The sequence below is a fragment of the Bufo gargarizans genome, unplaced genomic scaffold (genome assembly GCF_014858855.1).
Source record: "Bufo gargarizans isolate SCDJY-AF-19 unplaced genomic scaffold, ASM1485885v1 original_scaffold_1646_pilon, whole genome shotgun sequence".
Taxonomy (NCBI): Eukaryota; Metazoa; Chordata; class Amphibia; order Anura; family Bufonidae; genus Bufo; species Bufo gargarizans.
This window is the reverse complement of record NW_025334452.1, coordinates 198577-270665: the sequence shown is the minus strand read 5'-3', so window position 1 is coordinate 270665 and position 72089 is coordinate 198577. Positions and strand designations below refer to the sequence as shown.

Genomic DNA, 72089 nt, shown 5'->3' with positions numbered 1-72089 from the left:
GATGAAGCCGACCTGATCGCCATGTACGAGGAGGGGAAGGAAAACAGCAAGCCTATTGGCCATCATCTTAGCGAGGAGTTTGAGGTCTATGTTTAGGAGGGATATGGGCCTGTAATTGGAGCATTGTTTAGGGTCCTTCCCCTCTTTAGGTATAAGAGAAATGTGTGCCACCGTCATATCTCTGGAGAGTGGGCAGCCGAGTAGAGATTGGTTACAGACCTTCAAGAGGTGGGGGAGAAGAAGATTCTGAAAGGTCTTATAATATGAAAGTGGAAGACCATCGGGGCCCGGGCTTTTCCCTATGGGCATTTGTGACATGGCGGTCTTAAGTTCCAAAATGGTAAAGGGGGCTTCTAACTTCAACTTCTGTTCGGATGAAAGGTGAGGCATCTCGGATGAGTCTAAGAAGCTTTCTATAGCCGATTTTCTGCTGTCGTCGGAATCAGGGGGGGAAAGGTTATATAGACTATTATAGAAGTCCCGGAATTGAGTTGCAATCTGGGAAACTGAAAAGATCGATTTCCCACCAGAGGTATGAAGCTGATGGACATAGTTAGAAGATCTTCTCCCCCTGACTCTGCTCATCAGAAACTTGGTCGCTTTATCCCCATGAGCGAAAAACTTGTGTTGCATGCTCATGAAGTATTTAGCAGTTCTTGCCGCTAACAGGGATTTAAGCTTTGCTCTATATTCAGAAAGCTCTCTTAACTGGGGTTCAGAGGGGGAGGACTTATGGCCATGTTCCAAGCTCTGAATTTTCTGCAGGACTTCGTCTATAGCTTTTCCTTGAAGTTTTTTCCTGTAAGACCCGATGTTAATAAAGTGACCCCTGATAACCGGCTTATGGGCGTCCCAGAGGGTATTACTTGAGATATCAGTGCTCCCATTCAAGGAGAAATAATCAGCTAGATGTTTGGAGAATTGGTCTATCAGGTCCTGGGAGCCTAAGAGGGTTTCATTAAGTCGCCAATTAAAACAAGATGGGTTTTTCACGGGAGCTAGGACCCTAATAAATATTGGGGAGTGGTCAGACAGGTGGATGGAACCTATCGATGCTGTGTTACATAGATGGAGGTGTTCTTTGGAAATAAAAAAATAGTCTAGACGATGATACGTGCCATGAACAGGAGAGTAAAAGGTGTAATCGTGGTCATTGGGGTGAAGAGAACGCCAGACGTCAATCAGGTGAAGATCCCAAAGGGTTTTCCTAATGAGTTTAAGGGATCTGCCAGAGTGGGAAGATTTGTGTGTGGATATATCTAGTTGAGGGAATAGGGCAATGTTAAGGTCTCCTCCCACTATCACAATCCCCTCACTAAAAAGGTTGATAATAGGGGCTAGACTGGCTAACCAGTGGGACTGATTGGAGTTGGGGCCATATACATTAACGAAGGTGTAGGTCTGCTGTCCTATTGAGCCCTTGATCAGTATATATCTTCCCTCAGGGTCAAGCAATTGGTCAGCAAGCTTAAATGGGATCTTTTTGTGGAAACCTATGCTCACCCCACTGGACGCAGAGGAGTTACCTCCACAATGATACCAGGTGGAGTAATAGGAGTATTGCATGTTTGGGTAGCGGTTAAAACGATAATGCGTCTCCTGGAGGAACACCACCTCGGCCTTAGCTTTTCTCAGAACGGCAAAAACCTGACTCCTCTTGGAAGGGGAGTGAAAGCCCTTGACATTGTAAGAAGCCATAAGTAGATCAGCCATATGACATAGTGTGAGTGGGGTTACCTCTAAGCCAGTAATGTCCCCTCCAGGAGAGCAAGGAGGTGTTGTACAGACTCTTCTCAGTATGCTTTGGCAGGATCAGGATGCAGCATAGGACGCGTAAGGCGGTCAGGAGTGTCTCATATCCTAGGGGAAAGAGCAAGTAGGAAAAGGGGACAAAACATAACAGGGGAAACAAGGAAAAACTAAGCATAATTACATATGCAACGTACATGTGGGGGGAGTATGGTCTTGTGACCATGCAAGAGGACGTATAACAAGTCAAAATTCTAATGAGCAATCAGGGACAATGGGCCCATCTGGTCAGTATGGCGAACACATACATTATAGCGGTTAGTCTATTAAAGGAACTTTAGCAAGAACTTCAAGTGAGGACCTACTCAGGGAGAGAAACAATACAAGTTAAGTCCCATACATACAAAGAAGGGTCACTGCTGTGTAGGCTGGTGGTCTAGGGAGTTGCTTCTGGGGGTAAACTGCAGACCCCTCTTCCTAGATCTGGTTGACTTCGGAGTACGTTGGACCTCAAATGGAGCTATTGCAGGAAGGTCCGGTAGGTCGTTCAAGTCCTGATAGAGCTCCCAATTCTCAATCGGCAACGGGTTAATGCTCAGGACATCGTAGGCAGCTTGTAAATCCGTGTAAGACGAGATGAAAACTTTCTTCCCTGCACGGGTAAAAGAGAGTCCAAAAGGATAGGACCAGCGGTATATGATCTTGTTAGAGCGGAGCCAGTCGGTCAGAGGCTTCAATGCCCTGCGTTTTCTCAGGGTAGAGGGGGCTAGATCTTGATATATTTCAATTTTGAAGTCCTCATAGGATAAATCTGAGCTATTACGGGCAGCTTCTAAGATGGCGGACTTGACCGGGAAATTCAGAAATTTGCATATAACATCCCTGGGTGGGTCAGCAGGCTTGGGTTTTGGGCGCAGGGCCCTATGTGCCCGTTCAATGATCACCTCTTGCGGGAAGTCGGGGCCCAACAGTGAACTACATATAGCCAGGACAGTCACCGAGATATCCCCAGGTGGTACCGCCTCTGGAATTCCGCGGAATCTCAAGTTGTTACGGCGCCCCCGGTTTTCCTGGTCTTCGATCGCGTTATGCAGCCCGTTCAAGTAGGTAGAGCAGCGGCGCAGGGCATCCGACACTGCCGTATGGTGGTTCAGGGATGCTGCTTGATGCGTTTCTAGGGCTTCCACCCGGTCCCCAATATGGCGTACCTCTTGTCTGAATGCCGCAAATTCCGTGAGCATAGGCTCCATTACCCTGCTCAGGGCCCGGTCCAGATACTTTCTGGTTATGGGTAAATCGGAGCTGGCCTGGGGATCCTCCGACTCGCTCTCTCCTTCAGATGGGCCTGGAGCGCGCTTTGCAGCTTTAGGCTGTGGAGTCGGCGCCATCTTGGTTTCTTTCTGTGCGACCGTTGCTGCGGCTTTCCGGAGGAATTTCTCCATATCGCCCGGAGGAACTTGGTTCTTGAAGGTAGCGGAGGAGTCCACTTGCTTCGGGTTGCCGATTTTGACCATTATCTCCCGACAGTGCTGATGTTAGCTTATGTTACACGCAGTCCTCTTAAGAGAGCACAGAGCTATGCGGCCATCTCCGTCCGGCGCTAGCTCCGCCCCCCCCACCAAGTGCATTTAACCAGCAATAGTGTGGTTATTTTTTGGCCATATCCCAGTCTAATTCTGTCACTAAATCCATACCGGTCACCCAGCGCCTAAATACTAGGCCTCAAATTTATATCCCGCTAAATCTGTCGTTACCGCTGTACTGTTGTGGCTGGGCAAGTTATTTAGTGTCCGTCAAAGCACATTTTTTGTTCAGGGTTGAAATACAATTCCCATTTTAGCAATTTCATAATTTAGTGGTTTCTGCTATATCAGAGCTATTTGAAATCTATCCCTAAAAGGGTATATAATATTCAAGGTGCACATAGGGTCATTCAGAATAACTTCACACACACGCTACTGTGCATTTCCAAGTCCAATTCTGTTAGTAAATCCATACCGGTCACCCAGCGCCTAAATACTAGGCCTCAAATTTATATCCCGCTGAATTTGAATACAATACATTGGGCCAAATAATATTTTTGTTGTTGTGGTGAACCATAACAATGAGGAAAACATCTAGTAAGGGGCGCGGACGTGGACATGGTCGTGGTGGTGTTAGTGGACCCTCTGGTGCTGGGAGAGGATGTGGCCGTTCTGCCACATCCACACGTCCTAGTGTACCAACTACCTCAGGTCCCAGTAGCCGCCAGAATTTACAGCGATATATGGTGGGGCCCAATGCCGTTCTAAGGATGGTAAGGCCTGAGCAGGTACAGGCATTAGTCAATTGGGTGGCCGACAGTGGATCCAGCACGTTCACATTATCTCCCACCCAGTCTTCTGCAGAAAGCGCACAGATGGCGCCTGAAAACCAACCCCATCAGTCTGTCACATCACCCCCATGCATACCAGGGAAACTGTCTCAGCCTCAAGTTATGCAGCAGTCTCTTATGCTGTTTGAAGACTCCGCTGGCAGGGTTTCCCAAGGGCATCCACCTAGCCCTTCCCCAGCGGTGAAAGACATAGAATGCACTGACGCACAACCACTTATGTTTCCTGATGATGAGGACATGGGAATACCACCTCAGCATGTCTCTGATGATGACGAAACACAGGTGCCAACTGCTGCGTCTTTCTGCAGTGTGCAGACTGAACAGGAGGTCAGGGATCAAGACTGGGTGGAAGACGATGCAGGGGACGATGAGGTCCTAGACCCCACATGGAATGAAGGTCGTGCCACTGACTTTCACAGTTCGGAGGAAGAGGCAGTGGTGAGACCGAGCCAACAGCGTAGCAAAAGAGGGAGCAGTGGGCAAAAGCAGAACACCCGCCGCCAAGAGACTCCGCCTGCTACTGACCGCCGCCATCTGGGACCGAGCACCCCAAAGGCAGCTTCAAGGAGTTCCCTGGCATGGCACTTCTTCAAACAATGTGCTGACGACAAGACCCGAGTGGTTTGCACGCTGTGCCATCAGAGCCTGAAGCGAGGCATTAACGTTCTGAACCTTAGCACAACCTGCATGACCAGGCACCTGCATGCAAAGCATGAACTGCAGTGGAGTAAACACCTTAAAACCAAGGAAGTCACTCAGGCTCCCCCTGCTACCTCTTCTGCTGCTGCCGCCTCGGCCTCTTCTGCTGCTGCCGCCTCGGCCTCTTCCTCCGCCTCTGGAGGAACGTTGGCACCTGCCGCCCAGCAAACGGGGGATGTACCACCAACACCACCACCACCACCTCCGTCACCAAGCATCTCAACCATGTCAAACGGCAGCGTTCAGCTCTCCATCTCACAAACATTTGAGAGAAAGCGTAAATTCCCACCTAGCCACCCTCGATCCCTGGCCCTGAATGCCAGCATTTCTAAACTACTGGCCTATGAAATGCTGTCATTTAGGCTGGTGGACACAGACAGCTTCAAACAGCTCATGTCGCTTGCTGTCCCACAGTATGTTGTTCCCAGCCGCCACTACTTCTCCAAGAGAGCCGTGCCTTCCCTGCACAACCAAGTATCCGATAAAATCAAGTGTGCACTGCGCAACGCCATCTGTAGCAAGGTCCACCTAACCACAGATACGTGGACCAGTAAGCACGGCCAGGGACGCTATATCTCCCTAACTGCACACTGGGTAAATGTAGTGGCAGCTGGGCCCCAGGCGGAGAGCTGTTTGGCGCACGTCCTTCCGCCTCCAAGGATCGCAGGGCAACATTCTTTGCCTCCTGTTGCCACCTCCTCCTTCTCGGCTTCCTCCTCCTCTTCTTCCACCTGCTCATCCAGTCAGCCACACACCTTCACCACCAACTTCAGCACAGCCCGGGGTAAACGTCAGCAGGCCATTCTGAAACTCATATGTTTGGGGGACAGGCCACACACCGCACAGGAGTTGTGGCGGGGTATAGAACAACAGACCGACGAGTGGTTGCTGCCGGTGAGCCTCAAGCCCGGCCTGGTGGTGTGTGATAATGGGCGAAATCTCGTTGCAGCTCTGGGACTAGCCAATTTGACGCACATCCCTTGCTTGGCGCATGTGCTGAATTTGGTGGTGCAGAAGTTCATACACAACTACCCCGACATGTCAGAGCTGCTGCATAAAGTGCGGGCCGTCTGTTCGCGCTTCCGGCGTTCACATCCTGCTGCTGCTCGCCTGTCTGCGCTACAGCATAACTTCGGCCTTCCCGCTCACCGCCTCATATGCGACGTGCCCACCAGGTGGAACTCCACCTTGCACATGCTGGACAGACTGTGCGAGCAGCAGCAGGCCATAGTGGAGTTTCAGCTGCAGCACGCACGGGTCAGTCGCACTACAGAACAGCACCACTTCACCACCAATGACTGGGCCTCCATGCGAGACCTGTGTGCCCTGTTGCGCTGTTTAGAGTACTCCACCAACATGGCCAGTGGCGATGACGCCGTTATCAGCGTTACAATACCACTTCTATGTCTCCTTGAGAAAACACTTAGGGCGATGATGCAAGAGGAGGTGGCCCAGGAGGAGGAGGAGGAGGAGGAGGAGGAAGAGGGGTCATTTTTAGCACTTTCAGGCCAGTCTCTTCGAAGTGACTCAGAGGGAGGTTTTTGGCAAAAGCAGAAGCCAGGTACAAATGTGGCCAGACAGGGCCCACTACTGGAGGACGAGGAGGACGAGGATGAGGAGGAGGTGGAGGAGGATGAGGATGAAGCATGGTCACAGCGGGGTGGCACCCAACGCAGCTCAGGTCCATCACTGGTGCGTGGCTGGGGGGAAAGGCAGGACGATGACGATACGCCTCCCACAGAGGACAGCTTGTCCTTACCCCTGGGCAGCCTGGCACACATGAGCGACTACATGCTGCAGTGCCTGCGCAACGACAGCAGAGTTGCCCACATTTTAACCTGTGCGGACTACTGGGTTGCCACCCTGCTGGATCCACGCTACAAAGACAATGTGCCCACCTTACTTCCTGCACTGGAGCGTGATAGGAAGATGCGCGAGTACAAGCGCACGTTGGTAGACACGCTACTGAGAGCATTCCCAAATGTCACAGGGGAACAAGTGGAAGCCCAAGGCCAAGGCAGAGGAGGAGCAAGAGGTCGCCAAGGCAGCTGTGTCAATGCCAGCTCCTCTGAGGGCAGGGTTAGCATGGCAGAGATGTGGAAAACTTTTGTCAACACGCCACAGCTAACTGCACCACCACCTGATACGCAACGTGTTAGCAGGAGGCAACATTTCACTAACATGGTGGAACAGTACATGTGCACACCCCTCCACGTACTGACTGATGGTTCGGCCCCATTCAACTTCTGGGTCTCTAAATTGTCCACGTGGCCAGAGCTAGCCTTTTATGCCTTGGAGGTGCTGGCCTGCCCGGCGGCCAGCGTTTTGTCTGAACGTGTATTCAGCAAGGCAGAAGGCGTCATTACAGACAAACGCAGCCGCCTGTCTACAGCCAATGTGGACAAGCTGACGTTCATAAAAATGAACCAGGCATGGATCCCACAGGATCTGTCCGTCCCTTGTCCAGATTAGACATTAACTACCTCCCCTTAACCATATATTATTGGACTCCAGGGCACTTCCTCATTCAATCCTATTTTTATTTTCATTTTACCATTATATTGCGAGGCTACCCAAAGTTGAATGAACCTCTCCTCTGTCTGGGTGCCGGGGCCTAAATATATGCCAATGGACTGTTCCAATGTTGGGTGACGTGAAGCCTGATTCTCTGCTATGACATGCAGAATGATTCTCTGCTGACATGAAGCCAGATCCTCTGTTACGGGACCTCTCTCCTCTGCCTGGGTGCTGGGCCTAAATTTATGAAAATGGACTCTTACAGTGGTGGTGTCACAACCAGACAGCTGAGAAGCTCTGACAGAGGCTTTTCAGAACCTCCCCCTTGAGTTTCTGTGTTGTGGTATTCAGCTCCTCCTCTCGTTAGTCTCTCTCAGCTGTCATGTGTTGGACTAATGGCTTCCCTTTAAATTCTTCCCCAGAAAGCTTTTCTGGGCGGCTTATATTTCTTCCTGGAGTATGTGTGCATGCCCAAGCTGGTTCTCCTCTCCTCTACTAAGTTAAGTGTTAAGTGTTAACTGTTATCTGTTATTTTCTGTTTGTTGGATCCCAGGTGACCCTGACTCCCTCCGTGTCTGGTGTAGGGAGCCGGTGGTCGTGTCCCCTCACTATTGTAGGGTGCTCAGGGCTTATATAGTCAAGGTACGTGGATATGCATACCTCCACCATTTGGATCTATGCATAGGCTGAGCAGCCAGGGAAAGTGCCAGGTCTTCTACAGGGGTCTCCCTTTTGTTCCTTAGCTTTTGGATCCAGCGAGTTATTTATGCATGTTGTTTTTCATTGTTTCCTGTACACTGTCCGTGACATTATAAGCCGCCATAACCGTCTCAAGCATGGATCCGGTTTCACTTTTGGCTGAACGCCTTCAGGGTCTTTCATTGGAGGTAGCTGATCTCCGCAGGACTTGTTCTCAGCTTCAAGTGACCGGTTCAGCTGGCGTTCATGGAGTTTGTTCTGAGCCTAAGATCTCGCTCCCGGATACGTTTTCCGGGGGTAGTGAGAATTTTGTGCGTTTTAGAGAGGCTTGCAAACTCCATTTTCGCCTTCTTCCCCATTCTTCTGGTGATGAGGAACGGAGGGTGGGGATCATTATATCGCTGCTCAGGGGTAACGCTCAGTCCTGGGCCTTTTCGCTGCCGGAGGGGGCACGGCCCCTCCGTTCAGTGGAGGAATTCTTTTTAGCCCTGGGTCAGATATATGATGATCCGGATCGTATTGCTCTGGCGGAGTCTAGACTACGTCTCTTATGCCAGGGTAAACAATCCGCAGAAATATACTGCTCAGAATTTCGGAGATGGGCAGCTGATACTGGTTGGAATGATGCTGCACTCCGAAGTCAATTTTGCCATGGTCTTTCAGAGGGATTGAAAGATGCATTTGCCTTTCATGAGAGGCCTATTTCTTTGGACTCTGCTATGTCTCAGGCCGTTCGTATTGACAGGCGTCTTAGAGAGAGAGGAGAGATCTCTCCTTCCTGTCATACTCGGTCCCAGGAATGTGCAGCGGTCCCATTCTGTGCGCAGGGGTCTCAGTCGCTGTCAGCCCCTTCTGAGCAGGAGCCCATGCAGCTGGGGTTGATTGCTTCTGACAATAGAAGATTCAGCTCGCATGGGAGGGTTTGTTTTTGTTGTGGAGGTATTAATCATTTGGCAAATATTTGTCCCTCTAGGAGATTCAGGCAGTTCTCTGGGTATAATAAAGAAACAAAGAGGAAAAAATCTTTTAAAAATGTTCCGTCTGTTACTATTGGCAGGGTTGAGGCGGAAATTGAAGGTTTTCCGTTTGCTTGTAGTTCCCGTTTTGTCCTGCCGGCTAGGGTGGCGCTAGAGAGCAAGAACATTTTTTGTGAGATTTTTGTGGATAGTGGAGCAGCGGTCAATCTCATTGATAATCAATTTGCGATAACTCATGGATTCCAGGTGCGCACTTTGGGAAAGGATATTCCTGTTTTTGCTATCGACTCCGCCCCACTTTCTCAAAAATCATTAAAGGGCATAGTTCACAATATCCGTTTAATTGTGAGTGATGCTCATGTTGAGGATGTGTCATGTTTCGTCCTTAGCGGTTTACCCACCCCTCTGGTGTTGGGTCTGCCCTGGCTCACTAAGCATAACCCCACCATTGATTGGCAAGCGAGGCAAATAAATGGTTGGAGTGACTTTTGCAGAGAGAATTGCCTCATGACATCTGTTTCTGAGGTTGCTACTAAGACTGTACCATCTTTTCTCTCTGAATTTTCGGATGTCTTCTCTGAGAGTGGAGTTCAGGATTTGCCCCCGCACAGGGAGTACGATTGCCCTATTAATCTCATCCCAGACGCCAAGCTGCCTAAATCTCGTTTATACAATCTTTCCCAACCTGAAAGGGTCGCTATGCGTGCTTATATCTCTGAGAGTCTGAGAAAGGGACACATACGACCCTCGAAGTCACCTGTTGCCGCTGGTTTTTTCTTTGTCAAGAAAAAAGATGGTTCTTTAAGACCTTGTCTGGATTTCAGGGAGCTGAACAATATTACAATTCGTGACCCTTATCCGCTTCCTCTGATCCCGGACCTATTTAACCAGGTTGTTGGGGCTAAAGTCTTTTCCAAATTAGATTTAAGAGGGGCATACAACCTGGTCAGGGTCAGAGAAGGGGACGAATGGAAGACGGCCTTCAATACCCCTGAGGGCCATTTTGAAAATTTGGTTATGCCTTTTGGTTTGATGAATGCCCCAGCCGTTTTTCAGCATTTCGTGAACAGCATTTTTTATCATTTGATGGGAAAATTTGTATTGGTGTATTTGGATGACATTTTGATTTTTTCTCCCGATTTCAAAACTCATAAGGAACATTTACGTCAGGTCTTGCTCATCCTGCGGGAGAATAAATTATATGCGAAACTGGAAAAATGTGTGTTTGCGGTTCCAGAAATTCAATTTCTGGGGTTTCTTCTCTCCCCTTCTGGTTTTCGCATGGACCCCGAGAAGGTCCGCGCTGTGCTTGAGTGGGAGCTTCCTGAGAATCAAAAGGCGCTGATGCGTTTTTTGGGCTTTGCCAATTATTACAGGAAGTTCATTTTGAATTATTCTTCTATTGTTAAACCACTCACTGATATGACCAGAAAGGGGGTAGATTTTTCTTCTTGGTCAGTAGAGGCGCGTAAGGCTTTTTCTGATATCAAGGAGAGTTTTGCTTCCGCTCCCATCTTGGTGCAACCTGATGTTTCTTTACCCTTCATAGTTGAGGTTGATGCTTCTGAGGTGGGTGTGGGTGCGGTCTTGTCTCAGGGTTCCTCTCCTGCCAAATGGCGACCGTGTGCCTTTTTCTCGAAGAAACTCTCCTCCGCAGAGAGAAATTACGATGTGGGAGATAGGGAATTGTTGGCCATCAAGTTGGCTTTTGAGGAATGGCGCCATTGGCTAGAGGGAGCCAGACACCCTATTACCGTATTTACTGACCATAAAAATCTGGCCTACTTGGAGTCAGCCAAGCGTCTGAACCCGAGACAGGCCAGATGGTCGTTGTTCTTTTCTAGGTTTAATTTTGTTGTCACGTTCCGCCCTGGAGTTAAGAATGTGAAGGCAGATGCCCTGTCACGTTGTTTTCCGGGAGGCGGGAATTTTGAAGACCCGGGTCCCATTTTGGCTGAAGGTGTGGTGGTCTCTGCTCTTTTTCCTGAATTGGAGGCAGAGGTGCAGGCAGCCCAGTCAGAGGCTCCTGATCTTTGTCCTCCTGGGAGGTTGTTTGTGCCTCTCGCTTTAAGACACAAGATTTTTAAAGAACACCACGATACGGTCCTTGCTGGGCACCCGGGGGTAAGAGCCACACTGGATCTCATCGCTCGGAGATTCTGGTGGCCTGCGCTTCGTAAGTCGGTTGAGGGTTTTGTGGCAGCCTGCGAGACTTGCGCTCGTGCCAAAGTCCCTCATTCACGGCCATCAGGTTCTCTCCTTCCCTTACCCATTCCTTCCCGTCCTTGGACACATCTGTCCATGGACTTTATCACGGACCTGCCTCGTTCCTCGGGGAAGACTGTGATTCTGGTGGTGGTGGACCGTTTTAGCAAAATGGTGCATTTCATCCCTTTTCCTGGTTTGCCCAATGCTAAGACGCTGGCGCAGGCATTTGTTGATCACATTGTCAAATTGCACGGTATTCCTTCAGACATAGTCTCTGATAGGGGCACGCAGTTTGTTTCCAGATTCTGGAAGGCTTTCTGTTCTCGCTTGGGGGTTCGGTTGTCATTCTCTTCTGCTTTCCACCCGCAGTCGAATGGCCAGACAGAGCGCGTCAATCAGAATCTGGAGACATATCTGCGTTGTTTTGTGGCGGAGAATCAAGAGGATTGGTGTTCTTTTTTGTCCCTTGCTGAGTTTGCTTTAAATAACCGTCGTCAGGAGTCCTCTGATAAGTCACCATTTTTTGGTGCATATGGGTTTCATCCACAGTTTGGGACTTTCTCGGGAGAGGGGTCTTCTGGTTTACCTGATGAGGACAGGTTCTCCTCGTCTTTGTCATCTATTTGGCAAAAGATTCAAGATAATCTAAAGAGCATGAGTGAGAGATATAAGCGTGTGGCTGATAAGAGACGTGTGCTTGGTCCGGACCTGAATGTTGGTGATCTGGTGTGGTTGTCTACCAAGAATATCAAATTGAAGGTTCCCTCCTGGAAGTTGGGTCCTAGGTTTATTGGACCTTACAAAATCCTGTCTGTCATCAATCCTGTTGCATACCGTCTTGATCTTCCTCAGACTTGGAAGATCCATAATGTTTTTCATAAGTCCTTATTGAAACCTTATGTTCAACCCATTGTACCCTCGCCTTTACCTCCTCCTCCGATTATGGTTGATGGGAATCTTGAATTTCAGGTCTCTAGGATTGTGGATTCTCGTCTTGTCCGCGGTTCTCTTCAGTACCTTGTTCAGTGGGAGGGGTATGGTCCTGAGGAGAGGATGTGGGTCCCAGTGACGGATATTAAGGCCTCTCGTCTCATCAGGGCTTTCCATAGGTCCCATCCTGAGAAGGTGGGTTCTGAGTGTCCGGAGTCCACTCGTAGAGGGAGGGGTACTGTCACAACCAGACAGCTGAGAAGCTCTGACAGAGGCTTTTCAGAACCTCCCCCTTGAGTTTCTGTGTTGTGGTATTCAGCTCCTCCTCTCGTTAGTCTCTCTCAGCTGTCATGTGTTGGACTAATGGCTTCCCTTTAAATTCTTCCCCAGAAAGCTTTTCTGGGCGGCTTATATTTCTTCCTGGAGTATGTGTGCATGCCCAAGCTGGTTCTCCTCTCCTCTACTAAGTTAAGTGTTAAGTGTTAACTGTTATCTGTTATTTTCTGTTTGTTGGATCCCAGGTGACCCTGACTCCCTCCGTGTCTGGTGTAGGGAGCCGGTGGTCGTGTCCCCTCACTATTGTAGGGTGCTCAGGGCTTATATAGTCAAGGTACGTGGATATGCATACCTCCACCATTTGGATCTATGCATAGGCTGAGCAGCCAGAGAAAGTGCCAGGTCTTCTACAGGGGTCTCCCTTTTGTTCCTTAGCTTTTGGATCCAGCGAGTTATTTATGCATGTTGTTTTTCATTGTTTCCTGTACACTGTCCGTGACAGGTGGGTGACGTGAAGCCTGATTCTCTGCTATGATATGAAGACTGATTCTCTGCTGACATGAAGCCAGATTGTCTGTTACGGGACCTCTCTCCTCTGCCTGTGTGCTGGGCCTAAATATATGCCAATGGACTGTTGCAGTGGTGGCTGACGTGAAGCCTCATTCTCTGCTATGACATGCAGACTAATTCTCTGATGACATGAAGCCAGATCCTCTGTTACGGGACCTCTCTCCTCTGCCTGGGTGCTGGGCCTAAACTTATAAAAATGGACTCTTACAGTGGTGGGTGACGTGAAGCCTCATTCTCTGCTATGACATGCAGACTAATTCTCTGCTGACATGAAGCCAGATTGTCTGTTACGGGACCTCTCTCCTCTGCCTGGGTGCTGGGCCTAAATTTATGACAATGGACTGTTGCAGTGGTGGGTGACGTGAAGCCTGATTCTCTGCTATGACATGCAGACTGATTCTCTGCTGACATGAAGCCAGATTGTCTGTTACGGGACCTCTCTCCTCTGCCTGGGTGCTGGGCCTAAATATATGCCAATGGACTGTTGCAGTGGTGGCTGACGTGAAGCCTCATTCTCTGCTATGACATGCAGACTAATTCTCTGCTGACATGAAGCCAGATTGTCTGTTACGGGACCTCTCTCCTCTGCCTGTGTGCTGGGCCTAAATATATGCCAATGGACTGTTGCAGTGGTGGCTGACGTGAAGCCTCATTCTCTGCTATGACATGCAGACTAATTCTCTGCTGACATGAAGCCAGATTGTCTGTTACGGGACCTCTCTCCTCTGCCTGTGTGCTGGGCCTAAATATATGCCAATGGACTGTTGCAGTGGTGGCTGACGTGAAGCCTGATTCTCTGCTATGACATGCAGACTGATTCTCTGCTGACATGAAGCCAGATTGTCTGTTACGGGACCTCTCTCCTCTGCCTGGGTGCTGGGCCTAAATATATGCCAATAGACTGTTGCAGTGGTGGCTGACGTGAAGCCTCATTCTCTGCTATGACATGCAGACTAATTCTCTGCTGACATGAAGCCAGATTGTCTGTTACGGGACCTCTCTCCTCTGCCTGGGTGCTGGGCCTAAACTTATGAAAATGGACTCTTACAGTGGTGGGTGACGTGAAGCCTCATTCTCTGCTATGACATGCAGACTAATTCTCTGCTGACATAAAGCCAGATTGTCTGTTACGGGACCTCTCTCCTCTGCCTGGGTGCTGGGCCTAAATTTATGACAATGGACTGTTGCAGTGGTGGGTGACGTGAAGCCTGATTCTCTGCTATGACATGCAGACTGATTCTCTGCTGACATGAAGCCAGATTGTCTGTTACGGGACCTCTCTCCTCTGCCTGTGTGCTGGGCCTAAATATATGCCAATGGACTGTTGCAGTGGTGGCTGACGTGAAGCCTCATTCTCTGCTATGACATGCAGACTAATTCTCTGCTGACAGGAAGCCAGATCCTCTGTTACGGGACCTCTCTCCTCTGCCTGGGTGCTGGGCCTAAACTTATGAAAATGGACTCTTACAGTGGTGGGTGACGTGAAGCCTCATTCTCTGCTATGACATGCAGACTAATTCTCTGCTGACATGAAGCCAGATTGTCTGTTACGGGACCTCTCTCCTCTGCCTGTGTGCTGGGCCTAAATATATGCCAATGGACTGTTGCAGTGGTGGCTGACGTGAAGCCTCATTCTTTGCTATGACATGCAGACTGATTCTCTGCTGACATGAAGCCAGATTGTCTGTTACGGGACCTCTCTGCTCTGCCTGTGTGCTAGGCCTAAATATATGCCAATGGACTGTTGCAGTGGTGGCTGACGTGAAGCCTCATTCTCTGCTATGACATGCAGACTGATTCTCTGCTGACATGAAGCCAGATTGTCTGTTACGGGACCTCGCTCCTCTGCCTGGGTGCTGGGCCTAAATATATGCCAATGGACTGTTGCAGTGGTGGCTGACATGAAGCCTCATTCTCTGCTATGACATGCAGACTAATTCTCTGCTGACATGAAGCCAGATCCTCTGTTACGGGACCTCTCTCCTCTGCCTGGGTGCTGGGCCTAAATATATGCCAATGGACTGTTGCAGTGGTGGCTGACGTGAAGCCTCATTCTCTGCTATGACATGCAGACTAATTCTCTGCTGACATGAAGCCAGATCCTCTGTTACGGGACCTCTCTCCTCTGCCTGGGTGCTGGGCCTAAACTTATGAAAATGGACTCTTACAGTGGTGGGTGACGTGAAGCCTCATTCTCTGCTATGACATGCAGACTAATTCTCTGCTGACATGAAGCCAGATTGTCTGTTACGGGACCTCTCTCCTCTGCCTGGGTGCTGGGCCTAAATTTATGACAATGGACTGTTGCAGTGGTGGCTGACGTGAAGCCTCATTCTCTGCTATGACATGCAGACTAATTCTCTGCTGACATGAAGCCAGATTGTCTGTTACGGGACCTCTCTCCTCTGCCTGGGTGCTGGGCCTAAATATATGCCAATGGACTGTTGCAGTGGTGGCTGACGTGAAGCCTCATTCTTTGCTATGACATGCAGACTGATTCTCTGCTGACATGAAGCCAGATTGTCTGTTACGGGACCTCTCTCCTCTGCCTGTGTGCTGGGCCTAAATATATGCCAATGGACTGTTGCAGTGGTGGCTGACGTGAAGCCTGATTCTCTGCTATGACATGCAGACTGATTCTCTGCTGACATGAAGCCAGATTGTCTGTTACGGGACCTCTCTCCTCTGCCTGGGTGCTGGGCCTAAATATATGCCAATGGACTGTTGCAGTGGTGGCTGACGTGAAGCCTCATTCTCTGCTATGACATGCAGACTAATTCTCTGCTGACATGAAGCCAGATCCTCTGTTACGGGACCTCTCTCCTCTGCCTGGGTGCTGGGCCTAAACTTATGAAAATGGACTCTTACAGTGGTGGGTGACGTGAAGCCTCATTCTCTGCTATGACATGCAGACTAATTCTCTGCTGACATGAAGCCAGATTGTCTGTTACGGGACCTCTCTCCTCTGCCTGGGTGCTGGGCCTAAATTTATGAAAATGGACTCTTACAGTGGTGGGTGACGTGAAGCCTGATTCTCTGCTATGACATGAAGACGGATTCTCTGCTGACATGAAGCCAGATTGTCTGTTACGGGACCTCTCTCCTCTGCCTGGGTTCCGGGGCCTAAATATCTGAGAATGGACTGTTCCAGTGGTGGGTGACGGGAAGCCAGATTCTCTGCTATGGGACCTCTCTCCAATTGATTTTGGTTAATTTTTATTTATTTAATTTTTATTTTAATTCATTTCCCTATCCACATTTGTTTGCAGGGGATTTACCTACATGTTGCTGCCTTTTGCAGCCCTCTAGCCCTTTCCTGGGCTGTTTTACAGCCTTTTTAGTGCCGAAAAGTTCGGGTCCCCATTGACTTCAATGGGGTTCGGGTTCGGGACGAAGTTCGGATCGGGTTCGGATCCCGAACCCGAACATTTTCGGGAAGTTCGGCCGAACTTCTCGAACCCGAACATCCAGGTGTTCGCTCAACTCTAATCCTGAGCTTAAGTCAGTTGTACCTTGTATCCACCTGATGGAAGTCACACTTGGGGGGTAAAGTAGTAAAAAATAAGGTATCGTACGAGTCCTTTGAGAAGCTTTGGGAACCCTGGCTGTCCTCTTCCCACTCAGTGGATTTTCGATATAGCATGACCTTTTTTATTTTTTTTAGCATTGGATCTCTCATTGTAATTGTTATAATGATTTTATGTATTTGCATGTTTTGTACAATACTTATGCTCTTCTCCATGCTATGAACAGCATCTAAGATGCGACTTTCAAATAAATAAATCTTTGAAACAAAAAAAAAAAGAAGGTATCAAACGTTTCTACTCACAGGAGACTTTTATGGTCTCAAAATTGGAGACTCTGAAACAGTAAACAATTAGAATACTCTGTTACGAGTATAACAAAATCGGAATCTCACGAATAAGGAGTGACATGCCGCGTTATCACATGAGCGACCCGAAATCATGTAAGACGCCGTCAGTGTAGCGAGGCCAGCTACACGAAACCATCAGACGGAGAGACACAGAGCCGGCGCAGATACATCAGGACGGGTGAGTGGCTGTGTAGCGGGTGGGACGCCCCCGACTCCAGCCGTAACCATAAAAGTCTCCTGTGAGTAGAGACGTTCGATACCTTTTATTTTACTAATTTACCCCCAAGCGTGACTTCCATCAGGTGGATGCAAGGTACAACTGACTTAGGCCTCATGCACACAACCGTTGTGTGCATCCGCGGCCGTTGTTCCGTTTTCCGTTTTTTTCCGCTGACCCATGGACATTCCATGGGTCCGTGGAAAAATCGGAAAACGCACCGTTTGGCATCCGTGTCCGTGTTTCCAGTTCGTGAAAAAAATAAGACCTGTCCTATTTTTTTCACGGACAACGGTTCACGGACCCATTCGAGTCAGTGGGTCCGTGAAAAATCACGGATGCACACAAGATTGTCATCCGCATCCGTGATCCGTGTCCGTGATCCATGTCCGCTTTTTCCTATCATTTCAAAGGCAAACTTGATTTAGATTTTTTTTCCATTTTTCATGTCCGTCAAGGAAGACCCACGGAAGAAAAAACGGACACGGATCACGGAACAACGGAAACCGTTTTTGCGGACCGCAAAAAAGAAAACGTCCGTGTGCATGAGGCCTTAAGCTCAGGATCTATATTAACCTTAACGTTTTACTAATCCCTATCACCAACCCTGAATATAAATATGGGATACCACATCTACAATTGACTTTTGCTCCAGACCCATTCTAACTTTTCATTTGGTTTATCAACCCTGAGTGACCACACGGAGCAACACAACCTGCACTGGAAGCCTACAGTATATTTGCGACATTTGTTCCAAATATACCTATTCATTATACAACTGCTACAATCATTAATGAAATTTAGAGACACTTCTTTTTACACCAATTTTACTTTTCACCTTTTTCTTCTTTTACATCTTTTTACTTTTACATTTTTACCATCTTAAAACCGCATTTACTTTGATTGTTATATCAATATATTTATGCACTATTTATTCACATTAATTAAAGGTATGCACTAATTTGTGAGAGATACTTCTCTAGCACCACCTGATTTATTATAGGTTTTTATTAATGATTGATTATAAGTATTTTATCAGTTTTTACTATTCTTATCTAATAAAATAGTCATCCTTTATATATTTATTGGTCCCAGGTGGTGAGTGCCTGTTTTATTCCTTCTCCGTGTCACAACAGTGTCTGTGGTGCACAAGCCTGAGCAGCATACAGAAAGTCCAAAAATTGTAGAAAATAGCAGGCAGCACTCACCACTGTGGATATCACATTCCTTTATTAGTTTTGGTACTCTATGTACCTACGGGCAAAGGCGGACAAGCTTTCATAAGATATTGAAAAGCGGCGATGGCCGTTTCGCGTTCGCGTATTTCTTCAGGCCGCTGACTGCCACCGCTTTTTGTGTGTGTCACTGTCCTCCTACCTGGATACCGTTGATCCCCAGGTTTAGGCTCTGGAGAAATAAAGGTGAGCGTTGTAAGAGGTGGAGAATAAGGGGGAATGGTAAGTTTCATTCTATCTAAAGATTTCTCCCAGATACACTGCCACCTGCTGGTGAACAGGCACATTACATGAACATAACAGTTTCAAGGCAATGCTATTAATGCGCAGTGGCAAAGGACCTGGAATCAGTGGCGTAGCATGGGTTGCCAGCACCCGGGGCAAGCCATGTATTGCGCTCCCCCCCCCTCCCAACCTGTGGACACGCCCCTTTTACAGATAATGTAGTAGTCCTATGTAACACCACAGATAACATGGTGGTAACTCTCTAAGTACAGATGATGTAGTAGATGGGTATAAGGCCCCAGAATTCAGAACACGCACAGTGTGACCTGAAGTCTGGGGCCAGGATGCGGCAGGGTGGGCCAAATTTTCAATCCACACCCCAACCCTACCGTGAAAGAAATATGTGTTTGGACATGACATACATCACTAATAAATATACAGTATAATACAGCGCCACATACCTCATCCATCCAGTGATGTAGACTTTCCTCAGCATCTTCATTCGGAGATAAGACCGCCATGACACCTTCTTTCAGCCGCGTCTCATCTCTGCAGTTTTATTATTAGTAGTTATTATTATATATAATGGCCCCCTCTGTATAATATATAATGGCTCCTCTGTAATATTAGAATATATAATGGGCCATTATAAATCCTATTAATACGGAGGGGCCATTATATATTATACTAGAAAAGGTACAATTTCTGGGGAAATTGTGTGATGTGTTCTTGCCTCCACCAGTAGCTTACAACTGGAGTGGGCGGAGTAACTGGGTGGAGTGTAGACTCTGCCCACTTTTATAAATTTTGACCTTTGTCTCACACTGACCCACCCTGCCGAGTTTGGGTGCTGTGAGAATGACAGCTGTTTAAAGGTTTCTTATTGAAGTCAATAGGGAAAATCTGATTGGTTGTTTTTGGCCCCGCCCACTTTTCTGAATTTTAATCCTAATCCTAAATTGTCCAACTGTACCAAGTTTGGGGATCCTGCCATTAACAGTCTAAGAGCAGCGGCAGTTTTACATTTTCCCATTAAAACATATAGCTGAAATTTGATTGGCCGTTGTAGACCCCGCCCACTTTAAAACATTTGAATTCTAGTCACCTATTAACCGAATATATTAAGTTTAACAACCCTGCCATTAACAATGTTGAAATGGCAGCAATTTAAAATTTTCTCATTGAAGACAATAGGGAAAATCTGATTTGTTGTTGTTGGCTCCGCCCACTTTTACATTTTTTGAATCCAAAGTAATCTATGACCTGATCTCAGCGATTTGAAGCCCCTGACATCAATCATGGCAGCATTTTTCAATTTTCTGAATTTTTTTTTTTCCATATTGAAATCAATGAAAGAAATCTGATTGGTTGTTTGTAGCTCCGCCCACTTTTTAATGTCCCCAAAATGTGACAGAAATTTTCAGGTTGACCCCATGACTGAGTGACCCAAGTTTGGTGAGTTTCACTCCGAAGCTGTATGAGTGACAAACATTTGCATTTTTCCAATAAAACTCTATGGGAGAAAAAAAGAGGTTTTCGGGGGCCCGCCCCAGGGGCCCGGAGGGTGGGATCGGTTAACAAAGCACAAGCAAGATACTCGGGTATGTGCCGACCAAGAGTGCAAAGTTCGGTATTTATACTCCTAAATCTGTGGGAGGAGTAGCAATTTGAACGTCTCATTGTAGTCAATGGGGAGAATTTGATTGGTTCTGTGTGGCCCCGCCCACATTTTCGGGTCTCCGAAATGTGCTAACAAATTGCGCGTTGACCCCATGACTAAGTGACCCAAGTTTGGTGACTTTAGTTTAAAATCTGTGCGACTGGGAGCGATTTGAAAATTGTCCCTGTCAAAGTCAATGGGAAAAACATGGATTTTGGGGGCCCTGTCCCAGGGGCCCGGAGGGTGGGATCGGGTAACAAAGCAAAAGCAAGGTACTCGGGTGGGTGCCGACCAAGTCTGCAAAGTCTGGAATTTGTACTCCTAAAAATGTGGGAGGAGTAGCAATTTGAAGTTCTCATTAAAGTCAATGGGGAGATTTTGATTGGTTCTGTATGGCCCCGCCCACTTTTTGGGGTCCCCGAAATGTGCCCAAAATTTTCGGGTTGACTCCATGACTAAGTGACCCAAGTTTGGTGACTTTAGCGTCAAAGCCTGGCGAGTGGGAGCGATTAGAAAATTTACCCTGTCAAAGTCTATGGGAAAAAAGGGGGCTTCCGGGGCCCGCCACGGGGGCCCCGGGGGTGGGATCGCTCCACAAAGTAATAGCAATCCGATCGGGTACAATCTGCACGTTTTGGTAAATTTTTGTCTATGTAGTGTAAAAACTGTGGGAGGAGTTAGGGTGGCAAATTTGGCTATAATAATAATAATAATAATAATAACTAGAAAAGGTACAATTTCTGGGGAAATTGTGTGATGTGTTCTTGCCTCCACCAGTAGCTTACAACTGGAGTGGGCGGAGTAACTGGGTGGAGTGTAGACTCCGCCCACTTTTATAAATTTTGACCTTTGTCTCACACTGACCCACCCTGCCGAGTTTGGGTGCTGTGAGAATGACAGCTGTTTAAAGGTTTCTTATTGAAGTCAATAGGGAAAATCTGATTGGTTGTTTGTGGCTCCGCCCACTTTTTAGCATCCCCAAAATGAGATATACATTGGCACAGTCCTCCAGTGACCAACTGTGCCAAGTTTCGGGAACCCTGCCATTAAAAGTCTAAGAGCAGCGGCAGTTTGAATTTTTCCCATTTAAACAAATGGCTGAAATTTGATTGGCCGTTGTAGACCCCGCCCACTTTTTAATTTTTTTTGACCCCAGTCACCCAATGACCTACGGTGCCTAGTTTGGGTATTCTGGCTTAAATACTGTGAGAATGACAGCAATTTAAAAGTTTCTCATTGAAGTCAATAGGGAAAATCTGATTGGTGGTTTGTAGCTCCGCCCACTTTTTAATGTCCCCCAAAATGTGACAGAAATTTTCAGGTTGACCCCATGACTAAGTGACCCAAGTTTGGTGACTTTAGTTTAAAATCTGTGCGACTGGGAGCGATTTGAAAATTGTCCCTGTCAAAGTCAATGGGAAAAACATGGATTTTGGGGGCCCTGTCCCAGGGGCCCGGAGGGTGGGATCGGGTAACAAAGCAAAAGCAAGGTACTCGGGTGGGTGCCGACCAAGTCTGCAAAGTCTGGAATTTGTACTCCTAAAAATGTGGGAGGAGTAGCAATTTGAAGTTCTCATTAAAGTCAATGGGGAGATTTTGATTGGTTCTGTATGGCCCCGCCCACTTTTTGGGGTCCCCGAAATGTGCCCAAAATTTTCGGGTTGACTCCATGACTAAGTGACCCAAGTTTGGTGACTTTAGCGTCAAAGCCTGGCGAGTGGGAGCGATTTGAAAATTTACCCTGTCAAAGTCTATGGGAAAAAAGGGGGCTTCCGGGGCCCGCCACGGGGGCCCCGGGGGTGGGATCGCTCCACAAAGTAATAGCAATCCGATCGGGTACAATCTGCACGTTTTGGTAAATTTTTGTCTATGTAGTGTAAAAACTGTGGGAGGAGTTAGGGTGGCAAATTTGGCTATAATAATAATAATAATAATAATAATAATAATATATATGTGAGATAATAGTATGTGGTCTTGCTATGCAAGAACACATAATAACTAGAAAAGGTACAATTTCTGGGGAAATTGTGTGATGTGTTCTTGCCTCCACCAGTAGCTTACAACTGGAGTGGGCGGAGTAACTGGGTGGAGTGTAGACTCCGCCCACTTTTATAAATTTTGACCTTTGTCTCACACTGACCCACCCTGCCGAGTTTGGGTGCTGTGAGAATGACAGCTGTTTAAAGGTTTCTTATTGAAGTCAATAGGGAAAATCTGATTGGTTGTTTTTGGCCCCGCCCACTTTTCTGAATTTTAATCCTAATCCTAAATTGTCCAACTGTACCAAGTTTGGGGATCCTGCCATTAACAGTCTAAGAGCAGCGGCAGTTTTAAATTTTCCCATTAAAACATATAGCTGAAATTTGATTGGCCGTTGTAGACCCCGCCCACTTTAAAACATTTGAATTCTAGTCACCTATTAACCGAATATATTAAGTTTAACAACCCTGCCATTAACAATGTTGAAATGGCAGCAATTTAAAATTTTCTCATTGAAGACAATAGGGAAAATCTGATTTGTTGTTGTTGGCTCCGCCCACTTTTAAATTTTTTGAATCCAAAGTAATCTATGACCTGATCTCAGCGATTTGAAGCCCCTGACATCAATCATGGCAGCATTTTTCAATTTTCTGAAATTTTTTTTTTCCATATTGAAATCAATGAAAGAAATCTGATTGGTTGTTTTTGGCCCCGCCCACTTTTCAAAATTTTAATCCTAATCCTAAATTGTCCAACTGTACCACGTTTGGGAAACCTGCCATTAACAGTCTAAGAGCAGCGGCAGTTTGAATTTTTCCCATTTAAACAAATGGCTGAAATTTGATTGGCCGTTGTAGACTCTGCCCACTTTTTCATTATTTTTTGAATCCAGTCACCCAATGACCTACGGTGCCAAGTTTGGGTATTCTGGCTTAAATACTGTGAGAATGACAGCAATTTAAAATTTTCTCATTGAAGACAATAGGGAAAATCTGATTTGTTGTTGTTGTTGGCTCTGCCCACTTTTTAAATTTTTGAATCCAAAGTAATCTATCACCTGATTTCAGCGATTTGAAGCCCCTGACATCAATCATGGCAGCATTTTTCAATTTTCTGAATTTTTTTTTTTCCATATTGAAATCAATGAAAGAAATCTGATTGGTTGTTTTTGGCCCCGCCCACTTTTCAAAATTTTAATCCTAATCCTAAATTGTCCAACTGTACCACGTTTGGGAAACCTGCCATTAACAGTCTAAGAGCAGCGGCAGTTTGAATTTTTCCCATTTAAACAAATGGCTGAAATTTGATTGGCCGTTGTAGACTCCGCCCACTTTTTCATTATTTTTTGAATCCAGTCACCCAATGACCTACGGTGCCAAGTTTGGGTATTCTGGCTTCAATACTGTGAGAATGACAGCAATTTAAAGGTTTCTTATTGAAGTCAATAGGGAAAATCTGATTGGTTGTTTGTAGCTCCGCCCACTTTTTATGTCCCCAAAATGTGACAGAAATTTCCAGGTTGACCCCATGACTGAGTGACCCAAGTTTGGTGAGTTTCACTCCGAAGCTGTATGAGTGACAAACATTTGCATTTTTCCAATAAAACTCTATGGGAGAAAAAAAGAGGTTTTCGGGGGCCCGCCCCAGGGGCCCGGAGGGTGGGATCGGTTAACAAAGCACAAGCAAGATACTCGGGTATGTGCCGACCAAGAGTGCAAAGTTCGGTATTTATACTCCTAAATCTGTGGGAGGAGTAGCAATTTGAACGTCTCATTGTAGTCAATGGGGAGAATTTGATTGGTTCTGTGTGGCCCCGCCCAAATTTTCGGGTCTCCGAAATGTGCTAACAAATTGCGCGTTGACCCCATGACTAAGTGACCCAAGTTTGGTGACTTTAGTTTAAAATCTGTGCGACTGGGAGCGATTTGAAAATTTTCCCTGTCAAAGTCAATGGGAAAAACTTGGATTTTGGGGGCCCTGTCCCAGGGGCCCGGAGGGTGGGATCGGGTAACAAAGCACAAGCAAGGTACTCGGGTGGGTGCCGACCAAGTCTGCAAAGTTTGGAATTTGTACTCCTAAAAATGTGGGAGGAGTAGCGATTTGAAGGTCTCATTATAGTCAATGGGGAGATATTGATTGGTTCTGTGTGGCCCCGCCTACATTTTGGGGTCCCCGAAATGTGCCAAAAATTTTCGGGTTGAGCCCATGACTAAGTGACCCAAGTTTGGTGACTTTAGCCTCAAAGCCTGGCGAGTGGGAGCGATTTGAAAATTTACCCTGTCAAAGTCTATGGGAAAAAAGGGGGCTTCCGGGGCCCGCCACGGGGGCCCCGGGGGTGGGATCGCTCCACAAAGTAATAGCAATCCGATCGGGCACAATCTGCACGTTTTGGTAAATTTTTGTCTATGTAGTGTAAAAACTGTGGGAGGAGTTAGGGTGGCAAATTTGGCTATAATAAGAATAAGAATATATATGTGAGATAACAATATGTGGTCTTGCTAAGCAAGAACACATAATAATAATAATATATATGTGAGATAATAGTATGTGGTCTTGCTATGCAAGAACACATAAATATTACAGAGGGTTCATTATATATAATATACGGCACAGAAACAGTAATGTAAGTTACGTTTCAAATTAAATATTAATCACAGTTGGTGGAAACGTTGTGGAGAAGTTAAAACCTCAACATTTAATAGATATACGTTAAAATAAAGGGGGAGGGTGTGCGAGCCCTACCTCAATGTAAACAAGCAAACAAAAAATCTGAACTGTACGGACAAGCCAACATATACCCCCACAGGGTCCCTTGCGTTGCAGCAACGGGATTATTGGCTGCCTAGAGGAATATACCCCAGAGTGTGCGCCACTGGTTCAACCACTACACTCAATAATATATAGGAACCGGTAACAACTTAAAGAGGCTGCTGTAGCGCAGTGTATCCATATAATGTTACCAGTCACTATCAGTTCAGACTAGGCCAGGATCTGCTGCAGGCGGGTGACCAGATATTGTCACTACCAGAGCTTTGAGACGTTCTCACAGCTCTGTGTCTCCACCCCTGTGATGATGTCACTTAGAGTTTGGAGGTGTTCTCACTGTTCTGTTTCTCCGCCCCTGTGATGAGGTCTTTACTCCCAGCTGTTCCTCCTGCGTTTGATTTCCCTGCCTTTAAATCACCCCTCCTCCTATTGCAAGGCGTGGATTATATTTCTCTTTTCAGTTGTAGCTCTGCCTTGAGTATCTTCACTTGTTAAGCTATTAGTTCTCTGGACCTGTGTTCTGTTGCTGCAAGCACTCCGGATATTGCCAGCGGCCCTTGCATCCGTCTTCTCTGCGGCTGCAGCTCCATCAGCTAAGTGTGCAGACATTGTTGTGTACCTGGTGATTTTCTGACTGGATCTGAGGTGGCCACGGTTCCCTCCATATTCTGAGCAGGGCATCGGTGGCCGTGCCCCTTCCACTATTGTAGGGGTTACAGGGCTTATCAGTCTTAGGTACGCGGGCATGCCTCGTTCCACCACTTGGATCCGGGCATGTGCTTTAGCAGCATAGGGAGAGTGTTGAGGGTCTGACAGGGGTCACCCTTTCTCTTCCCTAGTTTGGGTCCGGTCAGTAGCTCTTGTTACTGTGTATGCTCTTGTTACCCTTAAACAGCCGTGACATTATAATCCACCAAAACCGTCCTTGTTGACATGGATCCGCTTTCTGGCTTGGTTGACCGCATGCAGGGTCTTTCTTTGGAAGTAGCGGATCTCCGTCAATCTGTGTCTCAGCTACAAGCATTGGGCTCTGCTCCGGCTCATGGAGTCTGTTGCGAGCCAAAGGTCTCACTTCCGGAAACGTTCTCCGGGGACAGTGAGAATTTTATTCGCTTCAGAGAGGCATGTAAACTCCATTTTTGTTTGTGTCCCCACTCCTCTGGTAATGAGGAACAGAGGGTGAGGATTGTCATCTCCCTGCTCAGGGGTAATGCTCAGACTTGGGCTTTTTCGCTGCCATCAGGGGATCCCTCCCTTCGATCCGTGGAAAGATTTTTTGTGGCCCTGGGGCAGATATATGATGACCCGGATCGTGTTGCTCTGGCAGAATCGAACTTACGTGTTTTATGCCAGAACAAACTGTCTGCGGAGCTTTATTGTTCTGAATTTCGGAGATGGGCAGCTGATTCAGGCTGGAATGATGCTGCACTCCGAAGTCAGTTCTGTCATGGTCTCTCAGAGGGTTTGAAAGATGCCTTTGCTTTCCATGAGAGACCAACGTCCTTAGAGTCTGCCATGTCATTGGCGGTACGCCTTGACAGGCGTCTAAGGGAAAGAAACAAGACCTCTCCGTCCAGCCATTGTCAGTCTAGGGGCAATGGTGCGGACTCATTCAGTATGCAGGGGTCTCATCCTGTCTCGCTCCCCTCTGAGGAGGAGCCCATGCAGCTAGGCCGACTTGCCCCTGATAAAAGAGGAGTTAGTCCTCAGAATATGGTGTGTTTTTGTTGTGGGGGCATAGGTCATTTGGCAAATGTTTGTCCGTCTAGGAGATTCCTGAACTGTACTAAGAGCGATAATAAGAGAAAAACCTCAAGAGGTAGATCATCAAGTTCTACTTCATCTGCTACTTTGGGCAAAGTTGATGTGGGAATTGATGCTATTCCTCTGACCTGCAGTTCCCGTTTTCTCCTGTCTGCCAGGGTGGCGCTAGAGAGCAAAGTCATTCCTTGTGAGATTTTTGTCGATAGTGGAGCAACCGTCAATCTTATTGACACTCAATTTGTAGCCTTGCATGGTTTTCAGGTTTGTACATTAGAAAAGGATATACCTGTTTTTGCTATTGACTCTGCCCCACTCTCGCAGAGATCTCTGAAAGGCATTGTTCACAATATCCGGCTAGCTGTAGGTGACACTCATGTGGAGGAGATATCTTGTTTTGTCCTTAACGGATTGCCTTCTCCTCTAGTTTTGGGGATACCCTGGCTCACTAGACATAACCCCACTAATGATTGGCAAGGAAGGCAAATAAATGAATGGAGTGACTTTTGTAGAAAGAATTGTCTCACAGCGACTTTTGCAGAGGTGTCTACTAGAACTGTGCCATCATTTCTCTCTGATTTCTCGGATGTGTTTTCCGAGAGCGGTGTTCAGGAGCTACCTCCTCACCGGGAGTTTGACTGTCCCATTAACCTCATTCCCAGCGCCAAGCTGCCAAAAGCACGCCTCTACAATCTCTCACAACCGGAAAGACTCGCAATGCGAACCTATATCTCCGAGAGTCTCGAGAAGGGGCATATTCGTCCCTCAAAGTTACCTGTTGCCGCGGGTTTTTTTTTTGTTAAAAAAAAAAGATGGCTCTCTGAGACCTTGCTTAGATTTTAGGGAGTTGAACCGTATCACGATTCGCGATCCCTATCCCCTTCCTCTGATCCAGGACCTCTTCAACCAAATTGTTGGGGCCAAGGTGTTTTCCAAATTGGATCTGAGAGGCGCGTACAACCTGGTCAGGGTCAGAGAGGGGGATGAATGGAAAACGGCCTTTAATACCCCTAACGGGCATTTCGAGAATCTCGTTATGCCTTTCGGCCTGATGAATGCTCCGGCCGTCTTTCAGCATTTTGTTAATAGTATTTTCTATCATTTAATGGGGAAATTTGTATTGGTGTATCTTGATGATATTTTGATTTTTTTCCCCTGATGTTCAGACCCATCAGGATCATCTTTTTCAGGTCCTGCAGATACTGCGGGAAAATAAACTGTATGCCAAGCTGGAGAAATGTCTTTTTATGGTATCGGAGATTCAATTTCTGGGTTTTCTCCTCTCTGCTTCTGGTTTTCGCATGGATCCGGAGAAGGTCCGTGCTGTGCTGGAGTGGGAGCTTCCTGAAAATCAGAAGGCATTGATGCGCTTTCTGGGTTTTGCTAACTACTACAGAAAGTTCATTTTTAATTATTCCTCTATTGTCAAACCCCTTACTGACATGACAAAAAAGGGGACGGATTTTTCCTCTTGGTCGGAGGAGGCGCTTGCAGCCTTTTCTAAGATTAAAGAGAGTTTTGCGTCTGCTCCCATCTTGGTGCATCCCGATGTTTCCTTACCTTTTATTGTTGAGGTGGATGCTTCCGAGGTGGGTGTGGGTGCAGTTTTGTCCCAGGGCCCCTCTCCTGCCAAATGGCGACCTTGTGCCTTTTTCTCTAGAAAACTCTCCCCGGCAGAGAGAAACTATGATGTGGGAGATAGGGAGTTGTTGGCCATCAAGTTGGCTTTCGAGGAATGGCCCCATTGGTTGGAGGGGGCCAGGCACCCTATCACCGTTTTTACCGACCATAAGAATCTGGCGTACTTGGAGTCGGCCAGGCGTATGAATCCGAGACAGGCCAGATGGTCTCTGTTCTTCTCCAGATTCAATTTTGTTGTTACTTTCCGCCCTGGGATCAAGAATGTGAAGGCTGATGCTCTCTCTCGCTGTTTTCCGGGAGGAGGAAACTCCGAGGACCCGGGTCCCATTTTGGCGGAGGGGGTAGTTGTTTCTGCTCTATATTCCGATTTGGAGGCCGAGGTCCAGGCTGCCCAGACTGAGGCACCTGCCCGTTGTCCCTCCGGGAAGTTGTTCGTGCCTCCTGAGCTACATCACAAACTCTTTAAGGAACATCATGATACGGTTCTTGCTGGTCACCCCGGGAGTAGAGCCACGGTAGATCTCATTGCTCGGAGATTTTGGTGGCCGGCTCTTCGTAAGTCTGTGGAGGGTTTTGTGGCTGCTTGTGAGACGTGCGCTCGCGCTAAGGTCCCTCGTTCACGACCTTCAGGTTCCCTTCTCCCGTTACCCATACCTTCCCGTCCTTGGACACACCTGTCCATGGACTTTATCACGGATCTTCCTCGTTCCTCAGGGAAGTCGGTGATCCTGGTGGTCGTGGACCGTTTTAGCAAGATGGCTCATTTCGTTCCTTTCCCTGGTTTACCCAATGCTAAAACGTTGGCGCAAGCTTTTGTCGACCATATTGTTAAATTGCACGGCATTCCCTCTGATATTGTTTCCGATAGAGGCACGCAGTTTGTGTCCAGGTTCTGGAAGGCTTTCTGTTCTCGCCTGGGGGTTCGGCTGTCCTTCTCTTCTGCTTTTCACCCGCAGTCGAATGGTCAGACTGAGCGCCTCAATCAGAATCTGGAGACATATTTGCGCTGTTTTGTGGCAGACAATCAGGAGGATTGGTGTTCATTTCTCCCTCTTGCTGAGTTTGCTTTGAACAACCGTCGTCAGGAATCTTCTGATAAGTCACCATTTTTTGGTGCATATGGGTTCCATCCGCAGTTTGGGACATTCTCGGGAGGGGCTCTTTCTGGTTTACCTGAGGAGGAGAGATTTTCCTTGTCTTTGTCTACCATTTGGCAAAAGATTCAGAGTAATCTCAGAAAGATGAGTGAGAAGTATAAGCGTGTGTCTGATAAGAGACGTGTGCCTGGTCCGGACCTGAATGTGGGTGATCTGGTGTGGTTGTCTACAAGAAATATTAAACTGAAGGCTCCCTCCTGGAAATTGGGTCCCAAGTTTATTGGGCCTTATAAAATTTTGTCAGTCATCAATCCTGTTGCCTTCCGTCTTGATCTTCCACGGGTTTGGAAGATACATAATGTATTTCACAGATCTCTCTTAAAACCATATGTCCAGCCCACGGTACCCTCCTCTTTGCCTCCTCCTCCGATTTTGGTTGATGGCAATCTGGAGTTTGAGGTTTCCAGAATTGTGGACTCTCGCATTGTCCGCGGTTCTCTTCAGTACCTCGTTCATTGGAAGGGTTATGGTCCTGAGGAGAGGATGTGGGTTCTGATGTCGGACATTAAAGCCACTCGCCTTATCAGGGCATTTCATAGGGCTCATCCTGGGAAGGTGGGTCCTGGGTGTCCGGAGTCCACCCGTAGAGGGGGGGGTACTGTCACTACCAGAGCTTTGAGACGTTCTCACAGCTCTGTGTCTCCACCCCTGTGATGATGTCACTTAGAGTTTGGAGGTGTTCTCACTGTTCTGTTTCTCCGCCCCTGTGATGAGGTCTTTACTCCCAGCTGTTCCTCCTGCGTTTGATTTCCCTGCCTTTAAATCACCCCTCCTCCTATTGCAGGGTGTGGATTATATTTCTCTTTTCAGTTGTAGCTCTGCCTTGAGTATCTTCACTTGTTAAGCTATTAGTTCTCTGGACCTGTGTTCTGTTGCTGCAAGCACTCCGGATATTGCCAGCGGCCCTTGGATCCGTCTTCTCTGCGGCTGCAGCTCCATCAGCTAAGTGTGCAGACATTGTTGTGTACCTGGTGATTTTCTGACTGGATCTGAGGTGGCCACGGTTCCCTCCATATTCTGAGCAGGGCATCGGTGGCTGTGCCCCTTCCACTATTGTAGGGGTTACAGGGCTCATCAGTCTTAGGTACGCGGGCATGCCTCGTTCCACCACTTGGATCCGGGCATGTGCTTTAGCAGCATAGGGAGAGTGTTGAGGGTCTGACAGGGGTCACCCTTTCTCTTCCCTAGTTTGGGTCCGGCCAGTAGCTCTTGTTACTGTGTATGCTCTTGTTACCCTTAAACAGCCGTGACAGATATTGGCCTCCCCACTAATGCTATACAGTCCCCTCAGTGCCTCTGACATTGAACAGTATAATTGTCTGGCATAATTAGCATGGCGGCTAAACTACCCTATGTCCCCATAAACCGTAGCGCTGAACCTATACCCGCTATCCTGCTCTACGTTTCGCCCTGTAGGCTCATCAGAAGCTTGCTTAGGGACAGACGAACACATAGAACGCCGTATGCCTCGTGTGGTGAGGCTACGGCATCGGCGCTAGGGTGGTAGGGTGTTACGGCTGCCGTTTGTCAAATAGGGGGAGCCCCTCCCCCAAAGAGGCGGATACAGCACCGGCCGGCGAATCAGAAACACTGATCGCCTCCGCTCTCCTCCCCGCCCTCCAAAGTGACGCGATCCTCATTGGAGTGTGAAAACACTCCCATTTATTTACAGGGACCAATCGGCGGTTAAAATTAGTCACTGCAGGCAATAGCAGCATCTGAGGTACTGAGGAGCCGCTGATAGATAACCCTGAGGAATATCACACGACTATTAATACTAATCACAGGAGTGCACTACGATCTCAGGAGTGCACAGGAACGCCCCCTGCATGTAGAAGCGTCGTGTGTGAAAAGAACGCCCCCTGCATGTAAAACCGCAGTGTGTGAATAACAGTGCACATCCTAGGTGATGTACCATACATGGAAACACCACTCGCAATATGATGTAAAAAGGTAACTGGTAATGGGATACCCAGAGTGGTCCAGTAGGCCAGGACGTAACCTTCATAAGAAGCATGTATACGAAATGTGTTCATTCAGACCTCCTGGACGTACGGTTCGTAACCTAAACGTCCATTCTGCCTCCTTCTGTAGTAGTTTTGTATCAAAATCACCCCCTCTGGGCGTGCTTCTGATGACTTCAATCCCTTGAAATCTGATCAGCCTCGATGTTTCCAGAGTGGCAAATGGAGATATGACGCGCGATAGGGGTATCCGCCTCCTTACGGATATCGTTGAGGTGTTCCCCTATCCTCCGTCTAAACTCCTGTATAGTTTTGCCTACGTACTGGAGGCCACACATACAAGTTGCGAGGTAGATGACGCCTCTGGTCCTGCAATTGATAAATGACCGGATTTTGAATCTTTGTTGTGTCACAGTACTAAGCTATTCCCCCTTTTTTTTCTTCCTTTTTTCCTTTCCCCCCCCTTTTTTTTTAATTATATATAATTATTATACAGAGGGGCCATTATATATCCTAATATTACAGAGGGGTCACTATATATAATGTACAGGGGGGCCATTATAGTTATACAGAGGGGTCATAATATATACTAATTATTCAAGGGGCCATTATATATTATACAGAGGGGCCAATATATATTATACAGAGGGGCCATTATATATTATACAGAGGGGCCAATATATATTATACAGAGGGGCCATTATATATTATACAGAGGGGCCATTATATATTATACATAGGGGCCATTATATATTATACATAGGGGCCATTATATATAATAATTATACAGAGAGGCTATTAATAATGGGCCCTCTGTATAATTATAATATATAATGGCCCCCTGTATAATTATTATATATAATGGCCCCCCTGTATAATTATTATATTTAATGGCCCCAATGTATAACTATAAATTATAGTTATACAGTGGGGCCATAATATATAATTATACAGAGGGCCCATTATTAATAGCCTCTCTGTATAACTATAATATATAATGCCCCCCCTGTATAATATATCATGGCCCCTCTGTATAATATAAAACAGTGCCCATTCTTTCTAAATATACCGACCTCCTTTGTATCTCTTCTGCCCACCTCCATAGTGCCCCCAGTATGGCCCCCAGTACTTACATAAAAATAAAAAATACTCACCTCTCTTCATCACCTCTTGTAGTCTTTGCTTGGGCGTTCCGGCACAGGCAGTCAGGAACACATCACCGTGCCCTCCTGCGCCGCGGCATCTCGTCATCTCGCGAGACCCGGCGCAGGAGGTTACGGTGATATTATCGCGATCTCCTGCGCCATTCTACTGCTTCTTAAAGCTTCAGGCCTGGCCTGAAGCTTATGAGGCAGAACAGAGGGGATGGGAGCCATAGGCATCCATCACCCTCATTATACTGCCTGGCGCCCCCTACAATTTGGCGCCCGCGGCAACGCCCCCCTGGCCCTCCCACGCTACGACCTTGCCTGGAATAAATACACAGATGTCATTATTTGTTAGCCAGTAGAGACAGTAGCAGGATAAAGGAATGTCCAAAACAGAGATAAAATGGAAATTTGTATCTCATCTGTGTCTTGAACCCACTCCTGCTTTTTACTTACAAAAACTGATCATATACTCATCAAATACTGACAGTGTGAAAGAGACCTTACAGATGCTCAAAATACAGGATCCTCTGATTTAAGAAAAACAGAAAAATAAACGGTGATGTCAACACAAACAGGGACAATAGAGGCCCCATGTCAGAGTGGGGAGGGGGGCAGCAGTGGCATACAGCACAAGAGGGTGGAAGATCCCAGTAGTAGAAGAACCCAAAAACAACAGTGTGATAGCAAAGCCCAGTGGCATGCATATCATTTAAAACATTTAGAGGGTCATTTACAGTATTATCAGATAGATGCCTATTTTTTGCATATATCTGGCGCAGATTCGGTTGGAAAGGAGATTTGCGGCCAAATATGCAGCTTTTCCACGCTCACGCCAGGTTTAAAAAAGGGGGTGGACCAGCAGGCCCAACTCATTTATCATTTTCTATGCCTGTTCTAGACATAAAGAATAGTCTAAATCAATGCTGGCCCGCGCCTCTACACAAGTTCGGTGCATCCACCGCCAACTAAAGGGGTATTAAGACAGTTTAAATAAGGCTCCATTCAGACGTCCATAACGTGTTTTGCATTTTGCGGACCACATATTGCCGGCACTAATAGTATATGCCTATTCCTGTTCGCAATTGCGGACAAGAATAGAACATGTTCTATTTTTTTCGGGAACGGAATTGCGGACCCGGAAATGCGGGTCAGCAATTCCATATCTGGACAGCACATCGTGCTACCCCATAGAAATTAATGGGTCCGCAATCCCGTTCCGCAAAATACGGAACAAAATTGCGGACGTGTGAATGGACCCTAAACATGTACATATCAGTAGGCCAAGAAGACCCTTTGGAGGAATAGTAGTAGATGCATCAGGTGGGTGGTAGAATCAGAACGGTGGAAGCAGCACGTGGCCAGAAGTAACGGCCCATTTTGCAGAATATTCCGGTGTGGCAGCACACTACAGTATGATCCTTAGTGGCAGAAAGATCTATTCAGTTGCATCAGGCACTGGCGTCTGGAAATCCGTGGTTATTCATGCCTAATTCATCTTTATGAAGGTTAATCTTTCAACATATTAGGAGGAAAAGCAAGTTATCTTAGGGGTAGCTATGCCGCCCGCCGCACTGAACACCCGCTCTTATGCCACACTACTGGCTGGGCAGGAAAGCATGCCCATGGCAAACTCAGCCAGTTGCGGCCACACTTCAAGTTTGAATGACTAGTAGTCCAGGGGATCTTGGATCATGGGTGACAGGGTGTAGTCCAAGTATGCCACCTCCTGCTGGTTGAGGTTCGACTGCATGTCCTGCTGCTGCTGGCTGGTTTCTTCAGCAGGCGGCTAAAGAAAACTGCTCATCATAGACTCCAGACTGAAGTTGCTGCTTATGGAGCTGGTACTGCTCCGGCCTTCCCCCCCTTTCCCAGCAATGGCAGTGCAGCGTGAGCGCAGAATGACTCCAGGTCAAACCTTCCCGAGGACGGCCGATGGTGCTCGTAGGCGGCGACAAACTGACTACATAGCATGTCTCTATAGTAGTCCATTTTGCATCCCTCTCAGAAGGTCTAAAAAATGCCCCCATCTTGGACCAGTAGCGAGGGTGTAACAACGTGTATAGCCAGTAGTCATCCCTCTGCCGAATCCTGACAGTGTGACTGTCACTACACAAACATGGCAGCATGCATCTGGCCATTTGGGCAAGGAACTCGGAGGGTCTAATACATCAACTGCTGTGCGACTATTAATAAATACTCGACAAAACAAAAGCAGATGAATTAAATACGCCTGTCTAATTTTATGGCCAAAAACTGGCAAGCTCGATAAAGGTGCCCCACTGACTGTGAGCAGGAAGACTATGTCCCCACCCGCTGCAACCATCATAGATGGAGACTCTCTTCATCTGCGACCACAATCATGCAGGGAGATGGTGGGGAAGATTTATCAAAACTGAAAAAACTGCCTTAGTTGCTCATAGCAACCAATCAGATTCCACCTTTCATTTTTCAATAAATGAAAGTTGGAATCTGATTAGTTGCTATGGGACAGCTAGGAGAGTTTTCCTTTACACCAGTTTTAACCAGTAACTTGGCTTTGGCTTGTACATTGAAAGTACGTATTCTCTATACAAACTGCATCATTAGACACCACTGACTGCCGACTGCTCCTGGACTTGCCATTATTTCAGGTCACAAGTCCACACGTGCCCCAATAATTAGAGATAATTGGAGAAATAACGCCACATTGATGTCTATTGGTTTTTGTTCTCACCTGAGGTTAATCAGGATCTATAGAAGCTGGTGAGGAGCATACGAGGAGGGGGCACTTACTTCTCCCCATGACTGTATATGGAGGCACAGAGATCAGAAGTGGAAACAACTTGCGGTCTCCTCTGTGCACTGACTGCTCTGTACAGATGGCTGATAACTACTGACCGTCGTGTTGGTTGGACGGATGTGGGTGACAAAATGTTCTTCACCAAACACAGGAAAGAGCGACATCCTGAGAGAAGACCATCACACGTCTTATACTGAAGTGTCTGTAAGACCTGACACCATTCTACAGCATCTTAAGAATCCTCGTGAGCGGCTATAGACATGAAGACTCCCGGTAAGAGATATTTCTGTAATGATTTCATTGATATTGTAAAGTGTGACTTGTTAATCCAAGCGCCCAGGAGATGACTGAGAATGGGGAGAAGCTGTATTTCAATGTAAACCCTCCATACACTGTAACGAGCCCTGCAGATGTGTGAGCAGGACACGGGCAGAAGAAGGATTCCATTCACTAACAGCAGCAGAGATCTAGAAAACAGGGAGGAATTTATACACAAGTGTATTATAAATGTCCAGTGCCTTTCATCAGACAGTGATTAAGGCTTATTCACATAACACAGGACGAGCTCTTTAAGCAAAGCTGCAGCTTGATTCAGACCTCGGCTTTAATAGAGCGCCCAAAGAAATCCATGGGGTCTTTACTGCCACTCATTGTCCCTCCATGAAGTTTGGGGTTCATACAGAATCAGACAGGAAATAACAGTTACACGCTCCACCTAACGCCATATATGCCGAAGAACGTGCTAGGGGAGAATATCACTGTACGTATACAGCACTTATTGGGCCTCCCTGTGCCGTCTATCACTGCCTATGTAGTCAGCGCATTTCTTATTGATCAGCCTTGCACTATTTGGTCACTACATTATTTTCATTTTCATTTATTTTTCTGATTATTTTTACTTTTAGGCTCGGGCTTAGTTTTTTTTCACACGGGCGAGTTTTCCGCACGGGTGCAATGCGTGAAGTGAACGCATTGCACCTGCACTGAATTCGGACCCATTCATTTCTATGGGGCTGTGCACATGAGCGGTGATTTTCACGCATCAGCAAGCTCTATTTTGTGTGTTTTTCACGCAACGCAGGCCCTATAGAAGTGAAAATCGCAAGCAAGTGCAGATGCAGTGCAATTTTCACGTATGGTTTCTAGGAGACGATCGGGATGGAGACCCGATCATTATAATTTTCCCTTATAACATGGTTATAAGGGAAAATAATAGCATTCTGAATACAGAATGCATAGTACAATAGGGCTGGAGGGGTTAAAAAAATAAAATAAAAATTTAACTCACCTTAATCCACTTGATCGCGCAGACCGGCTTCTCTTCTGTCTTCATCTTTGCTGTGCACAGTAAAAGGACCTGTGATGACTTCACTGCGCTCATCACATGGTTCGTCACATGAGCCATCACCATGGTAAAAGATCATGTGATGGGCCATGTGATGAGCGCAGTGACGTCATCAAAGGTCCTATTCCTCAAAGAAGAAGACAGAAGAGATGCTGGCTGCGCGAACAAGTGGATTAATGTCACGGCTGAGGATGGGAGAAACCCTCAGCCGTGCGGTGCCAGCAGATGGGTGGTCAGAGCATGGCCAGGACAAGGATCGGGTCACCTCCTATACAATCCCTAATACTGACCCTGTCTCCTAGCCTGTATGAGCCGACCCTGAAGGTAGGAGGGCTCATACTCCGGAACCTGATATTCCTGCTAGCCCTCAGGGTGGCCCTGGACTAGGAGCAGGGTAAGACGATCTGTTCCTCCTAGAAACGGACTAACAGGAGTCTCACTGGCCAAGCCTCACAGATAAAGGAAAAAGAACAGACATATGGCAATGACAGGTAAGTGAGACTAGTACCACACTTACCTGCCACAGACGCACAACCTGGAACCCACGTGCAAGTGCTGCTATCCACAACCAACACAAAGGACACAGCACACAACAGACATCACACGGGAACCCAGTAAACCATATGCTGCAATAAAAGATAAACCCTAAAGACATAAACTAACACCAGACATAACGTTTATGACCACCAGGGTGGCCCTCACTGGCAGATGGTAAATAACCAGGAGGATGTCTCCAGCAAGCATGGCTGAAGAACCCCCACTGACTACTGCCATTCACTGAGGCTTTATAGGGCCAAATAGCCACACCCACAGTGAGACACACCCAGTGCACACACACACACACACACACACTAGGAAGGAAGTTAACCCTTCCAACACCAGGGAAGGGAAGACATCAACTTAAAGGGGAAGTGCACACAACACATGTAACACCCCGTGCACACCGATAAAAGGCACACCTATCAAGAGAGGTTGCCAGGTGCAACCGCATGCCTATTGCAGCAAGCTGCCTAGCACCGCTCAGGCTGCTCTGCTGCCCCATGCACAATGTTGCCAGCGGAAACCACAGGTGAGGCAACATACTATAGCCCTCACCTGTGATTGACAACAACACCAAGACCGCAGGCAACTGCATGCGGTTACAGGAGTCACAACCATGACCAAGGGTCATGACAATTAAGGTGAGTTAAATTATTATAATTTTTTTTTAACCCCTCAGCCCTATTTTACTATGCATTCTGTATTCAGAATGCTATTATTTTTCCTTATAACCATGTTATAAGGGGAAATAATACAATCTACACAACCTTGAACCCAAACCTGAACTTCTGTGAAGAAGTTCGGGTCTGGGTACCACATTCAGTTTTTTATCACGCGCAAAACACATTGCACCCGCGCGATAAAAACTGACAAAAGAAACGCAATTGCAGTCAAAACTAACTGCAATTGGGTACCTACTCGCACGGGTTTGCCACAATGCATCCGGACCTTATCCGGACATGCTCGTGTGAAAGAGGCTTTATGTAACGGATCTCCTAGCACCCCGACCGGGTACCTCCGTCGATAGATGCTCCTAGTGCTTTCCAAGGACTCCAAGCACTCCACTTGACACCGTACGCCCTGCAGACCCCACGAACCGCCGCAGCTTGGTTGGGGTCTCACCGTCCTCCACCCACGCTGGACCTACGACAAGGCTCCAGGCTCCAGTGGGTGAACCTCTCCAACAGCCAGAGAGCAGGAACAGCTCTTACAAGAGCTAGTAGTTATGCCAGGGGAGTATAGCAAATCTTCAGCGTATAGCAATCCCCCAGTTTTGATCAGTTATCCACACACCAGTCTCAGCACGATGAAGGATAAAACAGGAACACTTTATTGAGGGCTACTCGCCCGTATTTATGCAGGTCCCCATCTGGTGGCCACTCCCTTAGGGGACCAGAATGGAGACTGCGACACAGGACAGATATGCAGAAATTCAGGATACACAGACACAACACATCCCCACAATGCATCATGGTTTCCTCCTCTCTGCCTGGCGACACCCGAGGAGCAATCCAATTATGTCTCAGGACAAAGGGAAAACACCAATGCACACGTGGAGACAACAGGACAGGAATCACCACCCAAACACACAATGTCACACCCCCACAGCAAACACAGACATTTAACATATCCCCAGATAGCTCAAGTCTGAGTGCATATCATTAGGTGAATGGCACTCAGAATACACGAATACAATAATATTAGCTATCTGGGTGCCCTCACATAACATACAATTCCAAAGACAGATTTAAGCTGTGCGGCCAGCCTGTCTTCTTTAAAGTTAGTATGGGCCATAATCCTGAGGCAAGAGGCTAGCAACCAGCCCCCTCCAAAACACCGTGGCGAGGTTGGTTTCGTCACACCTTACAATTTAGAAAAATAAAATCATGTTGCTCTCCGTAAACCATCAACGAGCTGCTGTTTGCTGATCTAATTTCAGATATATTCTAATACCGACTGAACATAGGGAGGATTAAGCGGTTACTGGGCTGTGCCTGGGAAAAACATCTCTCTGTCCTAAGATAAAAAATATACCTTTCAGGACACAACTATTTTTATTTTCCCCCTGCCTTTTTAGTTTTCAGTTCACATAGCTGTCTGAGGGCTCTTTTTTTGTCGGACAACTTGTATTTAATTTACCATATCTTGTACTGAGAAACGGGAAAAAAAAATATTGTGCGGTTAACTTAAAAAATTGAAAAAAATTGTGCCGAGGTTTTTGCTAAAACGGCATCAGTTCTGTGCTAAAAAAAAGACATAATTATTCCGCGAGTCAGTGTGATTTTGCCGATGCCAAAATTATATATGACTTTTTGATTGTTTTTTTCAATTTTTTTTTGGGGGGTGGGGGCAAGGTGATCCAAAAATTGAAAATTATCCGTTTGCATTTTTTTTCTATTGCAGCATTCATTGCACAAAAGAATATATTTTATTAGTTCTGACATTTTTATATGCGGCGATACCAATTATCTATATTTTTTTTATTGCTTAATTTTATTTGTAAAATTGGGAAAGGGGAGTGATTTAAATTTTTTATATTATTTTATTTTTTATACTTTCCTTTTTAGTTCCCCAAAGGACTCTTCTGATCGCTTGTACCATAGACTGCAATAGTATACTATTGCAGTCTATGGAATTTTTAAAAGCTGCCTAACGCATGGCTTTGCAGGCACCCCAATATGACAGGGAACCTTTTGCAAGGTTGTGATACCAACCAATCGGAGTCGGTTGCTATCACACAGCCGCCACTCACCGAATATGGAGGAGGCTCAGCTCGTAAGCCAGCTCCATAAACTCACACAGCACTAATGATGTACAGTTATGTTGTGGTGCCTGTAAGAGATATAAAGGAAATAATATAAAAGCAGACTACAGACACAACAAACAATAAATTGTCACTTAAGATAAAGTCAGATCCGTCAACAGCAATGTGATGGTTTTTAAGGTAGAAAAAAATACAGGAAGTGCAGTGTACTGGACACCCTAGAGGTGATGTGTGGTCAGCGTACTAGTGATGAGGTGCCGAGGATAGTAGTACTCACAGTTCAGTTGTCCCCTGGGGCTGGCGTGCACTGATGAGGAAAACAGCACTAAATCCTCCGGGACACGCTCTATTGCAGGGAACATCAGCCAGATGGAAGTTCAGGTGCCCTTGATGGTATAGGTGTTTAAGGTGCTTTAGTGTCTGAGCACCTGTGTTTGTGACGCCAGCACCGTAAGGTGCAAATGTTGAGTGTAGTAGTAAAAATGATGAGGAGTCGGTTGTAATCAAACAGTTGAACATTTACTGAATTAATTGTTTTATGGTAGTCAGTACAGATACAGTTCATTTGTATGGCATGAGTGATGACTCAGAAATAAGTTCAATATTATTCTTTTTATCAGATTTAGGCAATTGTCAGTTGAGGAGTTCTTTTTAAGGCTGACACTTTACAGGCAAGACTTCTGTAATAATCCTAAGTCCTAACTATAGCACTCTGGAACTAAATATGCTGTTTTCTACTTATCTTGAGCTATCCAATAAGGGCGTTTCTCCCTCGCGGCAGGCAAACTCTCTGCGATACTATTTGCAGGATGCTCTCCTGAAGTATTCAGGTTCATTTTATCCCAGAACGCTTCTAGTGAATAAGGATAATTATGGCCTTTAATCATCCAGTCGTGTCAAGGAACTGATAAATAAGGAAATACCATACATTGCAAATACATTAAATAAATAGGCAGATGTTTAAAGTGTCCCTTTTACACACATATGTGGGACGCTGCATACACCACTGCTAAAAGATAAGTCGTCATCGACGTTTGCATTGATGGAAGCTGTGGATCTCTACGCCATCACCTGAAATATATCAAAGTTAATTCAGGTGCATAAAAGGTATTGCATATTATTGCACAAGATAGCAAAAAGGGATAATGGGCGTTGTTCTTCTTTACTTGATAGGGACAAAATGGGTGGTGATCTCACATTTAGGGCAATGCAGTCTATGACATAGTCCTGAGACAAAGTCCATCCCTGATTTGGGGTATAAATAAATAAGGGTAAAGGGCTCCACAGTGGCTTGGGGGAACTGCCACCACAACTGCAAACATTAGAGTCCCTTTAGCAACAGTGTCTTTTGCTCCATTTTAATATTGGCCAACCAACCTACTTAGGGATATGGGTCTTCAATTACAGTAGGATTTATTTTTCCTGAGAGTCCCATACCTCTGATTCTGCTGCAGTTGGGTCCGGACGTGGTCAGGGTCTGGACTCCTGGGAGGTATACGTCTGCCCAGGTAGGATCTGGCCAATGAAGCAGTGGACAAAGGAGCCTTGGTGAGTTCCGCGAGGACGTCTGGGAGAACCGGAGATGGAATTGGTGTCCAATAAGAATGTTGGCGGGAAACCCGTTCCTTCCAGGCATCCAAATGGACTTTGTCCGGCTCCTCTATGGGGGAGATGTTACGGCTTGCGTGTGCTCTGGCCCGTATTAAATTCTTGGTTTCCTCCTTGGGGATCACTACAGCCCTGGGGTAAACTCCTCCTCTCTCACCTGCTCTCCAGATCTGTAAATTTGCAGTGGGTTTGTCGCCATGGTACCAGCCTTAGATGGGATCGGAATGCTTTTGCGTGACCAGCTGTGCGGATTTCCGCCAGTAAGCTCTGGTGTGCAAGAAACCGAAGGTCTGTGGACTGCTCCCAAGCGTGGGGGCTGTTAAGGGACGATCTTTTAATAGCCCCCCATTTCTGTTCTGCTGTCTGGAGCGCTGCCTCAGGCGGGAGGTCCACGCTTCCCTCCGGTATAGGGATGGCAGGAGGGACATCTTGTGCTGCCTTTTTCTCAGCCATTTTGGCCTCTTTTTTCCTGCTCTCCGTCACACTGCTCCTCTCTGTGTGCGCTGCGTATACTGACGTGTTCAGTGTGCGCTCGTATGTCACACCCTTCTGGTGCACGACACTCCCCCTTGGTCCATTTTGCATAAGGGAGGCGCCGCCATTTTTGGGACGATACAACACAGGTGGAAGGCACATTATTAATTACTTTGCAAAAAGGGGTGGCACAATAGATTTTCCCACTCTGAAGGGAATGTACCTCAATTTTCCTGCCGCTAGCAGGGCATAGCCTGAAGTAATGGCACAGCAAATTAATCAAGAAGGCCTCCGGCGGTCATTTTAGGTTTCCACAATGACAGTCTATTCACTGACAGCAAACATTGATAGTGACAAAGCAACATGCTATTTTTCTACTTTTGACACTGTGATTCTGTAGCAAGTAACTTGTATAGTATGTAGTTTTTAAGTGATTTAAGCACATACAAAGTCTCTCAATTAAATTAGTGGGGCTTATTCTAAAAAGGCGCAAGAGATTTTGTATCCTGTTCGTGACGCCAATTCTAAATGCAGCGTACCGGACACCCTAGAGGTGATGTGCAGTGGGTGTACTAGTGATGAGGTGCAGAGGATAGTAGTACTCACAGTTCAGTTGTCCCCTGGTGCATGTGGAACGCTGTGCAATATTTTCTATTATAAGGTCACACCAGATGTACGTTGTAAGAAGGTTTCTCTAAGTAAACTAAAACTAAACTCTGCTTTTGACAATCCCTTTTATTGAACGTGTCCACAACAATAATCTGATTATAAGGTGTCCTATGTGTCCAAACTGCAGCGTCATCACAGGTGGAGAAGATGTATTACACTATCTCCATGGAACTGAATGGCCTGTCAGTGTTATACATATAGATGCCAGATCCTCCAGAGCCAGAGATGTCCCTTTGTGGCTGCTCTTCGCACTGGTTAATAGATGAGTTCAGAATTACCTAATGAACATTCTCATAATGCCCACAGATAACACCAAGATCTGGACACCTTCCTGGAAATTCCTAATTATTACTGTCCTCCTAGGAGCCAATATTGTTCTCATCCGTATTATCGAAGCACTTGGTAAGTCTGACAACTCCTATAGAAGGCAGGAGGGTCGGCTCATTGTCACTGATGATATTATTAATTGCTAATATTCATGTTTCCTTCCCTACTTTATAATCGGGAACTCTCTGAAGCTAAACACTCCGAAATTCTGCATGAGCTCTGTATGAACAGCAGTGACGTGGCCGGAGGTGAGTACCAGAGAACGCTAACCCCTCAACTGCTGATTTCTTTCTGAAGAGTAATATATTACTATTTTCATTAAATAAGACTCACTTTTCCCCCCCAAAAAAGTAAGGCAAAAATGGCCGTGTCTCTTAATTAGCACATAGAATACAGGAGCACGGGGAGCGGTGAGTGTAGCACTGACTGTACTCACCGCTCCCTGGTCTTCTTTCCGGTGCCTGCTGTGCTGTGTCCTGACTGTGTATAGCACCAGGACGTAGTGCACAGGTCACAGTGCAGAGCGGTGCCAGCAAGAGACCAGGGAGCCGTGAGAGCAGGAAGAGCCGCCCGGGGCAAGGAAGGTAAGTAGTTTTATTTATTTTACTGTCTGTTCTGAGGTCTGATAAAGAAAGTGGGTTTGATTTCGGGGTCTCATGAAGATTAGGTATCTGGTCGGGGATCTGATCTGAGGTCTGATGAAAAATATTTTCAAACCTAGGTGGATATTATGATCAGGTCCATCTTATAAAGCGAAAAAATAGGTATCTTGTTATGGTCTATTATTAACAAGGCTGTAGTGTCGATATGCAGGTGTTGTGGACCGCCACCCAAGGGTCCGCAAAACACCGGCACCAGCCGTGCAAGCTCTGCATTGTGGTGCAGACCCATTAACTTAATTGGGTATGCTATCCATGAGATACAGTGAAAGATAGGAGGTGTCATTTCTTTTGCAGAGTGGCGGCAGGGACCCGGATGCCCACGGAAGGGCTTCTGTTTGTTTCCGTGGGCTTCCAGATGCATGTCTCCGCTCTGCAAAGAACAGAACATGTCCGATCTTTTGCTGTATCTTGCGGATCACTTGCTGCATTAAAGTCAAAGGGTCTGCACCACGATACGGTGCTCACACAGCCGGTGCCCTGTTTTGCTGACCCATGTGATGCCAATATTCAAAAAGGGTGCAAAAACAGAGCCTGGAAACTATAGGCCGGTAAGTTTAACATCTTGTGGCGAAACCAACCTCGCCACTGGGTTTTGGAGAGGCCTGTTTACCAGCCTCTTGCCTCAGGATTATGACCCATACTAACTGTAACGGATCACCTGGCACCCCGACTGAGTACCTCCGTTGATGGATGTTCCTAGCGTGTTCCTGAGGTTTCCAAGCACTCTGGCAGACCCCACAATCACCGAACTGAAGAAGCCTATAAATCCTCTCCCAAGAATGTGAATGCTGTAGACCGTTGAATAGGAAACCATACGAATAGGTTTACGCTCCTAGCAGTCAAACTGGAACAGCATACCGTAAATCCTCCCCCCAACAATGAGACGACACTTCACTTTGAGGGTTAAAACAGGAACTGACTTTAGACATAGCACACCTACTTTAACCCTCCCCCCCAACAGCCTCATTTGCATACAATAGGGCACATGGAGGTCTATGGTACAAGGAAGGGTGGGGCCCGACAATAGCAAGGGCTGATGGGAGATGGAGGAAGGACAGAGCAGCTGGTTTAAACCGGTTTCCCAGTGTCCCTGAGACAACACCTTGCTGGGGAAACAATGGGACAGGAAAAGGGGGAGGAGAAGAGGCACAGAACAGCAATGCCTTTAACATCACAGCAAGAACAAGATACACACAGCCCACAATACATCGCTATACAATCCAACCGAACACATAACAACATACACAATATTCAAGACAGCCCGAATGCAATCTGCAACACAGTCTCAAGGGCCATTGTTCCCAGAAGTCACAACATGTCCACGGATGGTCCCCAAAGGGCCAGCAGCAGCAACACAATACACCACATGCCCAAATTGCATTCAAACGTACAAATTCACCAGGGGCCATAGTCAGCAGGTAGGAGGCGGGTAGCCAGTCTTCTCCAATGCCCAGTGGCGAGGCGGGCTCCGCCACACTAACTTTTAAACCCCTGAACCTATTCAAGTGAATTTTGGATAGGTTTGTCCCCAAGTTATACTGGTTAAATTGATGTAAGTTATATGTATGGACTCAATGTAAACTCACAAAGTTGTAACAATTTATAATAAGTGTAACTTGTCAGCTTGGGAGATAGTTGAGTGGATAGACAGAGGGGAGGAATATGCTGGGTGTGTTTCTATTGTCCCATTGTTCTATGGTCCCATTGTGCCATTGTCCCATTGTGTGTTTAAATGGTGATGTCTGTCCTGTTGTCGCCACATGTGTATTCTGTTACACATCTGTTGTGGGTAAACTGTTTGAAGGTTTTCTAAGATATGCTATCTTGGAGGATCTCAATGCAAAACAAACAAATAACATCATATCAGCATGGCTTCATGAGGGAACGGTCATGTCAAACGAATGTAATCAGTTTCTATGAGGAGGTAAGTTCTAGACTTGACAGCGGCGAATCAATGGATGTCGTATATCTGGACTTCGCCAAAGCATTTGACACTGTACCACATGATAGGTTAGTATATAAAATGAGAATGCTCGGACCGGGAGAAAACGTCTGTAAGTGGGTAAGTAACTGGCTCAGTGATAGAAAACAGAGGGTGGTTATTAACGGTACACACTCAGATTGGGTCACTGTCACTAGTGGGGTACCTCAGGGGTCAGTATTGGGCCCTGTTCTCCAATATATTTATTAATGATCTTGTAGAAGGCTTGCATAGTAAAGTATCAATTTTTGCAGATGACACTAAACTGTGTAAAGTAATTAACACTAAAGAGGACAGTATACTACTACAGAGGGATCTGGATAGATTGGAGGCTTGGGCAGAGAAGTGGCAGATGAGGTTTAACACTGACAAATGTAAAGTTATGCACATGGGAAGGAATAATGCAAGTCACCCGTACATACTAAATGGTAAAACACTTGGTAACACTGACATGGGAAAGGCTCTAGGAATTTTAATAAACAGCAAACTAAACAGTAAAAACCTGTGTCAGGCAGCTGCTGCCAAGGCCAATAAGATAATGGGTTGCATCAAAAGGGGCATAGATGCCGGTGATGAGAACATAGTCCTACCACTTTACAAATCAGGCCACACATGGAGTACTGTGTACAGTTCTGGGCTCCTGTGAACAAGGCAGACATAGCAGAGCTGGAGAGGGTTCAGAGGAGGGCAACTAAAGTAATAACTGGAATGGGGCAACTACAGTACCCTGAGAGATTATCAACATTAGGGTTATTCACTTTAGAAAAAAGACGACTAAGGGGAGATCAAATTACTATGTATAAATATATCAGGGGTTAGTACAGAGATCTCTCCTATCATCTATTTATCCCCAGGACTGTGACTGTGACGAGGGGACATCCTCTGCGTCTGGAGGAAAGAAGGTTTGTACACAAACATAGAGGAGGATTCTTTACGGTAAGAGCAGTGAGACTATGGAGCTCTCTGCCTGAGGAGGTGGTGATGGTGAGTACAATAAAGGAATTCAAGAGGGGCCTGGATGTATTTCTGGAGTGTAATAATATTACAGGCTATAGCTTCTAGAGAGGGGTCGCTGATCCAGGGAGTTATTCTGATGCCTGATTGGAGTCGGGAAGGAATTTTTCCCCCCTTAAGTGGGGAAAATTGGCTTCTAACTCAAAGGTTCTTTTTGCCTTCCTCTGGATCAACTTGCAGGATGACAGGTCGAACTGGATGGACGGATGTCTTTTTTCGGCCTTATATACTATGTTACTATGGTTTGTGGTCCACAACTCGGGCACGGCGGCACTGCAGCTGTGTGAACGGGCCTTTAGAGTCACAGATGATACTACTACTACCTGACATTATTGGATTCAGAGAAATCACAACAAAAACAATAATATAAAATCCCCATAAATATCATTGTTTTCCCTTTAATTCATCATGTTTTTCAACAATTCTATGTAGATGGTTCTCACTGCTTTTGGTTCTTTGCTTTTGGGGAGAATCTGGGTGACAATCGTGGCCTCTGCTCCAACGTGTAGAGGATGGTCACCATTCGACATTGCTGGACACTAATGCTCCTTTAGAAAATGATAGGTGGAATCTAAATGGTTACTATGGGCAACTAAGCCAGTTCTACTTTACCCCAGCTTGATAAGTCTCCGCTTAAATCTGCTTCTCTATTGTACTACATGTACTGTACCGCCCTCTACCTGTACTACATGTACTGTACTGCTCTCTATCTGTACTACATGTACTGTACTGCTCTCTACCTGTACTACATGTACTGTACTGCTCTCTATCTGTACTACATGTACTGTGCTGCTCTCTACCTGTACTACATGCACTGTGCTGCTCTCTATCTGTACTACATGCACTGTACTGCTCTCTACCTGTACTACATGCACTGTACTGCTCTCTACCTGTACTACATGTACTGTACTGCTCTATACGCGTACTACATGTACTGTGCTGCTCTCTACCTGTACTACATGCACTGTGCTGCTCTCTACCTGTACTACATGCACTGTGCTGCTCTCTATCTGTACTACATGTACTGTGCTGCTCTCTAACTATACTACATGCACTATGCTGTTCTCTACCTGTACTACATGCACTGTGCTGCTCTCTACCTGTGTAACGGACCGTTTCAGCAGACAAGGGGTTAAAATCCATTTAGGCGATATGCCCCTTTCTGAGAGACAGGCACAGCTACTGCAGAACACTAAACTCCCGAACTGGATACAAAATAGCACTCCAAACTGGAACCTCGCGAATAGCTGCTAGAAGACGAACAGGAAAAGCATACAATCAGCTTACACTCCTGGCAATCAGTTTCTAACGGCATACAGGGAATCCCCCCCCCAATAACGAGACAAGGCTCCGTGTTGAGGGTCAAGCAGTGGTCTGGCGTACTGGCACACCCAGCCTGGTTTTTATTACAGTTCTTGCAAATACAGGACAGATACAACACATCCCCACAATGCATCATGGTTTCCTCCTCTCTGTCCCGGAGACAACCGAGGGCAATCCAATTATCTCTCAGGACAAAGGGAAGTCGCCAATACACATGTGGAGACAACAGGACAGACATCACCATTTAAACACACAATGGGACAATAGAAACACACCCACACAAAATCCTCCCCTCTGCCGGTGATGATTATTGAACACACTGGCGAATATAATTATCAAAGGCAGAGAAATACAGTTTTATAAAACATATCACAGGAACCCCAAAACATGCAATAACCCCATAACCAATATATCCTCGGAACCGGGGGATCTGGGTGAACCACATATCCAAAATTCACCCACATCCGTTCAGTAGTTTGGAAGATACAGTTACACTGAAAATATACAAGTTATACAGAAAATAGTCACTAATAAATGTTTCCCCTGTTTGGTAGTTTCAAACTACTGAATGATGTCTCTGTGCACCAATTACAGGCAAGATAGCACTGTGTTGAAAAGTCAGAACAGTGTCTGTGAGTTAAAATGGCCGCTATCTATTGTTCTCACTAGTCTGGCAGCCCACCCACAACCCAATACTGGACCTGTTGAATTTAGTAGCCTTTCTTTGTCCAGTGAATCCACCAAGGTTATATTGGTAGCTGGTACTCCCGGTCTCTGAGTTGCTCCCTGGCTTGGAGTGGAGGTTGCTTTGTGGGCAGGTATCAGCGGTACTCTGCCCTGGTGCCAGCGTTACCATGGAAGAAGCCTGGTTGGAGTCTGGTTGTTGGAGGGGGAAACCGACTGTCTCCCCTTTGGCTAAACAGCCCTGTTGCTGGGGGACAGGACCGACTGTCCCTACCCCCTGTGCTGTAAGTGCAGAGACCACGGTCCCATCTGCACTGTTGTGGGGCCTACTGTCTCCCCCTGGTGCGTTAAGCTGCCGCTGGGGAGAGGGGGTAACGAGCTCCTCTCCCATACATACTTCCAGCCGCTGGGGAGGGCGACCGACCGCCTCCGCTCCCAATACAGTGTCCTGCTGCTGGGGAAAGGAGACTGGGCTCTCTATTCCCTGTAGGACACTCTGCCGCTAGGGGATGGAGACTGAGCTCCCAATTCCCAAAAAATCATGCTGCTGCTGGGGGGCAGGAACAACTACCTCTGCCCCCTGTAACTCAGCCTGCCGCTGGGGAGGGAGGACGCTGCTCTCCTCTCCCTGCACTTCACACTGCCGCTGGGGAATGGAGACTGGGCTCCCACTGTCCCGCAACTGTAACTTCCGATGGAGGTCCACCCAACGTGGCAGCTGACCGTCACCTTCTGCCCAGTATAGTAGGGTCTTGAACACTAGACTCCTCACAAACTTCACGTATTTCTCAGCTGGATTGGGTCCGAAGAAGTTCAGCCGCAACCACATCATACGGTCAAATTCCTCAACAGAGTATCTGTACTCCACTGCTGCTTCCATCCTGGTGCTTTTAGGGCCGCTGTACTGAGACATGCGTTGCCCTTAAGTCGTAAAATCCAAAGAAATGCTGTCTCCTGTAGCTGTCCTTCTGGCTGTAGGAACGATCCCGCTGCTTGCCACCAATTGTAACGGACCGTTTCAGCAGACAAGGGGTTAAAATCCGTTTAGGCGATATGCCCCTTTCTGAGAGACAGGCACAGCTACTGCAGAACGCCAAACTCCCAAACTGGATACAAAATAACACTCCAAACTGGTACCTCGCGAATAGCTGCTAGAAGACGAACAGGAAAAGCATACAATCAGCTTACACTCCTGGCAATCAGTCTCTAACAGCATACAGGGAATCCCCCCAATAACGAGACAAGGCTCCGTGTTGAGGGTCAAGCAGTGGTCTGACGTGCTGGCACACCCAGCCTGGTTTTTATTACAGTTCTTGCAAATACAGGACAGATACAACACATCCCCACAATGCATCATGGTTTCCTCCAATAACTTAAGGGACCATAATCCCAGGGCAGGAGGCTGACAAACAGCCCCCTCCAAAACAGAGTGGCGAGGTTGGTTTCGCCACAATACTGTACTGCTCTCTACCTGCAGTACATGTACTGTGCTGCTCTCTACCTGTACTATATGTACTGTGCTGCTCTCTACCTGTACTACATGTACAGTGCTGCTCTCTACCTGTACTACATGTACTGTATGGCTCTCTACCTGTACTGCATGTACTGTACTGCTCTCTACCTGTACTACATGTACTGTATGGCTCTCTACCTGTACTGCATGTACTGTACCGCTCTCTACCTGTACTGCTCTCTACCTGTACTACATATACTGTACTGCTCTCTACCTCACCCCAGAGTTGGGTTACTAAACTGTTTTTCCACGCTACTGCCCTTCAGGAGCCATTATATTGTCATCTGACGTGATTTTGTTTTAATGTTATGGCCGTTCAGAGTGGAACATTCCTGTTCTGTTCAGCCCCCCTCATTAACGGAAGTGGAGTTTCCCACATCCTGCAGCAAGAGAGGAAAAAAACGGTTAGATCCAGTTCTAGCTCTCCCTGCATGGGGAAGACAGCAAGTCCTGAGATTTGATCAGATTCCCAGTCTGAGCTTTGCAGCTCAGCTGGACGAAACAAAGCAGAAAGTTGCAGACAACTCCAGTTCCAGGAAGAAACCATACCCTGAGAAGATAACTGTGAGTAAAGTCCAGAGACCCTAGGAGAACCTAGGGTCTCTGGACTTTGCAGGGTTGTGTTTTTGTTTTTTTTAAACACAGAGGGGGCACAATGGGTATTTCTACTATGGAGGGGGCTCAATGGGCATTACTACTAAGAAGGGGGCACAGAGTTCATTATTACAGTGAAGGGGCATAATGGGCATTACTACTATTAAGGGGGAGACATGGGCATTATTACTATGAAGGGGGCACAATGAGGATTATTACTATGAAGGGGGAACAATGGGGATTATTACTATGAAGGGGGCACAATGGGAATTATTACTATGAAGGGTCACAATAGGGATTATTACTATGAAGGGGGCACAAATAGGACATTACAACTGGCAAGGGGCACAGATAGGGCATTACTACTGTGAAAAAGGCTCAATTAGGTCATAACTACTATTAGGGGGCACACATCTGTACAAAACTACTGTAAAGGTTGTACAATGAGGGCAATACTACTGTGAGGGGGTACAGTTTTTTAAAGTATTGGGGGTGGGGTGCCAGATAAAGGACCAACCCTGGGTGCCAAACAACCTAAGCACGCCATTGATGTACTGCACTGCTCTCCACCAGAGATACTGTAGCTGCATCCAGTTATTTCCCACCACTGAGTGAGGAGTCTCTGATAGGACATTTGCAGATAGCCTGCAGGCAGAGAGAGGAAGCGACAGGCTGCAGGAAGGTAAGCAAGATGCTCCTTTCCACTAGTACGAAATATTACATGTTATGTTTATTGGATTCTGCTTCTGCTAAATGCAAATATATATATATATATTATGTATATGTGTGTGTGTGTGTATATATATATATATTATATTTTATTTTATTTTTTTCCAATGATCCAGTGTCTCACTCGAAGGTGTATTTTTCACTCTTTGATGTCTGGTTGACTTTTGTGTCTTTCAGTTTGTCAGCGACTTTATAACCACCATCCAACAAAACAAAGTAATACTGAATATAAAAGACTACGTCAGGAGCTCTGTGTGAACAACGCTGACAGTGTTTTAGGTAAATCAATTATTTTGACAGTTCAAATATTCACATTAACCCTTAGAGAATCTGATCTTCGCGTTTTCATTTTCCACTCCCCACTTCCCAGAGCCACAACTTTTTTATTTTTCCGTTCTCATAGCCTTAATGAGGCTTGTTAGTGTGGGACAAGTAGTATTTTCTAATGGCACAATTGTATATCGATTACAATGTAGAGGGGAGCTGGAAAAAAATTCCAAATGGGATGGAATTGGAAAGCAAACTCAATTCTGCCACTGTCTTATGGGGGAAGGAAGGGGGTTTATGGAACTGCAACGTATTTGACCACAGTGTCTGAGGGGTTAATTGTATGCGATCAGCCCTGGGCCGCTGCTGAAACAGCAGAAACCTGACAGCTATGGCGCCTGCTGCATTTGCAAGCGGGCGTTATCTTTAAAGTTCTGACTTCCGCCGTACACATATGGTCGCGAAGGGCGTCCTACTGCCCATACTACTGCTGGTCATTGAGTTGCATCCTCCTCAATATTTACCTGCATGCTGTCTGCATAGTAGTGGCGTTGCGGGGCTATTACAGTTGTGTGCCGTTCGTCCTCCCCTACAGCACCACCATAGCTTATTTTCAGCTGCTTTGCCAAATTTCACAAACAAATTTAATTTGTTACGAATTACTTTGTCACAAATCGCATTCCGTTGTAAGTAGTGGGCGCAATGACTTGGAATGGCAATTGCACCCCCCCCCATCATTGAACCCCTCAGATGCCATGTTCATCGCTGATAGCGACATTTGATGTTAAGATGTAAACCTTTCAGGGGTTAATTAGGATTAAAAAATATATATTCATACTCACCTTATTTATTTGCTAGCGGAGAGGCTGACGTGGCCATCTTGATTGAAGAAACCGTGTAAAATATTGCGCAGCAACACAATGACGTCAGCCCGCTGATCGGGCGCGGTGAACATGCCGCAGATCACCTGATGAATGAGCGACACGTTCGTTCATTTGGAGAAATGATCAGAGTCGAGGACACCGCAATCATCGTTCCCGGGCAGCAGACGGTGCTCTCTAATCAGCTCTCTACTGCCCAGGAGCAATCATTTTGTATGGGGACGAGCGATAGAAGCAGCGATCCCTCCTCCTCATACTGTGGAGGAGATCGCTGCATGTAAATACAGAACTTCACCTCCACTGAACGAGCAGCCGACTGTCCTCGCCCGGGCAGGGGTGTACGGTACATCGAAATCACTGGGCCCCCATTCCCCTTTTATAGCTTCTCCCACTACCCATTCCAGACCTCTCCCTTTGTTCCATGAACTGTGCTTGCTGCTGCGTTTTATAATTTATGCCATCAGGGCCAAATTGGGATTACAAAACAGCCCTGGCACACAAAAGAGGTATAATATATGCAGCGTGTACAGATATATAGTATATACAGCAGTGTACTGATATGTGAGGTAGGAGGTATAATAGATGCAGTGTATACAGGTATATAGTATATACAGCAGTGTACTGATATGTGAGGTAGGAGGTATAATAGATACAGTGTGTACAGATATATAGTATATACAGCAGTGTACTGATATGTGAGGTAGGAGGTATAATAGATGCAGTGTGTACAGGTATATAGTATATACAGCAGTGTACTGATATGTGAGGTAGGAGGTATAATAGATACAGTGTGTACAGGTATATAGTATATACCGCACAGTAATGATATGTGAGGGATGAGGTATAATAGATGCAGTGTGTACAGATATATTTTATATACAGCAGTGTACTGATATGTGAGGAACGGGGTATAATAGATGCAGTGTGTACAGATATATAGTATATACAGCAGTGTACTGATATGTGAGGTACGAGGTATAATAGATGCAGTGTCTACAGATATATAGTATTTACAGTAGTGTAATATGTGAGGTACGAGGTATAATAGATGCAGTGTCTACAGGTATATAGTATATACATCAGTGTACTGATATGTGAGGTACGAGGTATAATAGATGCAGTGTGTACAGGTATATAGTACATACATCAGTGTACTGATATGTGAGGTATGAGGTATAAATTACAACTCGTACCTCACATATTAGTACACTGCTGTGTATACTATATACAGTGGGGGAAATAATTATTTGACCCCTCACTGATTTTGTAAGTTTGTCCAATGACAAAGAAATGAAAAGTCTCAGAACAGTATCATTTCAATGGTAGGTTTATTGTAACAGTGGCAGATAGCACATCAAAAGGAAAATCGAAAAAATAACTTTAAATAAAAGATAGCAACTGATTTGCATTTCATTGAGTGAAATAAGTATTTGAACCCTCTAACAAAAAAAGACTTAATACTTGGTGGAAAAACCCTTGTTTGCAAGCACAGAGGTCAAACGTTTCTTGTAATTGATGACCAAGTTTGCGCACATTTTAGGAGGAATGTTGGTCCACTCCTCTTTGCAGATCATCTCTAAATCCCTAAGGTTTCAAGGATGTCTCTGTGCAACTCTGAGCTTGAGCTCCCTCCATAGGTTTTCGATTGGATTAAGGTCCGGAGACTGACTAGGCCACTCCATGACCTTAATGTGCTTCTTCTTGAGCCACTCCTTTGTTGCCTTTGCTGTATGTTTTGGGTCATTGTCGTGCTGGAACACCCATCCACGACCCATTTTCAGTTTCCTGGCAGAGGGAAGGAGGTTGTCGCTCAGGATTTCACGATACATGGCTCCGTCCATTTTCCCGTTTATGCGAATAAGTTGTCCTGTGCCCTTAGCAGAAAAACACCCCCAAAGCAAAATGTTTCCACCCCCATGCTTGACGGTGGGGACGGTGTTTTGGGGGTCATAGGCAGCATTTTTCTTCCTCCAAACACAGCGAGTTGAGTTAATGCCAAAGAGCTCTATTTTGGTCTCATCAGACCACAGCACCTTCTCCCAGTCACTCTCTGAATCATTCAGGTGTTCATTGGCAAACTTCAGACGGGCCTGCACATGTGCCTTCCTGAGCAGGGGGACCTTGCGAGCCCTGCAGGATTTTAATCCATTGCGGTGTAATGTGTTTCCAATGGTTTTCTTGGTGACTGTGGTCCCTGCTAATTTGAGGTCATTAACTAACTCCTCCCGTGTAGTTCTAGGATGCTTTTTCACCTTTCTCAGAACCATTGACACCCCACGAGGTGAGATCTTGCGTGGAGCCCCAGAGCGAGGTCGATTGATGGTCATTTTGTGCTCCTTCCATTTTCGAACAATCGCACCAACAGTTGTCACCTTCTCTCCCAGCTTCTTGCTAATGGTTTTGTAGCCCATTCCAGCCTTGTGCAGGTCTACAATTTTGTCTCTGACATCCTTGGACAGCTCTTTGGTCTTTCCCATGTTGGAGAGTTTGGAGTCTGCTTGATTGATTGATTCTGTGGACAGGTGTCTTTTATACAGGTGACTAGTTAAGACAGGTGTCCTTAATGAGGGTGACTAATTGAGTAGAAGTGTCTAACCACTCTGTGGGAGCCAGAACTCTTAATGGTTGGTAGGGGTTCAAATACTTATTTCACTCAATGAAATGCAAATCAGTTGCTATCTTTTATTTAAAGTTATTTTTTCGATTTTCCTTTTGATGTGCTATCTGCCACTGTTACAATAAACCTACCATTGAAATGATACTGTTCTGAGACTTTTCATTTCTTTGTCATTGGACAAACTTACAAAATCAGTGAGGGGTCAAATAATTATTTCCCCCACTGTATCTGTACACACTGCATCTATTATACCTCGTACCTCACGTATCAGTACACTGCTGTATATATCTATACACACTGCATCTGTTATACCTCGTACCTCACATATATAGTATATACAGCAGTATACTGATATCTGTACATATTGCATCTATAATACTACGTATGCAGTGTGTGTGTGTGTGTGTATATGTATATATATATATATATATATATATACACACAGAGCAGTGTATTGATGTGAGACATACAAAGTATAATACTGCATATGTGTATAGATATATGTGGTCAGTTATACATTATGGTCACTGTGTGTGTGAAGTACATGAGGTTGTGGTCACTGTAACTGAAGTGTTATACATCAGTGAGCAATGAGTAAAAACAGGGCACGGGGGAGGGGGGGCAGAAGCGGCTCTTCCATTAGGTCACTTAGGCTGCCGCCTAAGGCCTCGCGCTGGTGGGGGCCTCGCTCTGGCTCCACCCCGACACCGCCGCAAGTACTTGCGGCGGTGTTGGGTGGGAGCGTCCTTAGGTTAAAACATTCCAGGCCCCGAATGCTATTCCCCACCCCCTTGTACTCGTCTGTCCACTAATCTGCTAGGCTGCTGCGACGCGCGGTGCGTAATCCCGCGAGATCCACGGGAGGTCATGGGTCTCACAGGATTACGCGCTGCAAGATGGGGTTGCGCTTTCCAGTGACCTAAGTTGAACTCATGCCCGCTCAGCAGCTTAACAGATTAGTGGACAAGTACAAGGTTGGGGGGGGGGGGGGATTTCATAATATGAAGCAGTGTGTGGGCAAATTTGTGAGGCAGTGTGGGGGGACAAATTACTTAATGGGAGCAGTGTGGGGGACAAATTACTTAATGGGAGCAGTGTGGGGGGCAAATTACTTAATGGGGGGCAGTGTGGCGGACAAATTACTTAATGGGGGGCAGTGTGGCGGACAAATTACTTAATGGGAGCAGTGTGGGGGGCAAATTACTTAATGGGGGGCAGTGTGGCGGACAAATTACTTAATGGGGGGCAGTGTGGCGGACAAATTACTTAATGGGGGGCAAATTACTTAATGAGGGGAAGTGTGGGGGGCAGTATTACTAATGAGGGCATTCTAGAAGGGAATTTCTATTGGTGGGACTATGAGGAGTACTATTACTATGGGGGGCACTAATATTTCTTCAGGATAGTATTTGGGGTATTGGGGGCACAGCGAGCAGCAGGATAACACTGTGGGGACTCCAGGTTGGGGGATGATGATAGAAATGTGAGGAAGCTAAGATGTCTGTGTGTCACACTGTACAGAGATGAGGCGGCTGAATGGAGAAGATGATGACAGAGAAGATCTACATCGGAAGAGACGTCACCTGGAGGCCCTGGATGTGACAGGTATGTGCTGCTGTATGGCAATACAGCAACATGCAGTGTGTGTGTGTGTGTGTGTGTGTGTGTGGGGGGGGGGGTCAATTTAGAGAACTGGGCCAGGGTTAATGCAAAGTGTTAATATGCACTGTGAATATAAGCCCTGTACTGTGTTGTAACTGTGCATATTAACCCTTTACTGTGATGTCCCTGCATATTAAAGGGGTACTCCGGGATAGGAGATAAGTGTCTAATGGGGGGGGGGGGGGTCTGGCCGTTGGGATCCCCCATGATCTCCTGTATGGTACTCTGGATCTCCTTGTGCCCGGAGCGGTGGTCAACACTCCCCCTCCATGTATCTATGGGAGAGCCGCAGATACAGCACTTGTGTATCCGAGTCTTCCATAGAGATACATGGAGGGGGAGTGTTGACCACACCACCGCTCCGTGCGGTGGTTGACACAGCTTATTTCTTGAGGACTGAGCCGGGGCGCCGTACTGGAGATCACGAGCATCCCGACAATCTTCGTGGGGGCCTCATGTTCAAGTTTCGCCTAAGGCCTCACAAAGTCTAGAGCCGCCTCTGGGGAAGGGGTTAAATGACGAGAAGTGGGGGAACTCCTCTTACCACTCCATTCCAGTCTGTATGGATCAATGCAGAGCTGATTGTGAACTTCTAATACTTGCTGTTAGGGTTTGAAGAATCGGTGATGTCATCACAGGTCCTGGCAGATGTACCTTTCAAACCTGGGAACTACACCATTTTTGGTGCAGTTCCTTTGCTAGATCCTGCAGGACCTGTGATGTTGAAGATGATGTCATCACAGGTCCTGGCAGATGCACTGATCTAGCCTGGGAACTACACTTTACACTGTGCAGTTCCCTTACAGGACCTGTGATGACATCATCAAAGGTCCTTTAGCTTTCACTGCACTCGGGGTAAATCCACCCTTAATAAAGTACGTTAAAATTATTTTTATTAAATTATATATTAAGATATCTGCAACACATTAGGCTTGGTAGGGTGAACAGGGATATCACAGACTGATGATGCTGATCCCTATAATCATCACTACCACTAGAACTCCATAAATAAGGAGTCAATAATGTATGGCGTATTCCTTAATTTATCTGTGGTATAACTGGTAGCTTCCATACATAGGCACCTGATTGAAACAGTGGGTGAATGTGACAGGTCTCTAGTGTGAGAGACTCTGCACACCACACAGTGTCAGGTAGCACTACTGGGATAGCCCAAACCCCACTCGATAATAGTATAGGAACAGGCCGTAGGCTTCTGCAGTCAGCAAATCAATCTGTAGTTGTAGCCACAGAAAATGATTGCTCGACGCGTTTCTCTTGTCCAACCTGTTGGTTGGTTCATCAGGAGCAAATAAATGAAGCCTCTGTTATCACCGCATGTCACCCTCTCACACCGGGTGCATTACAGAGTAACAAGAGGTCTCAGAGATCATTTGACTAAATGAAGAACTATATGCAGTTGGTATAATGCATACAGTCCTCTATTACACATCAAGCTCACTGCCACCGTTTTAATATCATTCCCCTTACACTGGGGATAACGGTTGTTAATGAACTGGGTGTTTTAACAGAATGTGCTGAACGCCACTGATGACGTGCGTGCAGCAAAGAGCCTTCGGCAATGTGGCCGAAGGCTCTTTGCTGCACGCACGTCATCAGTGGCGTTCAGCACATTCTGTTAAAACACCCAGTTCATTAACAACCGTTATCCCCAGTGTAAGGGGAATGATATTAAAACGGTGGCAGTGAGCTTGATGTGTAATAGAGGACTGTATGCATTATACCAACTGCATATAGTTCTTCATTTAGTCAAATGATCTCTGAGACCTCTTGTTACTCTGTAATGCACCCGGTGTGAGAGGGTGACATGCGGTGATAACAGAGGCTTCATTTATTTGCTCCTGATGAACCAACCAACAGGTTGGACAAGAGAAACGCGTCGAGCAATCATTTTCTGTGGCTACAACTACAGATTGATTTGCTGACTGCAGAAGCCTACGGCCTGTTCCTATACTATTATCGAGTGGGGTTTGGGCTATCCCAGTAGTGCTACCTGACACTGTGTGGTGTGCAGAGTCTCTCACACTAGAGACCTGTCACATTCACCCACTGTTTCAATCAGGTGCCTATGTATGGAAGCTACCATTATACCCCAGATAAATTAAGGAATACGCCATACTATTATTGACTCCTTATTTATGGAGCTTCTAGTGGTAGTGATGATTATAGGGATCAGCATCATCAGTCTGTGATATCCCTGTTCACCCTACCAAGCCTAATGTGTTGCAGATATCTTAATATATAATTTAATAAAAATAATTTTAACGTACTTTATTTAGGCAGTAAAAAGATATATTTGAGCTAGTACGTAAATGCCGTTGTGAACCACTAGTTAATTTTAAATCCACCCTTAGTCTCTCGGTACATCTGCTGAACACCTTGGAGTAAAACCTCAGCGCTGCACATTATTCCTTACACACGTCGTATGAATGTAAATGGCGCTCCTACTATTACTGGATCTATAAAGAAGCTTCAAACTCTTCCAGGTTGTCTTCTGTGTCCTTATGGTTGGATTTTACATGGAGACGACTGTTATTACTACTCAGATGTAGCAGACAGAACATGGGACCAGAGCCGGGATCAGTGTAAGATGATGGGAGCTGATCTACTGGTCATAAAGAACCAGGAACAGCAGGTATGGCGTCTATGTCCATGTATAAGGAGATTATAGGAGGAGAAGACCGGCCACAGTCCGCTGTGTCATCACATCTAGTTCTATCTGTCATGTCAGGATTGTTCCTCCATTTATTACAGGAGTTTATACAGAGAAATCTCAGACTGCGGAGAGAGGACATGTACTGGATAGGACTTCACCGTGATGGAGACGGCTGGAGATGGGTTGATGGAGAACATTATAACAGCAGCTTGTGAGTGACCTCCTGACACTAGCACACACTGGTCATTACTGGGAATATAGATAATCACCGGGGTCTGGACTTCTCTTATAATTACTGATTTCTCATCATTTTTCCTTGTTTTATTCTCTTGTTGCTCAGGATCCAGATAGAGACACTACCATCAGGACGCTGTGTATTAATGACTAAATCTGTATTTATGTTTACATCTGGTTATGATCAGGAGGACTGCAGATCTACATACAGATGGATCTGTCTAAAGAAAGCCGTGAGGATCTGACTATTATGTAATGTACATGAAGCTGAATAAAGTTATAAAAACTTTCCATTAGATCTGTGGGTTCGGGCGACTGCAGACACGGCAGATTTGTTACATTTCTGTCTCATTCCTCTGAATGGAGCCGGCAGAAAATCATCAAGTTAACCTGCTCACGACCGCCATACGCAGGATTGCGTCTTCTCGGCGGTCGTGCTCTTCTGGGTGGACGCGCCGGTGCGTCCTCTCGCGAGACGCGAGATTTCCGGGGAAGCCGGCCCGCGCATGCGCATCGCGGGCCGGCAAAATTCAAAGAACAAGTTCGTCATCAACCTGCCAGCCACGATCATTGGCTGGCAGGTTGATGATTTTCAAAAAAACGAATCAGCAGCCAGATAACCCATCATATTAGTAAATATGATGGGGTTATATGGCTGCTGTGCTCCTCTGCTCCTTCTTTTGGTCGGTTGGTTCCAGCAGAGGAGCAGAGGAGCACAATTCACTGTGAGTACCCACCAACACCACACTTAGCCCCCAGATCACCTCCCAGCACCCAATTAACCCTTTGATCACCCCTTCTTGCCCCTGTCAATCACTAGTGAAAAGGAAAAAAGTGATCAGTGCAAACTGTCACTTTTTTTTTTTCACTGGTATTGACCGTTAGGTTTTAGGTATAGTTTAGGCCCCTTGGTTAGGTAGTTTAGCGATCAGTTAGCGCCCAGCCCACCGCACCGCAGTCCGTTATTCGCTGATTAGCGTATCGCTAATCAGCATTTGTACTTTTATAGTATCTGAAAGTGATCAAAACTGATCACGGTCAGATCTATAATTGTATTAGTGTCACTTTAGTTCGCCCTCCACCCAAAACGCAGTGTTTGCCCGATCAGGCCTGATCGGTCGCCCACACGTGCGTTCGCCCACGCCCGCCCCACCGCAGTGACAAAAAAATATATTTTTTTTGATCACTGCACATTCACTTTACACGCACTGCGGCGATAAAAAAATCAGTTTTGATATTTTTTATCAACCGCAGCGGCCTCCGGTACTTCGCTAGCCTCCCCTTTGTAAGACAGGCTTGCTTTTTTTTTCTTGGGTAGTCTCAGGGAATACCCCTAAATTTAGTTGCCCAAATGTCTAACAGGGGGTATTCTTCTGAAGAGGCCTACAGGCTTCTGACCCAGTCGGATGAGGAATGGGAACCCTCATCTGACGAATCTAGCGGGTCAGAATACGAACCTGTAGAAAGCAGTGGCTCTCTGACCCAAAGTTCGGACGAGGAGGCTGAGGTCCCTGATAGCACCAGGCGTACCCGGCCCCATGTCTCTAGACCGCAGGATCCGCTTCAAGAGCAGCAGAGTGGGGCTGGCGCTGTCGGATTACGTGGTGAGGCATACACCAGCAGCCCAGCCCTTCCTGGACCTAGTACCAGCACTGCCGTACAACCTGGTGAAGTGGCGAGCACCAGAAGGGCAGTTGAAGCTGGTACGGTGGCACGAGCAGTAGTGACCCCGTCGCAGCCACCGCAAAGACGTGCCCGTAGAGCCCCTAGAATCCCTGAGGTGCTGGCAAACCCTGATTGGCAGTCCCCAACTTCAGCCGCACCTGTAGTTTTCCCTTTCACTGCCCAGTCTGGAGTTCGGGTTGAGACAGCTCAGATTGGTTCGGCCCTGGGATTTTTTGAGCTGTTCTTGACTGCGGAGCTCTTGGACTTAGTCGTGGCCGAAACAAATCGGTATGCCACACAATTTATATCCGCCAACCCGGGAAGCTCTTATGCCCAGTCTTTCCGGTGGAAACCAGTCCAAGTTTCCAAAATTCAAACTTTTCTGGGCCTCCTCCTCAACATGGGTCTAACTAAAAAGCATGAATTGCGGTCATATTGGTCCACGAACCCAATTCATCACATGCCCATGTTCTCTGCTGCTATGTCCAGGACACGATTTGAGACCATCCTGCGTTTCCTGCACTTTAGTGATAACAGCACCTCCCGTCCCAGAGGCCACCCTGCTTTTGACCGGCTCCACAAAATTCGGCCCCTCATAGACCATTTCAACCTGAAATTTGCAGATTTGTATACCCCTGAGCAAAACATCTGCGTAGACGAGTCCCTGATACATTTTACCGGGCGCCTTGGCTTCAAACAATACATCCCAAGCAAGCGCGCCCGGTATGGGGTCAAATTGTATAAGCTCTGTGAAAGGGCCACAGGCTATACCCACAAATTTCGGATCTATGAGGGAAAAGATCAGACCCTGGAGCCGGTCGGTTGCCCTGACTACCTGGGGAGCAGTGGGAAGACAGTTTGGGACTTGGTGTCACCCTTATTCGGCAAGGCGTACCATCTTTATGTGGACAATTTTTACACAAGTGTGGCCCTCTTTAGGCATTTGTTTCTAGAACGAATTGGCACAGGTGGTACCGCGCGAACTAGTCGCGCGGGCTTCCCCCAACGGCTCGTTACCACCCGTCTTGCAAGGGGGCAGAGGGCCGCACTGTGTAACGAAGAACTGCTCGCGGTGAAATGGAGAGACAAGCGTGACGTTTACATGCTCTCCTCCATTCACGCAGACACGACAATCCAAATTGAGCGAGCAACCCGTGTCATTGAAAAGCCCCTCTCAGTCCACGACTATAACCTTCACATGGGAGGGGTGGACTTCAATGACCAGATGTTGGCTCCGTATTTAGTGTTCCGCAGAACCAGACGCTGGTATAAGAAGGTGTCTGTATATTTAATTCAATTGGCTCTGTACAATAGTTTTGTTCTCTACAGTAAGGCTGGGAGAACTGGATCCTTCCTCAAATTTCAGGAAGAGATCATCGAGAACCTCCTGTACCCAGGAGGTTCCGTGGCCCCATCCACCAGTGTAGTTAGCCGTCTACACGAGCGACATTTCCCCAGTGTCGTTCCTGGTACCTCAAACCGACCGCCACCCCGAAAAAAATGTCGTGTCTGTAGCAGGAGTGGAATAAGGCGTGACACCCGCTATTTCTGTCCTGACTGTCCTGACCACCCTGCCCTATGCTTTGGAGAGTGTTTCCGGAAGTACCACTCACAGGTACACTATTAGCATAGGGATCATCTCACCAGGACAGGCACACAGGGCTATTAGGGCCCATTCACTCACACAGCTGCTGCAAACGTCTCCTTTCACATGGGACAAAGTGCATAACGCACTTCGCCACATCTTTGGGCGATTTGCGCTTTGCACATTGACCCATGGGGAAGGAGAGGTTTGTTCTATAAAGGTAAAAAAAAAAAAAAAAAAAAAAAAAAAACACCAGTAAGCAAACAGGTTAATGTTTAGTTCAAAAAGTTTAAGTTTATGTATTCTGTTCCAAAGTTAATAAAATTATTGCGTTGTGGCCTGTTTTTTTCTTTTTTTTTTTTTACCTTCCAGGTGGACCAACTGATCGACTAGCTGCAGCACTGATGTGCATTCTGACAGAAGCATTGCGCTGCTGTCAGATTACACGCAAGTCGGTGTATGCGGCGCTGCAAGACGAGATTTCTACTCTGCAGTAACAGATACGTTTGCCGATGCATACGAGCTGAGGAGGAGGCGGCGTTCCTATGCTTTGGAAAACACTTTGTATATAAAAAAAAATAAAAAATAAACCCCGGCAATGATTTATTCATCCACATCGATTGATGTGAATGGAGAAATCTGGTTTGCCAGGGCATACGAGCTAAGTGGGTATGGATGTTGGGCGGCGCTCCTATGTCCTGGCAGACGCCTTTCCCCTCCATTTATTTTTTTTTGGCAGAGATTTTTTTATCCACATTGATCAATGCGAATGAAGAAATCTGTGCCGTTCATTTTTTCTTTCAGCCCAGAGGCTGAACGGAAAAAAAAATCTCATTACCTGTATGCTCAATAAGGAGAATAGCAGAAACTCCTAATGCTGGCCATACATGTAATGATTGCGGAGACCCTCAAATGCCAGGGCAGTACAAACACCCCACAACTGACCCCATTTTTGAAAGAAGACACCCCAAGGTATTCGCTGAGGGGCATATTGAGTCCATGAAAGATTTAAATTTTTGTCCTAAGTTAGCGGAAAGTGAGACTTTGTGAGAAAAAAAAAAAAAAAAAAAAATTTCCGCAAACTTATGCCAAAAAAATACATTTCTATGAACTCGCCATGTCCCTCATTGAATACCTTGGGGTGTCTTCTTTCCAAAGTGGGGTCACATGTGGGGTATTTATACTGCCCTGGCTTTTTAGGGGCTTTTTAGGGGCCCTAAAGCGTGAGAAGAAGTCTGGGATCCAAATGTCAAAAAATGCCCTCCTAAAAGGAATTTGGGCACTTTTGCAGCCTAGATGCGCAAAAGTGTCACACATCTGGTATCGCCGTACTCAGGAGAAGCTGGGGAATGTGTTTTGGGGTGTCATTTTACATATACCCATGCTGGGTGAGATAAATATCTTGGTCAAATGCCAATTTTGTATAAAAAAAATGGAAAAGTTGTCTTTTGCCAAGATATTTCTCTCACCCAGCATGGTTATATGTGAAATGACACCGCAAAACACATTGCCCAACTTCTCCTGAGTACGGCGATACCAGATGTGTGACACTTTTTTGCAGCCAAGGTGGGCAAAGGGGCACATATTCCAAAGTGCACCTTTCGGATTTCGCTGGTCATTTTTTACAGATTTTGATTGCAAAGTACTTCTCACACATTTGGGCCCCTAAATTGCCAGGGCAGTATAACTACGCCACAAGTGACCCCATTTTGGAAAGAAGACACCCCAAGGTATTCCGTGAGGGGCATGGCGAGTTCCTAGAATTTTTTATTTTTTGTCGCAAGTTAGTGGAATATAAGACTTTGTAAGAAAAAAAAAATAATAATAAAAAATCATCATTTTCCGCTAACTTGTGACAAAAAATAAAAAATTCTAGGAACTCGCCATGCCCCTCACGGAATACCTTGGGGTGTCTTCTTTCCAAAATGGGGTCACTTGTGGCGTAGTTATACTGCCCTGGCAATTTAGGGGCCCATATGTGTGAGAAGTACTTTGCAATCAAAATCTGTAAAAAATGACCGGTGAAATCCGAAAGGTGCACTTTGGAATGTGGGTCCCTTTGCCCACCTAGGCTGCAAAAAAGTGTGACACATCTGGTATCGCCGTACTCAGGAGAAGTTGGGGAATGTGTTTTGGGGTGTCATTTTACATATACCCATGCTGGGTGAGAGAAATATCTTGGCAAAAGACAACTTTTCCCATTTTTTTATACAAAGTTGGCATTTGACTAAGATATTTTTCTCACCCAGCATGGGTATATGTAAAATGACACCCCAAAACACATTCCCCAGCTTCTCCTGAGTACGGCGATACCAGATGTGTGACACTTTTTTGCAGCCAAGGTGGGCAAAGGGGCACATATTCCAAAGAGCACCTTTCGGATTTTGCAGGCCATTTTTTACACATTTTGATTGCAAAGTTCTTCTCACACATTTGGGCCCCTAAATTGCCAGGGCAGTATAACTACGCCACAAGTGACCCCATTTTGGAAAGAAGACACCCCAAGGTATTCTGTGAGGGGCATGGTGAGTTCCTAGAATTTGTTATTTTTTGTTGCAAGTTAGTGGAATATGAGACTTTGTAAGAAAAAAAAAAAAAAAAAAATAATCATCATTTTCCGCTAACTTGTGACAAAAAATAAAAAGTTCTATGAACTCACTATGCCCATCAGCGAATACCTTAGGGTGTCTACTTTCCTAAATGGGGTCATTTGTGGGGTTTTTCTACTGTCTGGGCATTGTAGAACCTCAGGAAACATGACAGGTGCTCAGAAAGTCGGAGCTGCTTCAAAAAGCGGAAATTCACATTTTTGTACCATAGTTTGTAAACGCTATAACTTTTACCCAAACCATTTATTTTTTTTGCCCAAACATTTTTTTTTATCAAAGACATGTAGAACAATAAATTTAGCGAAAAATGTATATATGGATGTCGTTTTTTTTGCAAAATTTTACAGCTGAAAGTGAAAAATGTCATTTTTTTGCAAAAAAATCGTTAAATTTTGATTAATTTTTTGCAAAAAAAGTAAAAATGTCAGCAGCAATAAAATACCACCAAATGAAAGCTCTATTAGTGAGAAGAAAAGGAGGTAAAATTCATTTGGGTGGTAAGTTGCATGACCGAGCGATAAACGGTGAAAGTAGTGTAGTGCCGAAGTGTAAAAAGTGCTCTGGTCATGAAGGGGGTTTCAGCTAGCGGGGTTGAAGTGGTTAATAATCGGAACAGATTTTTTTGAGATTTAGAAATTTTGCCAAGAAATCCAACAATCCAGTAAAACAGCTAGGGCAGCGCTAAAGCCCGCCATCAGAGCTGGTGACGTCACCGAACACACTGCCGGGCGGAAGCTTCCACCCAGCAGTTTGTGATTGTAAACAAAAGAGCCGGTGGCCTGCGCGATCTATCGCAGGGCACAGAAACGCATCAGAGAATGAGATGCTCCGATGCCAACATCAGGCTGACTGGGTGAAAACCCCTTTAATGTTAAAAACACCTTGGGGCACATTTGCTAAAACTGGCCTTTTATACGCTGCCCTAAGATTTGCCGGGTTGGAGTCTCGGCTCTGGCACGGCACCCAACACGCTTCTGCTCCGCCACCTTTCTGCCCAAATAGCGAACATGGTGTAAAACTGGCCATGCAGCAAAATATTGTCACACAGCCAGTTAAAATGGGACTTGCAACATTTTTTATAACTAAAATTAGTTATGTCCCGAACTATTCGCCGGCGAATAGTTCCCGGCGAACATAGCTTGTTTGCGTTCGCCGCTGTGGGCGAACATATGCAATGTTCGGTCCGCCCCCTATACATCATCATTGAGTAAACTTTGACCCTCTACCTCACAGTCAGCAGACACATTCCAGCCAATCAGCAGTAGACCCTCCCACCTCCAGGACAGCATCCATTTTAGATTCATTCGGAATCTGCTTTCACAGAGAGAGGAGGGAGAGTGTAGCTGCTGCTGATTCAATAGGGAAAGCGTTAGCTAGGGCATTGTTCTGGGTCCACAGACTCATCTGCTGTAAGGACAGCACCCCAAAAAGCCCTTTTCAGGGCTGATACATCAGTCTGCTTTTTTTTTAAATTATATATATATATATTGCAGTTGCCTGGCTGCCCGTGTGTGAAAGGCTGCAGGCTCAGTCATAGACAGCACTGTGTGCACAGTGCACACCATTCATACAGGGTGTGACAGAAAATACCTTGCAGATAAAAAAAAATTATATTTAAAATTGAACTGTGATCTAATCACATTAGCAAGCCCGTGTGTGTCAGGCCCCCACACATACTGTATTGTGTCCACTGGCTAGTGGCTGGTTCGGCCTGCACTCATACCGTTACAGGGTGTCATTCACCCAAATACCTTTCAGAAAAAAAATAATAATTTAAATTTAACTGTGATCTAATCACATTTGCAAGCCCATGTGTGTCAGCCAGGCCCACACAGACTGTACTGTGCCCACTGCCCACCACTTATATAGAGTGGCACAGTACCTTGCATGCATAGTAACACTTATCTAATAAAAAATGACAGGCAGAGGCAGGCCACGCCGCAGGGGCCGTCGTGTTCATGGTGCTGTGATTTCCACTGGCCCTGGAATAATGCCCAGTGTTCAGAGGCCACGTACCCTGAACCCAAAAAATTCTGAGAAAATAGTTGACTGGCTTACACAGGACACCCAATCTTCAACAGCTTCCGCTAAGAACCTTGACGCACCATCCTCCTCCAGCTCAGCTTTGGTCACCACTCTCCCGCCCGCCGCCACCACCACCACTACCACCACAGCCACCACAGCCGCTTCACTTGATCCCTCAGAGGAGTTATTTACACATCAGTTGGATGAAATTAGTGATGTGCAACCATTATTGCCAGGGGATGTAGATAACAGGGATATGTCTCAGTCAGGCAGCATTACACACATGGATGTACAGTGTGATGATGATGATGATGTTGTACCCGCTGCTGCTTCCTTTGCTGAGGTGTCAGATACAAGTGAAGCGGTTGATGATGATGATGTGTCCGTGGATGCCACGTGGGTGCCTGCTCGAAGAGAAGAAGAAGAGGGGGAAAGTTCAGAAGGGGAGACAGAGAGAAGGAGGAGACGAGTTGGAAGCAGGGGGAGGTCGTCGCAAGGAGCTAGTGGCACAGTCAGACAGCATGTATCGGCACCCGGGGTCAGTCAGACAGCACGCCAATCAACGCATGCTGTTGCCACCACCAGAATGCCGTCATTGCAAAGCTCAGCAGTGTGGCATTTTTTTTGTGTGCCATTTGCAACCTGTGCCAAAAGAAACAGAGTCGTGGGAAATCCAACACCCACCTAGGTACAACTGCTTTGCGAAGGCACATGATTGCACATTACAAACGCCTATGGGATCAACACATGATGACGAGTAGAAGCAGCACACAAGCTCAAAGCCACCATCCTCCTCCTGGTCCAGCATCTTCAGCCACGTCAACCACTGCTGTCCTCCTTGCCCCCTCTCAACCACCCGCCACTCCGCCTTTCACCTTCAGCAGTTCCATCTCATCTGCCAACAGTCAGGTGTCTGTAAAGGAAATGTTTGAGCGTAAGAAGCCAATGTCACAGAGTCACCCCCTTGCCCGGCGTCTGACAGCTGGCTTGACGGAACCCTTAGCACGCCAGCTTTTACCATACCAGCTGGTAGAGTCTGAGGCCTTCAAAAAATTTGTCGCTATTGGGACACCCCAGTGGAAGGTACCCAGACAAATTGTTTTTTCAAAAAAGGCAATCCCAAACCTCTACTCAGTGATTGAAAAGGAAGTAATGGCATCTCTGGCATACAGTGTTGGGGCAAGGGTCCATCTGACCACTGATACCTGGTCTGCAAAGCACTGTCAGGGCAGGTATATCACCTACACTGCGCATTGGGTCAACCTGCTGACGGCTGCCAAGCATGGAATGCGTGGCTCTGCAGCGGAGTTGGTGACACCGCCACGACTTGCAGGCAGGCCTACTGCCATCTCCTCTTCTCCTCCTACTCCATCCTCTTCCATAACCTCCTTGGCTGAGTCCTCTTCTGCTGCGGCGTCTGGTTGCACATCAACTGAATCCCCCCAGCTCCCCAGGGGCTATTTAACATCCCGGATACGACAGTGTCACGCTGTCTTGGGGTTGACTTGCCTGAAAGCAGAGAGTCACACCGGACCAGCACTCCTGTCCGCCCTGAACGCACAGGTGGATCAGTGGCTGACCCGACACCAACTGGAGATCGGCAAAGTGGTGTGTGACAATGGAAGCAATTTGTTGGCGGCATTGAATTTGGGCAAGTTGTCACATGTGCCGTGCATGGCACATGTGTTGAATCTCATCGTACAACGCTTTGTGTCTAAGTACCCAGGCTTACAGGACGTTCCTACACGGCCATGGCGCACTTTTCAGACATTCAGCGCCGAAACAACATGCCAGTGAGGCGCTTGATTTGCGACAGCCCGACACGTTGGACCTCAACACTCCTAATGTTCGACCACCTGCTCCAACAAGAAAAAGTATTTGTATGACCGGGGTGCTAGGACAGCCTCTGCGAAGCTGGGAATTTCTTTGCCACGTTACTGGACGCTCATGCGCAATGCCTGTAGGCTCATGCGTCCTTTTGAGGAGGTGACAAACCTAGTCAGTCGCACCGAAGGCACCATCGGCGACCTCATCCCATTTGTTTTCTTCCTGGAGCATGCCCTGCAAAGAGTGCTGGATCAGGCTGTAGATGAGCGGGAAAAGGAAGAGTCGTGGTCACCATCACCACCAGAAACAGCCTTGTCATCATCGCTTGCCGAACCTGCGGCAATGCTGGAAGAGGAGTATGAGGAAGAGGAGTCAGAGGAGGAATGTGGCTTTGAGGAGGAGGAAGACCAACCACAGCAGGCATCCCAGGGTGCTCTTTGTTGTTACCTATCTGGGACCCGTGGTGTTGTACGTGGCTGGGGGGGAGAACAGACCGTCAATGACATCAGTGAGGACAAGGAACGGGAAATGAGTAGCTCGGCATCCAACCTTGTGCAAATGGGGTCTTTCATGCTGTCATGTCTGTTGAGGGACCCTCGTATAAAAAGGATGAAGGAGAACGACCTGTACTGGGTGGCCACGCTACTAGACCCCCGGTATAAGCAGAAAGTGGTAGAAATGTTACCAAATTACCGGAAGTCAGAAAGGATGCAGCAGTTCAAAACCAAACTAAAAAAATATGCTTTACACAGCCTCTAAGGGGGATGTCACAGCACAACGGGAATCTAACAGGGGAAGAGGTGAAAGTAATCCTCCTCCTACCACGACCACGACGGCAAGAACAGGACGCTTTACAGATGTGTTGTTGATGGAGGACATGCAGAGGTTTTTCAGTCCTACATATCGCCACAGCCCTTCGGGATCCAGCCTTAGAGAATGACTCGACCGACAGGTAGCAGACTACCTCGCCTTAACTGCAGATATCGACACTCTGAGGAGCGATGAACTCCTTGACTACTGGGTGTGCAGGCTTGATCTGTGGCCTGAACTATCCAAGTTTGCGATAGAACTTCTGGCCTGCCCCGCTTCAAGTGTCCTGTCAGAAAGGACCTTCAGTGCAGCAGGAGGCATTGTCACTGACAAAAGAAGTCGCCTCGGTCAAAAAAGTGTTGATTACCTCACCTTTATTAAGATAAATGAGGCATGGATCCTAAAGGGACTGACAGTGGCAGATACGTTTGACTAACAAAAGGCCTGATGACATGCCTTGGCCTCAAAATGGTCCCCACGCTGCTGTATTTAATGTCTGCATACCAGATGACTTTCGTGAATTCTCCGCCACCAACTAGGGTTCAAGCCGCAATGTTTAAGTCACCTTTCTGCCTGGAAAACATAAATTTTTCCTTCCGCTGCTACAGCAGCGGCTGCAACAATACCAAATTTTTCAGGCATGTGTAAATGCCTAATTTTTTCTGGCCTCTAGTGCTGCACTGTGGCTGCAAAAACAAAACAAAAAAAAAGGCACATACATGTGTCAATTCCCCTTCATGATCGGTACCTTGTTGTGGTGAAGGGGCTTGCGTATCACAATGAAGCAATCATCACCTCTATGAGTGTGTTGGCAATGTTGCCACACCCCAGATAAGGCCGTTGCTTCATTATGATCAGACTAAAAACGATCGGCTGGATAATTTTTCATAGAAAAAAACATTATTTTTCTTTTTTTGGGGGCGGTTTTTAATACATAAAATAAAAAAAATCTTAATAAAATCTCTTAATAGTTTATTAGAAATAATGCAGACAATTAAAAAAATCCCCATCAATTCCAATACAAAGCAAGTACAGAGCTCAGAACAAAATTATTTCAGGATGTCGTTTATTCGACAATGATTAATCAATTCGACACACGTCCCCAGATAGGGGACGTAACAGGGATTAAACTGATAGGAATAGTACTAGTTAAGACACCACTCATATAGGGTGTCACAGCACATTGCCCCAACTTGGGAGTAAGATGACCGACCAAGCTGCTTTTTCCATCTCCCGGTTCCTAAAATCAATTCAGTTCGGTGTATCAGAGTTTGGTCTGTCACTGTGAAGGCAGTCGAAGGTACCCGGCCTAAATTTTTTTTCACAAAAGGCAATTCCTGATGTGGGACATAACGGGGATTAAACTGATGAGAATAGTACTATGAGAATAGTACTACAGAAAATACCACTCATATCGGGTGTGACAGTAAATTGCACGGCACAGACGCAGTGACCGTGGCATGGATTCAAACAAAGGGGAGGGAGCCAGCGTTTATTTAACCATCTCCCCGTTCGAAAAATCAATTTAATAAATGGACCCCAGATTGGGGACGTCACGTAACAGGGATTAAACTGATGAGAATAGTACTACAGAAAA

At 46.4% G+C, this 72089-nt stretch overlaps 1 protein-coding gene across 2 annotated transcripts; it reads left to right on the top strand.

Moving 5' to 3' along the window:
- Positions 1-35602: 35602 nt before the first annotated feature.
- On the top strand, positions 35603-60345 carry LOC122923484 (killer cell lectin-like receptor subfamily B member 1C). Of its 2 annotated transcripts, XM_044274303.1 has the most exons (7): positions 35603-35682; positions 43116-43211; positions 43328-43384; positions 51814-51915; positions 59568-59716; positions 59836-59948; positions 60078-60345. In XM_044274303.1, the coding sequence occupies exons 1-7, from the start codon at positions 35670-35672 to the stop codon at positions 60214-60216; spliced, it is 669 nt and encodes a 222-aa protein (XP_044130238.1). In that variant the 5' UTR covers positions 35603-35669; the 3' UTR covers positions 60217-60345. The 2 variants fall into 2 exon arrangements, with proteins under 2 accessions (XP_044130238.1, XP_044130239.1); XM_044274304.1 differs by lacking the exon at positions 59836-59948.
- Positions 60346-72089: the final 11744 nt, after the last annotated feature.

Bases quoted from the DNA above. Each gene is read 5' to 3' on its own strand.
- LOC122923484 (XM_044274303.1), top strand. The intron at 59,717-59,835 runs GTATGGCGTCTA...CATTTATTACAG, and splicing joins TAAAGAACCAGGAACAGCAG to GAGTTTATACAGAGAAATCT. The intron at 59,949-60,077 runs GTGAGTGACCTC...CTTGTTGCTCAG, and splicing joins GAACATTATAACAGCAGCTT to GATCCAGATAGAGACACTAC.